Source organism: Cryptotermes secundus, unplaced genomic scaffold, assembly GCF_002891405.2.
Source record: "Cryptotermes secundus unplaced genomic scaffold, Csec_1.0 scaffold735, whole genome shotgun sequence".
Taxonomy (NCBI): Eukaryota; Metazoa; Arthropoda; class Insecta; order Blattodea; family Kalotermitidae; genus Cryptotermes; species Cryptotermes secundus.
The window spans coordinates 48,239-101,617 of record NW_019744124.1 but is presented as its reverse complement, the minus strand read 5'-3'; the positions used below and the strand labels follow the sequence as shown (position 1 = coordinate 101,617).

The window sequence follows — 53,379 nt, the reverse complement described above, 5'->3', positions numbered from 1 at the left end:
GAAGTAGTAAATAAACTTAATTACAAAATACACAGTGAATCCTGACATTGATTTTGCTCCTCGGTGTTTCATGCTGAATCAGGTAACTTGAAGATTGCAAGTCAATTATAAAGTAACGCCACTTCATTCTTACCCACACATAAACAAGAACCATTTGAGTCAGAAAAGAATTTCCCACACAATTCTCGATTGAAATATAATTATTTTCAGACACAGGGCAGAATGAACTCTGACCATCTTCTGACAATGATGTTCTAATATACTGGGAAGAAGGAAACAGGTCTCCAAAGCAAGGAAGAGATGGAGCTCAAGTTCAGAATAGGTTTCTTGTATGTAATATGACTGAAGGTGACAATGTTATCAACAAATTACTCTATACAAGAGCATGTGAAGGCATGGTAGTTGCAGTTGCTTGTCACCAGGGTTACTTTCTCCAACTTATGTAAGATCTATTGATGCTCATGTGAGCAATTGGAATATATTATTCCAGTGATTCAATAACTGCTCTCTGCTGATTTCCAGGGCTGGTATGGGCAGTATATTACAAGGCAAAGATGAAGACACATTACTTTCTTAATGACTTACTGATGAGTCAGTAGCTTAATCTTCCTCTTTGTAGCCCTCTGCCTATCTGCTTCGATCATCAACCTGTTTGTTCGCTTACACCACCAAGGAATGTAAATTCTTGTGAGACATCTCACAATACCATCTACTATTCGTTGGTAGTGAAGTGAACAACCTGTACACCTAATCCACTCCAAGTCAATGGTGCTCTTAATGGCAGCTGTGGTATGCTGCAATATGAATTGAATTGCCTGCCATCATAGATTTCATTAGAGTTACAGCATACCAACAGTCTCCACACCAACTTCTCAGAAGGACAAGCAAGAGGCTGTACTGTATCACTGCACTCCTTGAAATATATGAAGACATTGGCTGATAGCAGCACTTCACATGTCACGCATGTTTTGCATGCATCACAGCTGACATCACAAAGCGCGTGTCTGGCAACGGAACCACTGACAGAGGCTACTGAGAACACTTCCATGTCACCAGCATGAACTGAAGCAACCATGTCCTTCTGTACTTGCTGAGTAACATGGAAACTCAGGAACTTCATCAGGGTTACCTTGCCATGACCTGTGGACAGATTTAGTGAAGAAGCCTCATGTGCCCTGAACAATGACTACAGGTTACCCACAACAGTAGCACCATCATACTCACAAACAGTTCCACACAGACCTCTGATAGCAAGTGCATTCATGATGTTAGTCTTCAGGGCATCTATAAACTGTTCCACAGTTGGATTATTGTTCAAACCAGAATACAAACAAATAGCTTCAAATGTTTTCACAAGGTGATCATCAAACAGCTGTTGCCAAGTATTCACCACAGCACTCTCCTGAAAGAACATTAAAAAGGAAATGAGTGGGCTTCTTTACATGATGGACTTCTTCAGATTTCAAAATAACTCATTTTACTTTAAAGGGACTGCCATTATAAAGATTTTGTATATTTCATTAAATTACTTCTCATAGTAAAGTCTTTACCAGCTTATTCTCTCATAAATCATATTGCTGATAGTGTGATCTGCTTTTCAAAGATTTTTAATTACTCTAAAAACATCTGACATATCCTACATAACTTTTGTATTGATAAGATTGTATTGTAGCATCCTATTGCACTCTCCAATTTTATTATAAATCTCATTTTACTGTCTTATGTGAAACTATTTATTAACTTTAAGTTTAAAATTTAAAACTTAAAAAGTTGCACATAAGACAGTAAAATAAGATTTATAATAAAAGTGTATATTGATGTAATTTCATAAGTAATGAATGATGATGACAATGACGTTTGTTTGATCACAACTGGGTTCTTGGGACAATTACTTCAAAAATTAGCTCTCATTATTCTCGCTAGCCACTTCTTTCATAACAGAACATAATTCACATAAGCAGTGGTCCTTACCTGTAGCCAATACAGTGTTGTGGCTTGCTGCAATGATTGATATGCCTGAGTTCCACATCAGAAGTATTTATATTTACAGGGCTTATGAGAAACGAGGTTTCTTTCACTGCAAAAGTTTGATTGATTGATTGATTTAATATCCATAACTGTTACATTATGTACAATTGGACAAGTCAGTTTTTAAAAAAATATATGAGATTAAACATCACATCAAATGACTAATAATATAAAAAACCATAGAAAAATAACATAATAAGTCCTTTAAATATTATAAAACAGTGGATGAGTATAATAAGGCAACAAAAGCTAAACTATAAATTACATGCAATAGCTAAAATAAATTACCTAAGTATCTTTGTTCTATTATTAAGCTAATTCTTGTAAAAATATTCTTGAAGGGAATAAAAAGCTTTGCACAACAAGTAATCCTTTAATTGACGTTTAAAAACCTTGAACTCTTGAATACTTCTTATTTGAGAGGGCAAGTTATTATACAATCTTATTCCCATGTTAATCACACTCCTTTTACAACGTGAGGTGTTACATGGTTGGACATACAAATTCTGCTTATGTACTGTGTTATAACCGTGCACATCTGAATACGAGATGTTATATATCGTATTTTTCCTTAAAAAAACACAACGTCTCAAAGATATACAATGAAGTTAAGGTTAAAATTTTAAATTCACCAAAAAATTCTCTACACGATATCCTGTTATTGACTCTTTTGATCAGTCTTAAACATTTTTTTTTGGATTTTAAATACAGTTTGAATGTCCTTTTGACCACAGCCCCAAAAAATAATACCATATCTCAATAAAGATTCAAATTTCGCAAAATACACACTTCTCAAAATTGGAAGACTGACCAAATCTCGTAAGGATTTGATAAGATAGATGGTTTTGTTTAATTTTTGAACTAAACGGTGAATGTGAGAGAACCAACTTAAATTCTCTCTAATATATATACCTAAAAATTTTAAATTAGCTGTGTATGTTATTTTCTTATTATTCAAATAAAGTTCTGGTTTATCAATTTGACGGGGACCACGTCCCTGAAAAAAGAGTGCTTTTGTCTTTTCAATATTAATAATAAGATGATTTACCGCGAACCAATTTTCTAATTGATGCATAGAAACTATAGTTTTATCATTTAAAGATTTAAGATTTTTGTCAATAATTAGTATATTGGTGTCATCTGCAAATAAAACAACTTTCGCTTCATGAACAGCTTTAGGCAAATCGTTTATAAACATTAAAAACAAAAGAGGTCCCAGAACCGAACCCTGAGGAACACTGTACTTTATTTCCTTACACGAAGAGGAGAATGATTTTTGATTTGGAGACTTGGCATCAACATGGTCAATTTCTACAAACTGGGATCTACCCGTAAGATATGATCTCATCAAAGAGAGTGAAATTCCTCTAAACCCATAAAGTTCCAATTTAGCCAACAGTAATTTGTGGTTTATCACATCAAAAGCCTTGGGAAGATCCAAAAAAATACCCAAAGCAAAAAACTTATTGTCTAATGCTTTCTGAACATCCTCAATAAATGATTGCAGTGCTGTATGAGTTGATTTATTTTGTCTAAAGCCATTTTGGGCATCAGATATCAAATTATGTTTATTTAAGAAATTCACTACTCTGTTATATATTAATGTTTCAAAGATTTTAGAAAAAACAGATAATAGTGAAATAGGTCTATAATTAGATAATTCTTGAATTCGTCCTCTCTTATGAATAGGGCGAACTTTGGCAATCTTCATCTGATCAGGAAAAATTCCAGTACAAAGAGACAAATTAAAAATAAATGTTAAAGGTTTACAAATAGGTTGAATACTAAATTTTACTAACTTTTCTGGGCTACTTGGTAATGGTTGCACTGCCAACATTTTAAAGGATTAAGCAACACATAATAAAGTAATTACACCATGAATTAAAACAGACATACCTTGCTGGATCCCTTGGAAAGCTCAAGAATGTGATGCCTTGCTTGCTGGATGACAAGCACCCAGCAGCAGCACATGTCGTTTTCATGTTTATACTGCAGGAAGCAATACAAAAATTGAAGAAAGCAGTCTTCTGGGATTTGGCACCGTGTATATGCGGTGTTAACCCTGAAGATGGAGGCGATACTTTCCTCCGAAACGTCGGTTAACACCACATATACACGGTGCCAAATCCCAAAAGACTGCTTTCTTCCGTGAAAGCCTCAAATCTTAAATACAAAAATTATAACACCATCACGGTACTCTTAGAACTCCTTCACATTCAACAGACAATCTTTGTGATAAACCGAAAGTTGCAGAACATATCTTAAAACAAATATCGTTTAGATGACAGTTCATGATAACCTAAAAAATTTTAGGCTTGAAAGAATTTATTTGTTTCTAACTTCATTTGTGGTAGTAAGCATAACATTCATATACACAAATATGTTTAATATGGAGCTGTAACTTCGTTCGCAAATGTCTACTTTCGTTTCGCAACCACATCAAATCAAAATTCATATTTACCAATTTACATATAACGCACGACCATACACGCACGTAATTGTGGGTATTCAAGTTTTGTAGAACACCTGATACTACTACACTACACGACAGCGCAATTGCCAGAAGACTGGCATGATCCGTTGTTTGGATATTTAGTTGCTCAGTCTCTCCGCGAGTTGCGTTGCCGTTTCCTCAATTTTCGATGCTCCATTCAGTAACATGTGTTTAACTTAGGCTGATAACAATTCGCGGAAATCGCGGTTGTCAGTTTCCTTTGTGTTCCCAATGCCTTACTAGAATTATTGAGATTATTTACATAACTCATGCAAACTAAGTTATGACGCTAGTATAGTTATCCATGTTTCTACAACACTCCTAGAATATGCAGTTGCCTATCTATACTTATCAATCCGTGCTCATTATGGGAATGGCGATCGAAACGTGATCTGCCGCTAATAAGGGTAACTTGCATGTCATATGATCTCTTGAACGCAGAAGATGGCTAGCCAGACGCAGGGTATCCAACAACTGTTAGCGGCTGAAAAACGTGCTGCCGAGAAAGTAGCAGAAGCTAGAAAAAGTAAGTAATTTGTGTAAATTATTATAGACATAAATTTGAAAAATCATTTTGTATAGGGAAAGAGAAATCCGATGCTAATAGGTGGAAGGGGGTGTGACCTATATATGAAATAAATACAGAATTTTTAATTCCAGGGAAAGCACGTCGCTTAAAACAAGCCAAAGAAGAGGCCCAAGATGAGATAGAGAAATACAGGCAAGAGCGAGAACGACAGTTTAAGGAATTTGAAACCAAGGTTAGTTGTTGGGTCATCCGAAAATGTTTTCATTTGTAAGACTTGATAACTTGCAAATTTTCTCAGGATCATGCTACTTCTGTGTATTTGCATTCAAGAGGTTGACTGACGTTGAAGTGAGTGTTGAGCAGTGGTTCCCAAGCTTTTATATGTTGCTTTCCCTTTGAAACATTTCATAAATTTCACGCCCCTCTTCCAGAACAAGTGCAAACAGATTTGACAGAATTTAGCCATGGGTATACATTTTTTATAATTTATAATATTCATTGCATTTAATTTAAAGGACTGAATTAAACGCCTCATTTCTGGATTAGTGGGCTGGATATGGTTGCCTCTTTGAACATAAGTTACACTGAGAATGGAGTTTTGAAATGACTCCTGTAAGGTCATTTTCCAGAATCATCATAGAATGATACTTTATTGTGATGGCTGCCACTGTTAAAAATTCTGTTCTGCACCTGTAAGTTGTTCAGGGCTTTCCTGCTGACATGAAGAAATTCTCGTTTGGTGCCCACCCAAAATTCTGTGTACAGCTTCCTACCAAAGTACATGGGGTCACATTGTAGTGTTAGATGGTAGCTGTAAATATATGAACTTTGACTTTTCCTTGCCAGAAATTATTATGGTGGTAAGACTGATGTAACAAAATGATGGAGTTCAATCGAATCAGAATTGATTTCTGTGGCGGTATGAATACTATGCAAGTAGAATACATAAGGTGTACTTTTATATTAAGAATATTACTGGCATGAAATTGTCTTCTAGCACATGGGTTCAAAGGAAGACGTTGCTGCACGTATTGAAGCTGACACTAAAGTTAAGATAGACGAGATGCAGAAGGCTGTCAACACACACAAGGAAGCTGTATGTACAACATTTTTTTAGCCTATTCTTTTTTCCTTATTTTGAAAAAGAATCAAGGCAGGCTTGTGAGGTCACCTTGCTGTGTGTGTGTTGTGTGTGTATGTGCGCACACTTTTAGCTGCTTGAACCAGTTTTTATGAAACTTGGTATATCTGTGACCTGAGGCCAGCTCAACAGCATACTTCATAAATCCCTCCTATCAGTATTATGAATGCTGCTAGCTCTCGAACTGTATTATTTAATTGATTCATTACACATACATACTAAAGTTTCTTTTCCTTTTTATATGAAATACTCAGATTGTAGTGAAAGGAATGAATGAAGTGGATGAATGCATATCTGGTAGGCATACCTTTCAGGATGAACTTCAGTAATCAACTGTACATCCTCCTCTATTTCAGCTCTTCAACGATTCTGCACTTTGAATGAAATGTAGTATCTTACTTACAGGGTCATCTTGGTGGTCACCTGGTTCCACAAAGCAATGGCCCAGGTGACGATGTGTATGCCTGATTCATCTTTTTCTAGGCATCTTTCACAAATAGAACTACTTGTTAGTCCAATTCTGAAGAGGCATCCTTTCAGTCAAAGTCAGAGTTATTTTATTACGGGTGGTTCACCGCCAGTCGTTCTTCTTGGAACCAATCCCCTTTAGGCTTATGATCAGAAATTTTTTCACCTGAACCCTTGCAGTCCAAGTCCTAATGTAATATCCTCTCTGATTAGAGGATGGGTTTTGTCTCTTATGAATATACTTAGTCTTTTGTCAAATATATGTATTGCACATATAGCATGGTATTGAAAAGTCTTCCTTATTGCACCATATGCAAGCCCTCTGTCAGTCAAGGCTTTTCAAAGCATATCATGCCTGTGTTCTGTTATGCTAGAATGGTAGCTAGTCACTTGAATGGTCATAAACTTGACCACCTCCAAGTTTAAGCCTCTTATATTTTCTATGTTTGGCTTTGCCTAGTCCTATGCTGCAAACATGTTCATTCTCATGATTTTGTATGACTTCTGGTTATTGCCTGTACAATTTTTTTCCTTTCACGTGACTCTGTTCTGTAAGTATTCTTTTCATCCACCATAACTGGTTTCTGTCTAGTTTTAACAGTTCCTTGTTTCTTCTGACAGGGTTCTTACAGAATCCATTTGAGCCCTGTGACTGAGTGGTTTGTCATAGACATGTCATGGTACCATTTTACCAATCCCCATATGTAGGATGGGTTCTTCATTCATGTCCTGAGTCATGTATGCATGTCCAGAAACTTCAGATTTGGGTTTCTGCTGATCACTGCAGTGGAGTCTAAATTCCTGCTCTGACCACAGCCTTCAACTGCAAGTGCAGTGGGGGAGTCCAAGGAGGACCTCAATTGCAGTTGCAGGAGCTGTCATTGTTGTGCCAGTGATACCCGATACCAAGAATTGTGCTATTCTATAATGGTATGGGTTGAAGCTGAGAGCTGACTAATAGTCACCCAGTGGATTTCTTTAATTATGACACATTTGTGCAATAACAGATAAAACAAGTATACGAGTATTTCTGAGATGGTAACATCAGTTGACATCTGCTTTTGTAAAATTTTTATGAGTACAACTTAACGGCATTCTTTAATTTCCCCTACTATCAGTCTGAAAACTGTTATCAACATAAAAATAAATTCCTTGAGATTCTGAATCCATGTGAAGATTCTCTTCTAATGAACTAATCTTTTTGTAAAATTGTGAATATCCTTTGTCATTTGATCATGTGATCTTGTTCAGGTTGCTGTCAATCTTTTTCATGTAGTTTGTCTTCTGCTGTATTATTGTAAGATGTTGGTACATTTGTTTTCGGCCAGGTAAGCTTTACTCTTACTGTCCCATTCACCCTCATAGCTACTTAACTCTTGGTGGATGCCTTGAAGCCATTTTATAGCATAGAAAGTCTTGATGAAATATTTGGGCTGCTACTGGGAGACTGAATACACCAGTATTCACGTGCAAACTACAAGGGATTTGGACAGAACTGCAAGCCACTCTGTTTAACATATTACTTTTAATTATATATTAATATAATAATATATTACTTTTCCTTTCTCCATGTAAGGCTCAATCTCATGAAATTCCCTGTACTGGGCAAGAGTTTTCATTCCCTCCACTCTAAAACATCCTAATTATTTATAAATATGCAAGAAGTGAGAGGGAGGTGAGACATGTATGAATCTTAGTGTTCTGTGGTAAAATGAGTGTCTTAGTTCAATAGATGACTGTAACTTTCCCTTAGAGGTATGATTATGGAAGTGAAGTGGAAAAATACAGGTTTCTCACAGTAAAACATAATCTTATGACAAATTGTACATGTAGCATAAATAGTTGTGGTGCGTGTGCACTGAAATTTTTGATGATGTTCTGCATTCTTGAAATAATATGTATTTGTTTTCTTTGAAACAGGTAATCACAAAAGTTTTAGAGTTGGTATATGACATTAAACCAGAACTCCACAAGAATTATCAGGCTGCTCTGAAGTAACTTCAAGGAGGAGATACATGTCATGCGCATCCAAAACTCTTATTTACTAGACTTTCATAAAGTGTATGCCAAATGAGATGGCTTTATGAAATAAACCTGATAGTTGTTGAAATATATCTATACCTTATTGTTATTATAGTCAGGTGTTGGAAATTGGCGTATATTTAACAGGACTTGGCAGTTGGTGCTTTCAAGGCATGAGAATTATGTTCACTGTGACATACTGTAAAAATTTGTATTTACAAACACTACACATTTAATAATTTTACTCTTCACATTAGCATCATCATACAGGGAAAGATTTAATGGCAGAATGGAAACTGCATGGTTCATTTACTGTAATGTAAATTGTAAACAAAAGAGATGAGGTGTATCTTCATTCCCCACGTGTCTTCTTGGCATTGTGCTTAAAATAATTACAGGGACTTAAGGTGCGGCCACACAGCCCTATGTCCACTGTGTTCGCTATACAAACAGAAAAATATCTCCCTTTATTGCCAATGTGAATAGCCACACAGACTTCAGTACGCTACGTATGCTATGTTCACTATGTTAGCTACGTCGCAGTGTGTTTGATTCTCGGCTATATTTTTAAAACATTGCGCTGGATGGGCATGCGCACTGGGCTCGCTTCCAGGTGTCAGCTGCGCGCCTCACTAATTTCCCACTCTGATTACAACATGTGTTATGTATCATTCAGCGCAGTATTCGCTTAGATGAAAATGATACTGGAGGAATTAATTGAAGAAGTAAGGAAGTATCCATGTTTGTGGAACAAAGGGTTAGAAGAATATCGGAACCAGAACACGCGGGGTAATGCCTGGGTCATGATTTCTGGAGAATTGAATACACAAGGTAATGTACAAACATTGTTCTTTTATCTGTTAGTGAAGAACTTAAAATATTTTCATCAACCCCATTCATTTGGAAATATTCTTTAAATTTAACTTCATCTTCATGTAACTGCTTTATTAGATGATGAAATTCAGCAAACTTTGTTCTTCTTAAGTTCATGCCATGCACCCACTTCCTTTTACATTTACAAAAGGAAAGTAACAGCAAAAGCTCATCGTCAGAATCATTGCTGCCCCCCCCCCATGGCACAGTATCGGCCAACATTTCATTCAAGACTGAGCAGTTTCATACCAAACATAGCTTTCTGTGTGGTCACGTGGTGCAGTGAACATAGTGTAGTGCTCTGTGTGGCCGCACCTTTAATCTTGATCTTGCACCTTCTATTAAAGGTGGCCTTTACAGATATTCCAGGTTATGTTCTTAATTGAAGTGTGTGTGCAGTTTGATGTATCTTAGACCCTACTTACGTTCTTACATTCCTCATTCCAGTTAAAGTATATTATTGCTGTTTCGAATTGGTACTTAGTGTGGAAGTTGGAGATTTGTTGATAGAATGTTAATAAATATATAAACATGTCGACAGTAGGTGTTATTAATGTTTTATTTCTAGTTTTATGCAGTAGAACAATCTTGTACAGTATTAAATAAATAAAAATTAGTTCAGTAGATTCTTCTTGAAAGTGTTTATTATTTTGATGCATTTTTAAAAATTTTAATGTGACGGTGTCGTGGCTCGGAACATTTGTCATGCAATACATCTACACTGTGCATAGTAATTTAGTAATCTTTATGGGTTGCATGGGGCACACAATAGTGTAGTTGGTTGAGGCACCATGTTACAAGCCAGAAGGTAGCGGGTTCAACTCAGCCTTTAACAGAAATGAGTACAAGGAATCTTCCTGGGGGCTAAAGGGGAACCAGTGCGTTAGGCTGACAGTTTTATCACCATCTGTGAGCTGAGCCCACAACACTGTGGGCCTTCACTGCCTATTATAGGGATAGCTTATGGGTTGCATTGACACATTATAAGGTGCTTGCGTTTATTACTAGTCCACATTCACCAAAAGTAGATTCACTGTGATGATGACAATGGATCATAATATGGATCCATATTAAGACATGTAAACTTTGAGGTTTTCATGGCGGGGATCTTCTGGTATGTGGCACCATGTAGATATTGTGTAAACCGATGTTTGCACCTGCTCACTCTGGTTCCTCGCTTGCAGATTTTTATACCCTGAAGATGGAGGCGATACATTCCTCCGAAACGTCAGGTTACACAATATCTACATGGCGCCACATCCCAGACGATGGTATTCTTCATATTAAGACACTTTAAGAATTTTGTTTTAGTTTTCTTGTAATGCCTGATGATGACCTAGCAAAGGTTGAAACATGTAGCACCACCTTTGCACAATAAATAATAGTGATATAACAGTATATATTTTTGTCTTCATTTGAGGATATTTATGTTGTGTTGACAGACCCATTTGCTTGTTTAGTGATTCAGTGTTTTAACCATCCACAAAAGGGTCACAAACACTGTCCGTATTCTGTTGCTTTTATATCCACTTTAAGGTAATCTTAAGGGAAGAAATTCTACAACACCTGTCAACAAGAAACTGAAATCCTTGACCCTACACTACAAACTTAAATTCGGTAAATGTCATAGTCCATTTCTTAACAATACTACAAATATACTGCTGGAAGCAACTGCATAGATCAGAAGAACAATGTGCGGCTCTTTGGAATCTGTCGTATTCCCTCGCCACATTTTGTATATTCATTATGGGTGATATTATAGAGATTGGCCCAAAGTCAGTTAACTGATTGTACTATTATAAAAAACACACCAATTCATTGATCCTTTTTCTAAATCTCTCCCACTGTGTAATTTTTGTTTCTGCTATTTTCCTCTCACAAGAAATATTTTGGGAAATATTCCAGACATGTTTTGCCACTGTTGCAGTCCATAGGTGCTGGATGCAATTGCAGCCTTCCTGAGACGATGCATAAGATTCCTATAACTGGGGTGCTGTCCTTACTTATTTTCCCAGTACTTTTCTCCCAGTTGTAGTGACTGGCTGGGAAAGTAGAAGGATGGATGGGTGCCAGTGCCAGGAAAATCTGTAAAAAACTAAAATTGAGATATAAAGCTTATTCAGAGCTGAAGGAAATCGTTTTTTCAGAAACATTCAGAAGTGGCAGGTAGCCTTTATGAACTTTGAAATCACACAATACATATTCAGTCTGGCTTTGTTTGTTAGGTCACAAAAAGGGTGTTTATCATTTACTTATGATTGTATAACGTAAAGAGGATGGAAGAAGTTGTAATGGACTATTATTCACGTGTGTGGATTGTGGAAGATCACAAAAGGTAAGCATAGTGCATTATAGATTTGTTCCATTTATTGTAGAATGAAGACCAAATAATACACTGTGTTTTGTTAAAAATGTGTAAAATGGAGATGCTTTTTGAATGTGTACTTTATGCCATGTAACATATCCCCTTGCCAAATGATGAACCAGGCACGTTCTGCAGAGGGCTCTGATGAGTCCTTTATTAATTTTTGGCCAATTATCCCAGATGTATACAATCTACTCGGCAAACATTCCCAGTATAGTATAAGCCTGGCACATTATGTAATTCTGTACATTTAAATAATATGTACATATATACTGCTTGTCAGTATAAGCCCCTCTGATAACTTGGCAGCACACTCCAGTAATAAACCATTTTAGCAAAATTTATGAAGTCTGATTTGAGATATTTTGATGGTATTCATTACAGTGGACTGATAAGGATTGACTGCTGTCAACTGTCATGGCATGTCCCATACCAGATTAGTGTTCCTTTGGTGAAAATCTGCTGAGGTGTGCACTCACAAATTATCAACCAATTTTTGTGCTTACCCTTATAACAATTAAATAAACTTACTGGTGAATTTTTATATTCCATAATGATTTCAAATTTGTGTTAATTGCAAATCAAGTAGGTGTTATGCAGATTGCATTCCATAACAAACCAGTCTACTTTATTCTGCATCTTATGTTTTAGAAGTGCATGCTAGAGACTTGTTGATTAGTGCAAATCATTTCACCTGTTTCATTTAAATAATCACACAACTCAACAATTCTTAACCTGTTGGGTCCTGCTTGGGGACAGTGAGAATTAGCCTGTGGCAAAACATGCAGCGACATACAGCACTGACACTACCAGTACTAGTTTAGAGCCTTTTGTTGAGCCTTGGCCGCTTCTCAGTTTCTTGATTCTGTACACAGTCGGTATGACTCCTTGGACGGGGATCGGTCTGTCACAAGGACTACCAACGTGCAGAACACAAACAGAATAAACGCATACGGAGACAGCCTTTCCTTGGGTGGGTTTCGAACAAGAGAAGACACATCATGCCTCAGACAGCGTGGCTACTGTCATCGGCTTAGTGCAGACATATTTACCAATGTGTACCAAGCGTGATCGAACGCTCGCCCCCTGGTACGGATGGAATTACATACAACCCTGATATTCCCCCGTATTGCTCGACTTGCAAACTTTGTTGCTTCAGAGATCACCTCCGTGAACTATTCGTGACACATACATTATGCGCGAATGCTATTGTATAAATACAATATTACTTTTGTGACGGGTAAAAGGTCATGAACGTCATTACCACAGCTCTACGAGGTAAATAACACGTCTCTACTGTGACGTCAGTCACGTTTACAGCTGTTTACAGCTGCTTACGGTCACGTCTACAGGATGATCCAATGTGCCCAGGTACAAGTAAACTGCAATATAACTGGACATAATTTAAAAAATATTCCCTGCATTGGTGTAACAGACTTATCAGTGACTCAAATAAGTAGCACTTCCATGTTGGGTGGGCCTAAGCGGCCTAAGCATATACTTCGTCCAATGAAAGTTAAATATGTTATGCAATACCGCCACAGTTTTATCAGTGGGAAAAGTCTGAACGGTCTAAACGTCTAAACCGTCAGAACCGGTCAGAACAGACTACATTGTTCATGTTGGCCGATAGAGCGATGGTCGGTGACGGACAATGGTTTTGGTGTTGTGTGTTTGGATGTATCCAGATTCACATTGCAGTGAACGAATTACTACACATTTTGTCGTTTATAAAATGAAAGTGTTTTGCTAGCATGGGGCTAGCAAATCGAACAAGAATGTGGTGCCTAGTAAGTCAGCCGAATTGTGTGATAATAGAAGTTAAAGTTGATCCAAAGGCAGAAGGTCAAGAATGTTTGGAAAAGGTAATTTTCCGTCGTTTTCGACCGTTTTGTGTTTGAGAATTTTGTTTGAGATGCTTCTTCCTTCAGTCTGTGTGAGGCTATTTTAGGAACACATTGTGTCAGTATCAAGGTTAGATTATTAAATCTTTTGAACATTGTGTTAGGTATGCCATTGCCTTGGAATAAGCACAGAGTCGGATTATTTCGGCCTTAAGTATCATGGAGCAAAAGGTGAAGAGCTGTGGCTTAATTTGCGCAACCCCATAGAACGGCAGGTGGTTGGTCTTCCGCCATACCGTTTTGCTCTGCGAGTGAAATTTTGGGTGCCTCCTCATCTCCTCCTCCAAGATTCAACCAGGTAATTACATCCACGTATAGCAGCATTAACTTCATCACTTTAAACGTCAGAGTTGTTGTTATGATAAAGGGAAAGGATTTGAGAGTTCTTATACGTTATTTTATTATTTAATGTGGGATGATAATTCTTGCACACTTGGCATTACACCTCTGTTTTACGGAGAGGTTGACATTTGTAAGAAATATTTGTGTGGAATGATCTGTGGAAATCCGTTATCCTATGCGTAAGCATAAAAGTTTGTCGCTATGTAATGTTATTTCCAAACTGCATTAATATGTAATATTCAGGTTTCTTATCAGGAACAAAATTTTATTAAAGGTTGATTTCATTTAAAGTATTTCTTGAATAAATCGGTTTCTTTGTTGTACCCAAGGGACAAGGTAACCTTATGGTTCATAAATATAACTTTTGTATCTTATTTATTTATGGTTTCTATAATGACAGTGCTGGTAGCTCAGGCTATATAGCCTTGAATGGAAGGATGATCAGTGAATATTGAGTTTGAAAAGATTTGGAAGGTAGCAGTTGTGGCCAAAATTGAAGTACTATCGTGACATTTCTGTGCTGGAACTGAAGGAAATCATGGAAAACTTCACAGTAGTCAGTGTCTGAGTGAAGATTCAAACCAGTCATCTCCAAATACATGTCTGAAACATTGCCACTTAATCCAGCATGCTTGGTAACCGTTGTGTCAGAGAGGGAAATTCAGTTATAATGGTGACAGTGATTGTAATGACAGTGAAGATCATAGTTTTGTTGATGATGATGATGAAGGCATCTTGAAGAGTGTCCTGGTTTTGCTTTTCTGCTTCTTTTTTAATGTACATATGCTATTATCATTACAGCATATTGTGATAGTTGTCCTTGTATATAGGCATCAGTTTTACCTACATGCAAGACTTGACGTCCTGGAAGGTAGACTTAAAGTAAATGATTGGAGCATAACTACCAAGTTTTTAGCACTTATGGTGCAGGCTGAGTGTGGTGACTTTGAACCTCTGACATCTCAACAACATCACTGCAAGTATTTGGAGCAATGTTCCCAACTTTGTGGTGTGGAAGACATAAAGCCTTCAGATGTCCTTCACAGAGTGTCTCTGGAACACCAGGAACTGAAGGTCAGCTTATATTTAGTGCCTGGCATGACACACTATAAAATTTGTTCATGTAAGCAAGATTTCCTGTTAGTGTTTTATATGGCATTGTATATCACATGTACAACCTTTCAGTCTTCCATAGAAACATGAACTTCTATCATAAAATGGTATTATATATACATATTAAAGATCGATATATTAAGAAGAGTAAGTCTTTGTGGTTGGAGTCATTCATTCTGATGGTAAGGTAAAGTTTTCCATGTGCTTAACTAATTAAGCACTGTGCCATGGAGGCATATGGGGGAGTATCTGTGTAGATCCACATTTTCTTGACTTCACCACTAGCTGGAGGTGAGCGGTCAGCTTCACGCTCTGGCCGCTTTACACCCCGGGGAAAGAGATCCTTGTACCCATTTGATAGGAGGCTAGGTGGGCCCCAGAGCTGGTCTGGATGACATGGAGAAGTGAAAATTCTTGCCCCAACTGGGACTCGAACTCCAACCCCTCAGTTGTCCACCTGTAGCCAGTTGCTATACAAACTGTGCTATCTGAGCTGTCGTTCATTGTGATGGTAGAGAAATTATTTTTTTGTGCAGTAACTAATTATCTTGTTAAGTTGAGGTTTTGTGGGGGAGGGAAGTGGTAATACCATTGATAAATTCTGGGAGTACAAGTACATTGAGTAAAGGATTAACTACGTAAACTGTAAAATTTATCAGCAAAGATTAAGAGTTTAGTTTCTTATTCATGTTTTCATATCATAATAATTACAAAAATGTAATGTCCTTGAGAAAACAAAAATGGCAGGTATGTATGAATGGCTCTGCCCCAGGCTGTTTAGAAATTAAAATTGTGTAGGCCAGTACCATATACTATTTTGATGTTCCATTTTATTTTCCTCACATGGAAACAGTTTTTATTTTATTTTTTATATTAAGTGTTCTTTTTAATTTTGTGCTAGATATTGTATTAAATATGTGGAATTGACCAGGGTATGAAGCCATCAGCAGCAGAATACTGGTTACTGAAGGAGGCATCTTACTTGGATAGTTTTGGAGAAGAATTGTTCCACAGCAAACCAAGTGGTGAGGGATGTATAGCTACCTGTTTAGGGGTTGGTCCCCATGGCATATCTTTGTATCATGGCGAAGACCTGGCACAAAAACACAGGTACTTTTCTTATTCTTTCTTAGATATAGAGGTCAAACTTCAGAGCAAAAGTATTAGTAACTACACATGTTTGTGCAGTATTTTTATGTATCTTGTTGGAATTTTAATCCAGATATATTAAATAGTCTTGTGACTGTAGCATTTGAGATTTTCACGGTGGTGGTGGGTGTGATGAGTTCTTTCCTCTGGGATATAATGCTGTGTAGTCCATTGAAAGTCAACCAGTATTTCAGAGAAACATGTCGCCTCTAACTTCAGGGTCAAATAATAAGCCAAGCAAGAAACCAGGCAATTGCTCTGCTTCCTTTCTACTTCATGCTGGTATCTTACTTGACTTATTTTTTACTCTGAAAATGGAGGTGACATGTTCCTCTGAAACATTGGTTGACTTTAATGGTGTACATGATGTTATATCCCATAAGACAGAACTCGTCAGTCTTCTGGCTGTTAGGTATTAAGCATGTTTGAGTCTCAAACTTTAAGGACCGATTTGAGAAAAAATTCTAGGTCTCGGTTCAAACATAAATTTTTCCATTCTTGAAGTTTGCATGTCAGGGTCATGTCAAAAGAGATTGGTGTCATATTTGCTGGAATACAAGATGAGTTTCACCCCTTTCAAGGACATTAAATCCATAAGTTGTCATAATGAACTTGAATTTTAAGCCATTGTAAGCTTTTATCATGTTGACAGCATGCAGTACTGTAGTTGGTTGAGGCACTGTGCTACAAACCGGAAGGTCGCGGATTTGAGTCCCGAAGAGAGGTCATTGAATTTTTTCAGTTTATCTAATCCTTCAGGAGCCGGGATAACATAGTTGGTATAGTGACTAGCTATGGGCTGGACAACTGAGGGATTGGATTTCAAAGTCCCAGCAGGGTCAAGAATTATCTCTTCTCCCCATATGCCTTCATGGTGTAGTGCTTAAATTTAAAATTTAAAATTTTGAGAAAATTTTAAAAGGTTTTAAAAACATCATAACTAAAGATTTTTAGAGTGCTACTACAAGAATATCACATTTGACGTGTGCAACATAATCTACATACCAGACACATATCAACGATGTAGATGTTGATAATACGAAGAATGTGACATTGTGTTTTTGAATGTTAAATTTTAGACTGAGTTCAGTGTGGCAGCAACGTTAAGAGTATACACCTGATGATGGCCGATAGAGGCCGAAACATGTAGTGTAGAAAGAACAAGATCAAGGACATATAATATATATTGTTTGCACTTAGGACGGAGTTTGTATCATTTATCGTTACAACACAAAGTCTGTAATTCANTTGAGCACAGGGACAGCTTTACCTTTTGCCTAATCCTTCAAGCCGCACTATGGGCCTGTGGTCAACTCAGCCTCTAACAGAAATGAGTACCAGGAAGACTCCCGGGGTTATAGGGCAGCAGGGGCATAAGGCTGGCAACCCTACTACTATCTGTGAGCTGATTGTCTAGAAGATGTGGGAACCTCAACTTCTCACATCCCTGTATGCCTTGACGGCCTGTTACAGGGACAGCTTTACCCTTTTTTTTAACCTCTTTCATGTTGACAGCACAGATTGCATCTTGAACAGTCATAATGTGTGAGAGTTAGAAGTGAGAAAGTGAGAGAGAGACAAGCCATGAATTGCCACAAGGTTGCCTCAAGTATCTTAAATGTTACAACACAAAGTCTGTAATTCTGTGATTTGCAATATCATGACATTCTATGCTAATGCAAGTGTTGCTTAACATAAAGATTGTAGGTCATGTGAAGAAAGTGGTATTAATTAGTATGAAAGGGAATGATTTGTTGGAAAGTATCGAGCATTGTGGTAATGGTTCGTATGTTAAGACTGGTGATTAAAGATGCAAAACAACTGTTAAGTGGCAAGAAAATAGAGCATCTCTTGAGGTGGACATCTGAAGGTGGACAAAGTTCTGTGTTGTCAGTCTCATGCAAAATCATTACTCAATGAGAGACTGATGCTGTGTATATTACACAGAGGAACAGAAGAAACAACTTCCATCACACTTTGATGCACTGTCATTGAAATTCAAGCGTATTTCCATATGCCATCCAATTACACCGTCAGTATTGGTGTAGGTGCAGAATCTCTTGTCATTGAACTTCAGGCATTAAAACGATGTGAGTGACTAATGTTGACTAAGTTAGTAGACAGTGTGAAACTATCACTGTGTGACAGTGAATTGAAAGAACTGTGTCTAAGGTACAGCTGCTTGTAGGGCTAGCAATCATGTCTTAATTAATGAACTGATTTGGGAGTGGTTCTGATCTCATATTGTCTGGAACAGGGGACCAAGAGTATTCTTGAAAAGAAATATGGAATGCTTGTGTTGCATGCATCTGAAGGTCATGTAACAATGGACATCAGAGCTGTGATTCATGCAGTGAATACTGACCTTGTGGTCATACCTGGAGGGATGGCTTCATAAGTGTTCACTTTAGTGAATAAACCTTTTGATGATCATTTAAAACAGTTGTATCCTAAATGGCTCTTGGTAGGGTACTATGCTTTGAAACCATGGGCACAGTAAGAAGCCCAATGTGAAGCACTGTGCTGGTAGATCAAGATTATGACAATAGATCTCTCCAGAAATGATGATCAAAAAACAAAAGACAAATTCTGTGGCCTGTAGTCTGCAAGTGAACTATACTGACTGAGTGACCACCACTTGTCAGCCAACTTTTGTGGATAGAGGGTGTCAAGTGGTCAGCGCAGTGGATCCCCATGACCATTACTCTGTGTTTTCTAGAGTGGAGCTGCTCTTTCCTTGAAGTAGCTCCTCAGTTATCCTCACGAGGCTGAGTGGACCCAGTTCCAGACCCACTACTTCTCAAAAAAATCTGGTAGCACTGGGAATCAAACCTGGGACCTCTGGATCTGTAGGCAAGAACTCTGACCACTAGACCACAGAGGCAGTCAGAAATGATGATCAGAGGATTTAAAAGTGTTGTATTATATCTGATGAAATGGGTGGAAGGGGGATTAGGAAGAAGTTTTGAATGGTGGCAGTGAATAGGAGATAAGATGGGAATTGTGAAGATGTGGCAGATGAGAGAGGTGATAGGAATAGAGAACAGAGACTGATGAAGCTTAATAAAGACTAGTAAGAAAACTAACTCAGTAAATTTTGTATATAACAGATTAACTAATATTTATTTTCTTCCCCATGTTAATAGTAAGATTATGAAATTAATTCATAAAACTACTTTTTCTGTGCAAATATTTTAGTGTAGGGCCATCTTGCATTCAGAATCATCTTCCATTCAGTAAATATGTCAGGAGGGCCATGCCATAGCTCAAGCGGTTAGTCGCTGGCTTCCCACCACAGCAGCCCGGGTTCGATCCCGGGTCTGGTCAAGTGGGATTTGTGGTGGACAAAGTGGCGCTGGGGCAGGTTTTCTCTGAGTACTTCGGTTTCCCCTGCCAATCTTCATTACACTAATTGCTCCACAATCACCCTCACCTATCATCTGGGACTGGTACAATAGGCCAGAAGTGGCCGCAGTACAAGGGACTTAGTCCCACCCCACTAGCAATAAATAAAAAAGTCAGTACCCTTCAGTGCATTGTGAAGCGGTGTCTAGTGTTATAAATTATTACAATGACAAAATTGGTCCACTAGAGAAACTTCTTGTTCTCATCTCAGTTCTTGAAATATTTCCAAATTCTTGCCTTGAACTGAAAAAGTTATTCACATGCATGCCTGTTAAATGTAATATTAATTTTACATCAATGGGAGTATGGATTGTTTTGTGATTTGTGCTTGCATGTGTATCCATGCAGAGCTAGGAACAAATACTATTATACATATTCCTGCAGAACATAATCTCATCGCTAGCATCATTGTGCCTTTTGCTAATGTAACAGAATTTTCACACACAAAAAAAAAGACCTAAAAGGGAAAGACCACTTGCAAGATCTGGTTGAGAGGGAACATAATTTTAATCCTATGACTGGCAATTATGTCTGTAAACTGCTGCTAGAAATGCCAAGGCTTCATAGGAGTCAATGTAGTTGCACAGAAAACCCACAATACTTTCTCATATTCTGTACAGATGACCACAGAAATCAATTTGAGAGCCTGTTCTGTCTTCTGAACAGCAGTACATCACATTTGATGCCATGTTTTGACTGACATGCTGTTCTGAGTGATTAACCCCAGGCCAATCTCATTGGCTCTAGCAATTGTGATGCAAATATGCCAAATCACCCTCATTGGCTTGTGGTTTGGAAATGTTAAAATGGATCATATATAATTAGGGTGTGAGGGATATGAGTTGTACTGGAAGGCCAAAGTCCACCAGCCATTTTACTTTCACACACTTTCCTCATGTTCAGATCTTTGGTCAAAACGAATTTCACATTTATCTAGTTGTGTTCAGTGTTATCATCAGTTATCAGTCGTGTTCTTCAGTGGACTTCTGAACCCTCAGTGAATAATTTTTTCACTTCATTTCAGCTGCTTTTGGATTAGTTCTTGAAGTTATTAGTTTGATCTAAAGAGATAAGCAAGTACATTTAACATATTAAAGTACACTTCTGTTTCTTTGCATTTGCTGTTTAGTGGATACCTCTTGTGCAGCGGTATGGAACAGAAATTTTTATCTTGAAAAAATGAAAGCTTGATTATATAATGTGACAGGTGCACACTCTGTTAAAATGTACTGCATGTGTTGAAATTGAAAATTGAAAGTTGAAAGTTGAAACTTCTGATATGCTGATTTTCATGAAGGCTGTTTTTTATGGAACAGTAGGCCTCAGTTGTGGTGTCCTTATAAAAGGCTGCTAAGTAAATAGATGCATAGAAATAGATTTCAGATATAAATCTGAAAATATTAACATTTGTACTTCTCACCCAACATAGTTCATCACCAGATACCATTTTTTTTCTTTGTAAGTTCATGATGTTGGCAGTTTATCAATTATAAACTTCACCAAATTTATAGTGACACAAGACAACACAGAGCAGTAAGATTAACATGAATTTTACAGTGTTTAACCTTTATACGTCGGACTTTTGAAATGGTAGTAAGCGTGAGCTGGCTGGAGTTTATTTAAATGCCCACTGCTGGTGCGCGTTTAAATGCCCATTGTTACTCTGCGTTTAAATGTCCTTTCCTGTTAGGGAGCTTAAACAATTTTAAGCATTGGGTTTAAAAATGGTGTATCTAACATAATTGTTATGATAAATGGATGGAATTAACTTTGTTTGTATCAGCAAAGAACATAGTGTTGCATATTATAACGGAAGATTTGAAAATTTTTGTACAAAGAATTGTACTCTTTTTTTTTAACTTTGATACGTATTTAATTTTGATACGTACTGCAAAAATATTTTCCCAGTTCTTCACAGAGTTGTTCTGCATTATAAATTCATTTCTGTTGGTAACACTTGACAAATTTTAGCAGACCCTGGTGTCATAAAACAGATGGAAGCAATGAAATCATTTGGTTCTCTGCTGGGAAACCTTACATCTTGTTACACCCTTCAGATTTTCAAATCTTTTGACTAAAGGACAAAAGAATGACAGAATGGCTATTCAAGAGGAGGAGCTAGAGGGGGCCCTTCCGTTATAGCTGCAAGAGATTATTGCCCTTTCTGTGGTCGTGAAGAGACAGTTGTATCGTGGCTTAGATGCAGAGCGCGATCTGTTTTCTGTGCATTCATAGTGACATCGAATTCTATAGTTTCATTTCAGTCTATATATACATCAAGCAGATAACAACCAAAAAGGTATGTACATCAAATTTTACCATATATTTTTAACACATTAATCTGCAGAATCTGCAATAAAAGTACTCGCTCGTGGATGAGTTTGGGCATAACTCATACGTATATTCTGTTTTGCTGTTGTTCACTTAGTTATCATTTTAATTCCTCTCTTAAGGTTTTACTCAAGTCTGGTAATTACTACAGTAAAAAAAAAAAGTAAGGCTATCCCTGTAATAGGCCATGAAGGCCCATAGGGTTGTGAGATGTTAAGGGTCCCACATTACCTTGACAAGTGGCTCAAAGATGGCGGTAAGGTTGTCAGCCTTATGCACCGGCCGCATTTCGCTCCCCAGGAAAATTATTTAATTAATTCCTGGTACTCATTTCTGTTAGAGGCTGCGTAATCCCCAGGGCCTAGTGGCCGGAAGGATTAGGTCAACTGAAAAAAATCCAATGACCTCATCAGGACTTGAACCCGCAACCTTCCGGCTTGTAGCATAGTATGGTAATTACTACATATAAAAATAAATATTTAGGACTGTGCATGCGCTTCTACTAGCGGCGTGTGTGCGCGCTTCCACTAGTGGAGTTTAAATGCCCGACTAGCCAAAACGGGTTACTTTGGCCATGACGACTATGCTCATCACTGGCACGAATGGGGCACTTCGGACGTTAAAAGTTAAATACAGTAGACTTTTGCTGCTATTGCTTATGTGACAACAAAAATCTGTTGCTCTCAGGGTAATATAGTTACAGTGTATCCTGGCTAGTAATGTTGCCTAAGTAAATTACAGTTACTACAAGTTCAGCACATAGTCCATGTGCAACTATTCGGAAATACATAAATGTGCAATTTATTGCAGATACATTATCCTTTCTTTACAGATTGAAGTCCTTGAAATGGCTATAGCTTCAGTTTTCACTGAGAATCCAATTTATGTTTGCTTTGGGACTTTTATTATAGTTAAGCATGTCCCAAAAAATTTTTTTGCTTTGGAGTGTTAGACAATGGACAAAGTCCAGAATTTAGGTAATCTCAAATTTGTTCTTTCCTTCTAAGCACTTTTCCATTTTATGTGTTTTACATAACAAGCATTAACCATTTCCAGCAACACATATCATTGTGATAAAAACTAAAACTGGTCAACAAACTGCTGGAGTGAACTAGACTTACAAATTAAAAAAAAAAATTGATGACAGACTGATGCTATTGTGTTTTAACAAGCAGGGAAATCAACAACAGGATAAAAAAAGGAATATATTATTATTATTCTTGTTGTTGTTGTTAAAATAAAATAAAATAAAAGAAATTTTTGTTCCCACTGATGAATTATGAATGGCTTTTACTACCTTCATATAGAAGATGCAGTTACATTATTTCCCTGTGTGGGAAAACAGAAATTGGAAAATTTATGTTTCTATGGGAAAGTAAAGCTATTGGAAGTAAAAGCTCATAATACCTAACAGTAATTTTGAATGTCACATGAGACATAATTATAATGTTGTTGACAGACAGTGTGGTGGGTTATAAACTAAAGTAATTACTCAAAGACTATATTAAGTCACAGGTCACAGAATATTCCAAAATTAAATTGCCTCAAAAAGTTCTGGTATTTTTCCAGTAAGTGTAGAGTACAGGGCAGTTTTGCTTCTTCATTGAGACCTTGTTTTAGAATAAACTATGTCTGAATGCTGGGAGTATTATGTTTATATTCTTGTCAGTAAAGTGACTGACAAGAAGACTGCTTTCTTCATAGTCACTGCCGTGAAAGCCTCAAATCTTACATAAGAAGCTGTTTGACCAGGATTCATTTCCTGGTAGGGGCTTTGGGTTTTTTCAGTCTTCTGTCCAGTGGGCACTGGGGACTCCTTCCATAGTGATAAAGCAACTGAAGCAGAAAGCCAAGTTATCTCCATTTAGTACTGAAGTTAAGAATGTTAGGAATTTTACTTCCATTTCTCTTAGACACTTAACATGTGCTTAAGTTCAGTGACAACTTTTCATCTTTTATTCTTCCACTAATTTTAAATATACTAATTCATTGTGTAGAGCAGATTCCTTGTCCAGAACCAGTTGGTCATTAGGCAATTTCCATGATGGTTTATACCATGATTGCAAGAGCCTGCAGCTAGAATCTGACTTAGAGCTAGGTGGATCTAGACCATAGTCTCTCATCATTATTCCAAAGAATGTGTCCAAGTCCAAGGCCATGTGTAACATTTCATAACATGGTAGACTATATTCAGCCTGCCTTCCTGTCTGCTAAATTTCTGCTGGCCCTCACCAGCACAGTGATTCTTGGTTCCAAGTCCCACAGGACCCATGATCAAATTTTACTCTCTGACAGCTCTGGGAGTTGGGTCCTAATAGAAAATACCACTTCCAACGGTTCCTCTTTTACTGTGTGTTTATTCGTCACCACAGAAATGTGTTTACATGCTGTTGCCTATCAGTGGCTCTCTTGTTGCAGTATTCTACCTTTCAGCTGTCCTGTTGCAGTACTTTTTTTTTGTATGTGGAATATTAGGAGGGCATCTCTTTGTATATTTATTTATTTTAATGAGTGTATACATATTCAGAGACTGTAAGAAATTGGAAGGCTAAGATTTTTAAATAGTTTACATTTTCCTTGTCGAAGGCAAAATATAAAATACAGACATTACACACTAAAACAACTCTGTGGTGACAGACTGTAAAGGTTCAACATTGCTGTTCTCATAGCCTGTTGTGAATACAGATATTAAGCAGACTAGAAGTACACTCAATCTCGATTATCCAGGATAATGGTGGGGATGGAAATCACAATTAATCAAAAACCCGGTTAAGACAAATTTTATTAAAAGTAGTACTGTAATATTGTACCTTCATAATACTATAGGCCTACCTGTATTTAAATTTATTCAACCTCATTTTTATGTCATCTCATGGCCTATTTAATACTTTCTTTACATTACACTGAAGTATGAATTAGTTATTTCAATCTCAGTGTTCAACAACATCCAACACTTTTCACGAATATTCACACTTAACACTTAAAAAAATTTAATATTGTCATTTGCTTTTTCGCGGCATTTTCCTTTTTACGGATATCGGTACGAAGCCTATGTAATATTAGTTTGTCACTTAATAAACTGTTCTCTTCACTCTCAAGATAGTCTAGTAAGGATTCCAAATGATTAAGAGCAGCACCATGTGATATTTTCTTACTAGCAGCACTGTCAACCTCTTCCTTATTCTCACTTTCTTCCTGCTCTTCTGGCTGCACCCCCACTGAACTTACAATTTCGTCATTGCTTAACATTTTGAAGCCTGGCTGACACGAGTCACAGTCAAACCACTCTCTTATATTTTCCTCGTTCACTTCTACACCACCATGAACTAGGTTAGCCAGTTTTGTCAATTCTATGGCTATCTCATTGTCCCTGAATCCAGTGAATCCATGGATTTTGTCATCTTCATTAGTGATGAAAGGCATCAGTTTCTTCCATGAATTTTTTCAATACAAATTGGATAAGTGCGGTAACATTAGGAGGAAAATATTTCACAAAAATATTTCCATCATCTGACGTCAGGAGACTTTCGTTAGGATGTGAGGGCGCATTGTCAACGAGGAGCACAGCTTTCTCACGTAGGCCTTGGGATTTTAGATGGTCACGAACTTGAGGCACAAATTTAAAATCAAACAATTCTTTAAATATCGCTCTATTCATCCAAGCTCCTTTCTGTTTAAAATAATGGGTAGGCAGACTTGAATCTCTCCTTACTGGATTTGTGACCTGGAGCCTGTCTTTCATTTTGAAATGCGAAAGTTCTGGTCAAGTATTTCCAATAAAGGCCCATTTCATCAGCATTATAGATTTGTTCTGTCAGCAGATTTTCACTTTTCACGAAACTATCAAAATTGGTGCAAAATTGAACAGATGATGACAAGTCCCCTGACAATTTCTCACCTTGAATACTAATTTCTCGTATTGCATGATGCTGCATGAAATGTGTTAGCCAACCGGAAGAAGCGTCAAAACTTCCTTGTAGTTCAAGTGCTTCGGAAAAAAATTTTGCTTGTTTAGCACAAACTGCTCCTGTTATTGTTGTTCCCTGTGTCCTTAGTTGATTAAACCAGATCAGCATTGCTTTGTCGAGATCATCGCCTGTTGATTTTTTCATGGTTTTTCTCTTCATTCCGCTTGAATTAGAAGATGAAGCAAAGGAAATTAATCAATTCTTTTGTTTTTTCAAATCACGAACAGTTTGTTCTCCAATACCATATTGCATTGCTAATTGTTTAACTACACCTCTTTTTCCCAACTGATCGATAATTTCAAGTTTCTGTTGAATACTAACACAATACACTTCCCTTTACACCCTGACATTTTGCTAACACGTTTGAAGATCAATACAAAGAGACTTAACTGGGGCGGTGTATCTGTCCTTGAAACTTTCCACAAATCCTTGCATTCTTTCACCCCTACCCTAGAACATTGTGTTAGCATAATGGGACCAAAAAATGCAGAGCTCGGTTCACACTAGTGCGAAAATAGTGTTACAACTCACCATGTGAAACAAAAGTGAATGAATATTAAACAACATATAAGCCTCAAAAAAGCCCTGGCAGCCCCGGTTAAGCCACAGACCGGTTTATCTGCCCCCATATAATTGAGAGTCAAGTGTACTAGAAATGATGACTTTGTTAGCAAGTTGAAAGCTGCACTGTTTGTTCAGTATTGTATGTAAATGAATATACTTATATGAGTCATGCCTTTGTATGTTTCCACATGACTGGGTGAAAGGTAAAGAGGAGGAAGTCATGTGAGAGTATAATATACCTGTGCTGAATGTCTTCATGTCATTGATTTTCTTCATGCCTCTACATTTGATTCCATAATGTAATGCTTTTCAATTAAGTATCTATAATATTGTTAATTGATTTGTTATGTATTTTGGAATGTGACAGAAATTAAGATTGCAAGATTGGTCAGCATTCAGATTAATACAGTTTTATTTTTGTAGCTGTAGGTGATACTTTTCCCTCAGGAGTATAATATGTTATTTTCCAAAGTTACAAGCTATATAAGTTCCATTCTTCGAGCAGTGAATTTTAAAGACTGGGTATATAATGAAAGGGGCACATGGTAGCATTGTTGGCTGAAGCACTATGCTACAAGCCTGAAGGTTGTGGGTTTGAGTTCTGATGAGGTGGATTTTTTTCAGTTGACCTAATCCTTTCAGCTTCACCATGGCCCTGGGGTCAACTCAGCCTCTAACAGAAATGAGTACCAGGAATCTTCCTGGGGGTAAAGGGCAGCCGGCGCATAAGGCTGACAACCTTACCGCCAATTGTGAGCTGATTCTCTAGATAATGTGAGACCCTCAATGTCTCACAACCCTATGGGCTCCCATGGCCCATTACAGAGGTAGCTTTTTTTATATAATGAAAATTTCTTTTTCTGGCTCCTCTTCCACTTTCCACTCCTCTTTTTATCTACTTGATAACCTTACCAAATTACAGTAGATTCTCCAAACAAGAGTGTGAAACCTTGAAAATGCTGTGAATATTTACTATAGTGCAATGTGCAGTGTGATATCTATAGTGTGATTAGGTTCACATAAATAGAATTGTGTTTGTGATAAGTGAATATCACAACCTTTGACATGTGTAAAACAACACGATCACATTTGGAAAATGTGCTTTCTTGCTTCGGTAAAATTTTCCACACTTTTGATGTTACACTGATATTCAGGCTATATTTTCAGCATTCCATACACAGCAATTCAGACTGCAGCATCACAGCGTCGACTGTTTCATTTGACCTACGCTGACATGGATGGTCATGAGGCATCCCTGGAGATCAAGTTGGAATCCTCGCAGGCAGCCAGTGGTGTTTATAGAGCCATCACAGAAAAACATGCATTCTACAGTTGTGAGACAGTTCGGAGTGCTGTGACCACACAGTTTATAAGAGATCTCAAGGTACTATTGGTCTGTAGAATCCAGTTTAAAAGCATACCTGATTTGTATCTGTTAACCTTTATCAGTCATGCACTGTTGTGGTGGTTATGTATGTGGTCCACCTGGCCAAGCATTCCATTTACTCAATATTAATGTTACCTGCAAGAAATATTATGGCTGCAAGCTCCATAGTATAAGTATTCATTCTTATTTACTAGTGTGAAAAATGCAGTTTCATTTTAATGCAGTTAACTAATTTGGACTGATCTGAATTAGTAATGCTTGCTTTGATGCAAATTGCTTACCAGTCAGTGAAGAGTGGTGGGGTGAAGGTGAGTATTATGTGGGTTTGTGAGGAGGGATGATTGAGGCGCAGGGGAAGTTTGTCCCAGCTGCACATCCTCGTCTTTCCATCTGCGTTTGCATGAAAGTCATAGTTTGGGATGCAACTAAAGATGGATGATTTTTTTTAAAGAACCCAGGGCCATCAGATCTATCAAATTCCTCTAGTGAAATTTTACCATTAACTTCAGTGGCCATGCTTGCAAAACTCACATTGCTGATTTTTTCAGTGAATTCACTCCCCTTCTCTAACAGCACAATTCTCCTCCTCCTCCTCCTCCTCATCCATCAGATCACCCTCTCTTCTATTTAGTAAGCCAGTAAGAGTGACATTAACACCACTTAATTTAGGGTCATGGTACGATGTAAGGTATTAGATTCTCAATTCTTTTTAGCTTTCAGTTGATGTGATAATGATTCATTGGAGCCAGACAAGTGAAATTCGATATTAACAGATCATCAGCATACCCACATATTATGTGTGAAATATTGCCTGCTATTAATTACAGATGTGGAAATGGTGTGATACTTTGATGTTATATTAAGAAAAAATTTGATGTAGACGGGATCTGTATATAGATATTCTCCATAAATGTGTAATAAAACTAACAATAATAATACTAGTAAGAGCAATCATATTAGAATCAGTAGTATGAGGGTAAGTCAGTAAGTAAGTTACAAATGGATATAGAACTTAAACAAATAAGAGTACTGATTTGAAAAATGCTTTTATTTCTCAACATAATCTCCCTGTACATTGAGGCACTTGTCCCACCGTTTCACAAGCCCCTGAAAACCAGCAGCATAACATTCTTTGGGCTGGTGTTGGAACCGGGCAGTGACTTCCCTTTCAGCAGCTTCATTGTCGGGAAAATGTTCAGCCGAAAGATGATATTTAAGAGGGCCGAAAAAATGAAAGTCACTTGGAGCATTATGCATTATGAGGTAGGCCATGCTGTGTGAACAACCAATAGTAGTGGCTGTATAGTGTCTATAGTTACCCTTCTGTCTGCTCAGATTAAGTCTTCAACCCGTTGCGCATTCGCCTCTATGGCAATCTCCGTTGGCCGGCCGACGCATTGTTCATCTTCGATATGTGTCCGCCCTGCAGAGAACTTCTGCACCCAATTGTAAACAGCTTGACGTGACAGGCACTTCTGACCGAAGATTGGAAGCATTTCTTTATGAATATTCTTTCATTCCATACCTTTTGCCCACAAAAATTGCACAATGGAGCGCTGCTCAAGGGTTGTACACTCACTCAGAGGTGCCACCAGCTTGCAACTGCTGTTTCGCTTTTGTAAACATCGATTGTCTCATCTCATCAATTGCCACTGGACTAATGCTGCCATCTAGTGGCAATAGCCTCAAGTGCCTCATTCAAACAAGTAGTGCCCCACATCAATTTGTAACTTACTTATTGACTCACCTACGTATTAGAAATCTTATACAGTAGGAGGCTTTATGAGGTCTGCTTGGAACTCCTTGTTGTATCTGAATATTGTTCTTAACTACAGCAATTTCTTGCTGACCATGGATATTATATGTCTCAAACACCACAGTTGGAAATACCAAGGGCTTGAGTGAATTTGGAGTTAGAAACTGCAGCCTCTGTTAATGCCCATTGAAGCCTAATGGAATTGCTTGTTCTTTCACAAAATACAAAAATATTTAGGTATAATGTGTTTAAAAATATTAGATTCTCAGGTATCATTTTCTTTATTTACTCTTAATACAGTAGATTAATGGGAGTTGAAGTGAATGATAACCACAGCATTTGTGATGGTGACAGTCACTCTTGTACTGCAAATATTTTCTGTGTGTACACAAACAAAAAAGTGTGGATATGTAAACCCAAATTCTGTGATTATCAAAACAAAGTAGAAGTGGAAAACTGCAGATACGAAGTTCACTGTTTGAACTGCACTTGGTGAGGGAATGTTGTATTAATCTGTATCTGTTGAAGTTTATTAATACAGTGATTTATTATTTACACTGCAGGGTACAATTGTGTCCATCTTCAATGAGGATACATCACTTGGTAAGAAATATGTATTTGATATCCGACGTACTTGCCGTGAAGTATATGACAATGCAAGGCGTGCTTCATATCGGAATTCTGGAAATGTTGGGATGTCTCAGATTTTTCCTTCAACCTCTGACGTTAATTCTGCCAATATTTCTACTGAAGGAAGAAGTCAGAATGAGAATGGTGAGAGAGTCATCAGCAGTGGCTGTGTAGATGAACAGTGCAAGGTATGTTCCAGTAGAATGAAACTGAGTCATTATGCATGAACTAATTCCATAAAGCAGAGAACCTAATAATCACAGTGTTGGTGAAGTAATGGAACTTGGGGGCTCATTGCCATGTTCACAAGATCCTGCCTGTGGACCCTATCCTAAAAGAGATAAATCCAGTCCACAGCCTTGCACCCCTTTCATCTAAAATCTGTGTAGTATTATCTTTTCGTTTATATGTAGTTCTCCTAAGTGTTGTGTTACCTTAAACTCTTCCAGCTTCACTTTTGTACACACTTCTTATCTGTCCCATGTTGTGGTGTTGGTCTCCTGAACTCATGTGAACATTACTCAAAATTCTCTTATTCTTATGAATGATTAAATGAAGGTTTCTCACACCTGACTTTGTAGGTATACTTGTATAGAAATGTATATTTAATTAAGTTATAATTGATTCTTCTGCTGTAGTGTTTTATTCTCCATCATAATAGGTAAATTTGTAATAAAACAAATGTTTTAGTTCCAGTGAAAGACTGCAATCAAGAAAAGAGAAACAAAAGTCATGATTGATTAATTAGTCAGATTAATTTTATTATCTTAATGTACCATTGTACTACAGCAAGACTTAGAAGTACATATTAGAAAATTTGTATACATCTGTCTCTTTTATATGTGTAATAACAGTGTATAGTGAAGTCTTTAAATTTATTGTTTATTCATTCAGCATTCAGTTTTGACTTCTTGCTAGTTTGAATAAGTATCAGGCAACAGTGAATAACTGCTCACAAATTTAATGTTTATTTATTATAAGGGAAAAATTCATCATAGTCTTATTCAGTTTATTTGAAATTACAGAATGTCACTTCCTATAATACATTATATACTTTTCCTTTCTTATAAGTAATTTTAAGAGTGGATGTCAGCATTCATGTATAATTCCTTCTGCCGACATTCATGTTAAGTGTATACTGTTTACATTTACAAGCTTGATTTTTTCTGAGCTTGTACTAATTGTGCATTAGTCATTCTAGAATAAGAATATAGCCAACACTGAAAATTCATATGTAAGGATAATTTTACTAAAGGGATGTGTGGAGAGTTCAGAATTTTGTGCCAAATCAAGTTAAAGATAAGAAATGATGAAAGACATACTGCATCGTATATAAGTAGTACAGTCAGTCATTTTGTGGATTAGCCGCATAGTGCCACTGTTATGCACTACAGTGGATACGTGGAGCCACGAGATGGTGCTGTTTCCATTTTCTCTTGTCCCAGCAAGAAGAAGTTGTGTGCATGTAGTGTATTCAGAAAGAAAGTCACTGTTGTGAAGGGTAGTTGTGTGCAAGTGGCAGAAATTGAGAATGTCTCAGTCTGAGAAATGGGCAAACGTCAAGTTCTGCCAAAAATTAGACACATTCACATGATCAGGCAAGTGTACAGTGAAGAAGCCGTGGGCTGTAGTGCTGTGTTTAAGTGGCACAAACGTTTTGCACAGGGGGGAGACAGTTTGGAAGATGATGAACACACTGGTCGGCCAGGAATGGTCAAAACTGAACTCAAGATCCAAGAAGTTGCAGCATTGGTACTTGGCAACCGCTCCCAAATGTTAGATGAAATCGCAGCAACAGGGATTAGCCATAGTACTTGCCGCAGAATTCTGTCTGATGGTCTGAACATGTCTCATGTTACCCAGCACAGTGTTCCACGCATCCTGATGCAAGACCATTGTGATGACAGCATGAGCATTTGCGGTGGTCTGATCGATAGTGCTATACCAACGTTGGCAGACTTGCATGGTGTTCTGTGGTGACTGTTTTGAGGGAGGATGTGTCTATGTGTAAATGCATGCGAGTATCTTATAATGATGCAAAAAAACCACAGTCCACAAAATTATTGACTATAGAAGTATTGTAAGGTGCGTTTTCTATATGGCACATTCTTATGAATTTTTCACATTGGTGGGTGAAATCAGTAATGAAAACTCTGTCTTAATATTAGCTTCTTTCATGTTGAACAGTAAAAATTATTTATATTGAAAATTTGGGGAATCCTGTTTGCCATTCAATAAAGAATATTTTGTCCTCCAGTTTACCGTTTAAAAAGGTAAAGATAATATATACAGAACTATTATTTTTACCTTATACATGTCCCACCAATTTGGTTATCTTGTATTAGGCCTACTCAGGCATGTGGCTGGAATGGTGTTCGATGTTGGATCTCCGGTGCACAGTTAATGGACAGGAGTGGGTTATGCGTTGTAAGCTGGATGATTGTGTATATTGACTGCCAGCACCAAAGGAAGGGCTCCTGCTTGTGGGATGAGGGTAGAATGGTATGACTTTATGTAAGGATGCAGCTTGCTCTGATATCTGGGGGTGGATTAGCAATGAGGGATGGATCTAGGGTGCAGCTATCTAGGGATAGTTTTACCTTTTTTTATGGGATGGTGAAAGAAGCATATGAAATTAAGTGTAAATGCAAAGTGTATAAAATGTTACATGATACAAACTCCGTCTTCAGTGCAAACCACATATTATAGGTCTTTCGTTTTGCTCTCCTTTACACACTACATGTTTCGGCCACAAATGGTCATCATCAGGTGTATTACTTACATATCTGTCACACTGCATTTAGTTTAACATTTAAAATTAAAAAACACAGGTCTTCCTGATTGTTCCTTTTGTCGTTATTACCAAAACCTACTTCGTTGATGTCTTTGTTATTTACACACGTCAATTTTGATTTCTCTGAATTTGCACTTATAAAATCTTCAGTTCTAATTTTAAAATCCTTTCAATTTTCCTCTAAATTTTAAATTTAAAATTGTTAGGGTTACTCGCCCTATGTCTATAGTGCTGCAGCAGCTACTTCTTGTTTCTAGTACTGTACCAGTGTTATTCTGTGTAGTCTCTCTGTGTGCGTGCCGCTGCTTGTCTTTACTACTTTACTACTAATATTGTATAAAATGTAATATAATGTGTTCAAGTTATATTTAACATACGTAAGTGCATATAGCCAAACAGTTGATAAGGTAAAGTAAGTAAAGGTATCCCCATAACAGGCTGTGGAGGCCCACATTTTCTAGGCAGTCGGCTCATAGATGGTGGTAAGGTTGTCAGCCTTACGCGCCAGCCACCCTTTACCACTCAGGAAGATTTCTGTTATAGGCTGAGTCGACCCCAGGGCCATAGTGCGGCTGGAAGGATTAGGTAAATTGAAAAAATCCTAAGGTAAAAAGGTAAAGTCCCTCTGCTTAATTAATTAATTACCCTTCCATGAAAGAATGAGGATGTGCATGTATAGATCCGCATATTCTTGACCTTGGCACTAATTGGAGGTGAGTGGTCAGGCTGCTTTACCATCAGGGAAAGAGTCCACACTACCAATAGGATTGGAAGTAGAGTGGGCTCCAGAACCAGTTTGGATGACGTGGAGGGGAGTAAAATCTTGCCTCTATTGGGACTCGAACTCAACCCCTTGACCATCCAGCCCATAGCCAGTAGCTATGCTGACTGCACTATCTTTGCTTGAAAAATAATATTTTGTGTATGTACAGCCAGTCTCATAGAAGGTAGGCTAGTAATGGGTAGTGGCTGAATGAAAACTGTGATAGCAATTAAAATATTTGTACTTTGCAGTCTACACAGGCACGACTGGCAAGGCTGCTGGAAGCTATGTCATGCCGCATTTGCATGGACCGAGCCATTGATACTGCATTCTTCCCTTGTGCACATGTGATGGCATGTGGTGAGTGTGGCGCAAGGTGTGACAGATGCCCACTTTGCAGAGCACCAATTCAGCATTCACAGCACATCTTTTTGCCTATTGAACTACAAGATACTGATAGTTTGCTGCAGCAGCATAAAGATTCCAGACAGCCTAAGGAGGAATTTGAGGGCTGTGATGATGATGATGATTTTCATGAAGAATTTCAGAACCGTTCACCTCAGTCACACCAACAGCACTGGCAATACAGAAATGACCTGAGTCAGCGTGAGGGACACATAATCGGAGTAAATCAGGTAAACAGTGGAACTGACCATATGCTTTACCAAATGGAGCAAGTGAACCAAAGTCAAGAAAACTGTATGATTGCTGATAGCTAAAACTTTGTAAAAATCTTGCACTGAACTGTGAAACATCAGGATAAAGCTATATTCATAGTTTGTCAACAGAAACACAATTGGGATGATTGTCTCTTGATTGTGTAATGTTTTATAAAAAATTTTGTGAATGGTTCTAGAGCACAGTGCATCTAATTGGTCTCAGATAGTTCTGCTTGTGACTGAATAATTATGGAAAGGTGGCTTACTGTTTGTAACCTTTTTTTAAAATTATACTAGCATTTTTGTTTATTGTCCATAATGTATGTTAGTTGGACTGTAAGATGCAGTATTCTTTTACACGGGTTATATTCTTCACAGATTGATGTTAAAGTATATAAGCATAATGGATTCACATACATTTTTGTTACAAAATCGATTTCTATGGTAAAATCATTCTCACTTGGCTGCTGTTCTTTCATAATGAAATAAGGACATTTTTTATAATGTTACTAAAGGTCTTATTTTACTGACTTAAATCCACCAAAGAAACAGTTGATTTATAGTACTCTGTGTTATAATTGATGGATCTTGAAGATTTGATTCTCTTAGGATATTTTCTTTTACCTTATCATCATACAATTTTAAAATGGATCTTAAATAGGATGGAGTTGTGTGGATTGGTTTCACCTGGCTCAGGATAGAGACCAGTTGTGAACATGGTAATGAATCTGTGGGTTCCATTAAATGTTGGGAAATTTTTGAGTAGCAGAGCAACTGGCGACTTCTTGAGGACTCAGCTACATGGAGTTAGTTTAGTAAAAACTATTGGCTTGATCTATTGATAATTGGAATTTGCCAGCAGGCATATTCTGGTTTTTAAATAGCAGATTCAGCTTGCATACCATGCCATAAATGGTTGTTACATAATGATATTAACACATTTTCTGTCAGTTTTGATATCCAGGATTGCCATTCCGTCCTTAAGCCTGGTCTAGAGATTTCAATGATTAACACATGCCACTCTTCAGCATTCATCCATGTCATTTGTGCATGTATATGTGCTGATGGCTGTCTGTCCTAGTCTGGCATACTTCAAGGAGTGTGCAGTTGTGTCACCTTGTCATATTATAAGGTCTAAACATCAAATGTTTTTTGTATAGATTTCAGACATTTGGGGTAAAATAACCAGCTGACAGGGACTGAAGTGAAGTGGACAAACTGTGTGTATGGGGGGGGGATTTCTTTCAGCACTTTCAGTGTGTAGACGAAATGTACGAAATTGAGAGATGATTGATGAATAATGAATTGTAAAGAGTTTGGAAGGAAGCAATCATGGCCTAATCTGTTACACAGTAGTTATGAAGTGAGGCTAACTGCATGCAAGTGGCAAGTCATATTGGGAAGTGAGTCAGCAACATTTGGTAACTTCCAGGAGGGTCCTGTGATATGGAACTATCCCTCCAGTCTCTGTACTTCTGAATCTGATATCTGGCAGATATAGTCAGTGAAATAAACCATAATATAAAGTATGTTTCTTTCTTCACTTATGACAAAAACAATATTTGCACCACATCTGGGAAAAGGAAATTATCTGTACAATATATTTCATATGGAGGAATTTAAAATAAGCAGTTGTGTAAAAGTTATGTATTTGTCCCGTTAATAGAATTTTATTTTACGAGGCTCACTTCAGTGTCACTGACTGTGGTGAAACTTTGAAAACAAGGGAAATTAAATGTATACTTATAAATTTTTGTGAGTTGAAGCCTTCATAGCAACATTTATGAATCATCTAGCAGCTTCTTCCTTGTTCTATGGACCACATTGATGTGACTGAAAGTAAAAACAGGTTTGGAACATTGTCTCTTGAACCCTTGGGCAGTGAATGGTGTTTTAAATAAGTCAAAGGAAATCTCAATGTAATTATACATTAGTATTCATAACATGGCCAGACATTCTGTGACAAAAGAACAATAATTATACATGATTAAAAAATTATTTTGATTATAGAGAAATGTACTATTAAGTTTTGTAAAACTCTGACATGTCATGGAATTTTGAGTGCTTTAGTATGGGGTCTGTGAAAGTAACAAAAAAGACATATTTGTTGAATTGAAACCATTATACAGTTGTAGTGTGTATCTCATATGCTTTAAACAAGAACTCTTTTATGAATGTACAATAATATGTTAACTGCTGATGGAAATGCAGAGCATACACAATGCAAGAACTGCTTTAGTCATTAACAATGCAAGAAATATATAACTATATGTAATATAATGTAATGTTTTGCTATGAATTGAGGTTTTATGTTCTTTTATAATACAATGTAAGTTCAAGGTTAAATTTTAAAGTACCAAAAGGTGACAAGAGTATTTTCCAAGTATTTGCAGATTTTAAAAGAAAGTATTAATATAATGCTGTAAGTTTGTGTACATTGGTAATAACTATGTGAAACAAATATTTGAGTTATATGAATCAGTATGAATAGAGATATTCATTTTTCAGCCATTTTGTTTCCTATAAGATGAAGCTTTATCACTGATTTGTGTATGTGTACATGATCATGCCTGTATACAGGCAGAAAAAAAATGTGTTCTTGTGATACCTTGAAATATGACATTAAAGTTACATTTTTATAATACTACTCATGTTTCTTGATAACCATTTCTGTTCACTGAATCTCTTAACATATCGCCACATTTGTGAGGGATACATTCCTGAGATGATCATGAATAAGGGCATGGATTCTGATTATATATGCATGCACACACACAAGGGGTATTAAATAAATAAATAAATAAATAATAATCCAGCCATGTTACACTCCTTTTCATTACTTCACCACAGGTGTCCAAAAAAACAAGGAACAATGAAGTAGCCCTGTTATTTCTTCACATATCAGAGAAATAGAGGCATTTGTCTCACTGATGATAATGTGCTTAGTTTCAGAGGAGAATGACTTAAGGCTCTTGTGTTAGTGGCCTCCATAGTCTAGAGGTAACGTTCCCACCTCATGACTCATAGTACGCGGGTTCAAATACCCGGCGGAGGTTGTCGAATTTTTAAGGGCGGAAAAATTCAAGGAACAAGTCCTCCAGGAGGGACTTTAAGCTGTGGGTCCCGTGTCGCAGCTTTACGGCACGTAAAAGAACCTCATATCTCCAAAGGAGATCACTGAGCCAAATTATGGACGTTTCCCGCCCAACAGCAGTCTCTAATACCTCTGGTAGATGGGGGAAGCATTATAGATACCTCTCAGCTAGTAGAGCCGGTCTCACTGGCTGGGCGGGACTGATGGTAAGCACCAGTACCGGTAAGATATAGAGACTGGTAGAAATCATAGAGGGAAGCACAATGGACCAATACAGGTCTAAGTGCATGGGGAAACCCACCCTCTCCACTAACTAACTAACTAACTAAGGCTCTGTGTTTGCTTCATCTAGATTGCTTTTTTCATGTTCTACAGTGTTAGACAATAGTGGTATGGATTCACTGCTGCACCATAGGCCAGGAACTGAAGGAGAGAGCCCTGTGTGTCCCATCTATCAGCACTTTCTCGCAGGCTGCTGGGAATGTCATGGCTATCCAGACTGGACCATGCACCTGTCATCTTTCACTTCTCTAGATCATTGAAGGAACATTCAGAAGAAAACACTTCTAACATGCTTATAAGATGAAAGTTGAGGTGCACCCATGGGAGCAATATATCTTTGGATGATTCTTATTGAACGGCCTATATCTTTACCCTATTAATAAATAATTTTTTCCATTCATTTTACACTTTTGGTTATACTGTAATAGATGCATTCAAAGAGCAAGAATCTTTGCAAGCTGAATGAGAGAGAGAGAGAGAGCAAATTAGCAGATTGCTTTTGTATCTTGTGTCTTCCTCACTCTACTACCTGCTTGACCCTATGTACATTCAATAAATGAGAGAAATATTAGTTCTTTCACTCATTCAAAATATTGTGGGAATTTGCAAGCAGATCATTCTCATTCTTCACTAAGTTATGTCTAGGCTGGTAACCCCTCTTAAATTCATTTAACCCTCTATACAGGCCTCTAATGTTTTTGTTTTTACTGTTCATTGCAAGCTCATTAATTTTGCCTTTCAGATATTCCTGCTTTTTTATTCCTGAAATGCCTCCTGACTTCAGATCTTATATTGTATGGATTATCTTCATTTATTTTGCTTGGATCCTGTAACCACTGCAGTTTGGTTTATTTCCTTTGTTCTAATAATTCTGAGCATCCCTCATTGAACCAAGGCTTATGCCTCCTCATAACTTAGACCCTCTTTGACTGAAATTTTGATATTCTCTCTAATACTTCACCAAGTGTTATTAATATCCACCTCAGTGTCTAAGTTTTCTAAAGCTGCAAACCTATATGAGACTTCAACACAATACTGCTCTTTACCCTATACTTCTTTCAGTTTCTTGAGATGAACCTCTCCATATAAAATCTGTGTGTTGTTCTGACATTGCCAATCTCTCCCTAAATGTTGCATTCACCAGATTGTGGTCAGTATCACCATCTGTTCTCCTGAATGATTGGGCATCAAGTAGACTTGAATGCCATCTCCTCTCTATTAAAATATGGTCAATTTGATTGTTAGTCTTTACATCAGATGTCCAAATATATTAAAGAATGTTATAATGTGATAACATTGTAATTCTGACAGTCAGGTTTTTGGATGTGGCAAAGTTTAGTATTCTTACTCCATTACCATTACTAATTTTGTATAAACTCTCATTCCCAATTGTTGGATTGAAAATGTCCTCCCTATATACTTTGGCACAGCACAAAATTTTCATATGGTATTTACAGAATTTACTGAATACATGTTCTAGTTCTTTGCAGAACCTGTTGTTCATATTGTAACGTGTCGGCAAACCCGAGGAGTAACTTCTATGGAAACGCTACAATAGACCGTTACAATATCGTCAATTTTATCTTCTGTTGGGGCATGAACATCCAGGACAACATCACACCAGCGACATCTTAGTATTATGTACAACATCCTATCTCTAACAAACTCTACTGTCAGTAACAAATCAGAATTTGACTCAGGAGGAAATTAAGTAGACAAAGAATTCAGTTAATGCTTGCTACCGTTATATCTAGAAACTTTCTTCTTGTCTGTCTTAAAAACGTAAAAATTAGAATATACAAAACTATAATTTTGCCTGCGGTTCTGAATGGGCATGAAATTTGCTCTCTGACATTAAGAGAGGAACACACACCAAGAATGTTTGGACCAAAGATGGAGTGGAGAAAACTGCATGAGGAGCTTCATAACTTGTACTCTTTGCCAAGGGTAATTACAATGCTCAAATATGTGAGATGGGCTAGACATGTAACATGCACATGCTGAAGAGGAATACATGTAGGATTTTTACGGGTATACTAGAAAGGAGACCAGTAGAACGACCTAGATGGTGGGATAGAATTGGGTGGTATGAACTGCACTGAGCTGGCTCAAGATAGGGATCAGTGAAACACTATTGTGAATATAGCAATGAACCGTCGAGTTTCATGGGATGTTCGGAAATTCTTGAGTAGCTGGGCAACTGGCGGCTTCTCATGGGCTTACGCCATTTAATTCCTAAATCCATATACGCAAATAATAAAGCACCAGTGCCAGTACACAACTTCTCTTGGCGATCAAGCAAGACTTCGCACTCCATTTCCTGCACTTTTACTGTCGAAACAAATACTTCAGCCTGTGTCAATATACACTGCTTGTTTATGCGCAATGTACGTTCATGCTCATGAACATATTATGGCGGCTTAGGGTTTTAAGAACATAACACTTTTGTCGGCAAGGCCGCTAAATGTTCCCAGCAATATGCACCATATATTTAATATATATATATATGTTCCTATATTTAATTGAAGAGCTATTAACTATGAAACCTGACTTTAAAACACTCCCATTTGTTTTTGTGTGCACAACTACCGTCATAAACCTCCATGAAGTGCATTATGGGAGTAAAATTCTATTAATTTCTAACATGGCAGTGTTGTAAGTGGATTTACGGCCTGTGAAATTGAAATATTATTGAGTCTTTTTTTGCATTTAATGCAGCTGCATAACTCCATAATGCATGAGTTTCAGTACGGTAGTTATTAATCTAATCGCGTTCGCCACTACTTTAAGGATATTCATGTTTAACCAACTCAAACCAGACAGTTCGCTGTTGCGTGAACGTATGGCACACTCTGGTTAAGATAACGACGATCATGGGAGAGTATCGAAAGTCGAAAGTGCTGTTTTTACTTTGTGGCTCAGAGGAGTGGGAACTCTGTTATATGTGCACCGATGGACTGAAGCGTACGTAAGATATAATATGCTGTATGTTGAATATACGTGTAGTCTAAGTTTTAGGACTATATGTAACATACCAGTCGGGATGGTGTTATGTCATGAACACACCTCATTTGAAGTACTTATCAGTCATTTTAACAGTAAACACTTCTGTTTCGTTCCTGGGTGTCGGCCACAAATTCCCAAGACACAGCCGTTTACTCGTGTAGAATGTAATTACTGAATTTGCACTGTCGTGGTAGTGTGGAAGAGTGATTGGTAGGCATTTCCATTAATAATCATCGTCTTTCAGCTCATTATTATTGTTTAAAAGGCAGTAGATGTAATAAACTTGAGCTGAAAGCATCAAAACTGCCGTCTCAAGTGTGCCATTGTTTAGTTATGTACATCAAGAAAGAGCCAGGAAATATGGAAGCAACATTTCAGCCTCCACCTGTGGTCTCCAGTGTTGGACTGGATGGACAACAAAGTCCTCGCTCAGTGTGTTTTGTGTGTGGAAATGTGGGACATCCCGATCAGTACTGGTTACGAGTAAAGCCAAGCTCAAGTACCTCTGGAGGACCCAGTGAAGCGTACTTCCCATTTCTGGAATCCCATGAACCACCAGCTTGTTACAGACTGGATACTGATTCTGCACCAACAGCTGTACGAGCATGTTACCTGTGTTACTCCCTCCTCATGCAGCAGTGGGACTGCTATGAACGTGATGCTACACCTCATCCTAGGTATGAACACAGTTGCAGCTACTTCAAAATTCTGTAAAACAGATTTATTAAGTGTTGTATATAATTATGTAGCAAAATCTTCTTAAAATTAAACATGGCCAAACTGTAGGATTCCTTGAAGTGGAATACACATTTGTGTTCTCCAAATGTCAAGTAGGAAGTATGTGTTTGATAATGAAAATTGGATAACAGGGAAGATTAGCATGGCCTTCAGATATTATGTTTTAGAAGGGTTTTGCTCTGTTTATGATTAGTTTCTGTCCTCTGTCACTGCAATTCCACAGACATGCTGTCAGATTATCATCATTGTCATCATCTCCTGTATCTTGGGCCTAGCGCCTTGTTATGGTCTCTTACCATTGTGTATAGTGTCTCCCCAAAGAGCTTCATCCATTTGGCTCATACGTGAGAATTCTGAATTGGATTCTTGAGTGGGCCATTTGAAGAACACGTTTTTTCCATTTCACTGTATTTTTTTATTATTTCAGTATTTGTATATTTAATTCCAGTGTGTGTGAATTTATCTTCTAATTATTATCAGCATGATCACCATCACAGTGGTAAAATAATACTGGGCAAAGAAAATACCTGTATCAGATGTGTATGTAATTGAGAAAATAAGAAAACTGTAGTTTCTTGCAAGTTATAGCATGTATTATTACAGTATGATAACCAGTTATGCCTTTTGCTTACATAGTATTGTGATATTGTTACACCACACATCCACAAATGTTTGTATATGCTTCCTGTACAGTAACAACCACCTCTCTTGTGTAGTTGTCAGAGTTTCTCCCTACAGATCCAGAGGTCCCAGGTTCAATTCCTGGCACTACCAGATTTTCTGAGAAGTAGTGGGTCTGGAATGGGGTCCACTCAGCCTTGTGAGGATCATTGAGGAGCTACTTCAAGGAAATAGAGGCTCTGTTCTAGAAAACCGAGATTAACAGCTCTGGAGATCTGTAACGCTGACCACGTGACACCCTTATCTGCTAAAGTTCGGACTAACTTCATTGACAAGCGGTGGTCGTTCTGTTGGTATGGTTTGCTTGGGGGCTACAGGCCATGGAATTTACTTTGCAGTAACCACACTGTTATTGATAGATGTCTGTAGTTGCACCAGTGAAGTTGATTTTTTTTTTATTTGGACACGTTTCTCTAACAGATTTAGATTTGATGACAGGTTTTATTATGTTAAGCAAGTTTAATTTATTTTGCACTATGTTTTTATTGCGGTCATACCAGAAATTAAGTATGATGGCAGGTAATTGATGGTTCATCACACCCTGCAAGATGGTTATAATTTTATAATGCCATAAAATTTGCTTCAGCTGCAATGACCAAAGTCTTGATGCTACATGCTCAGCAGTGTTTTTTATGACTTGTTAACACCATACACAGACCCACTGTTCCTTGCCTCTTGAAAGAATTAAACCATTAAAAACCAAATCTTTAGCTTTTCTTTGGAGAACATGATACTGGGGTCTTCGGTATTCCATTTTTAAAAACAGTAAAATGTGTGGAAATTGGAATGGAAGAGCCACCTAAAGCATTAGTCATGCAAAATATTATTATGCTGTGAAAAGCATGAAAGATAGATTTTAAGTAATTTTGATTGGTTTGACTGTCATGTGTGGAAATCCTTTCTAATGGATATTGTGCGTTGGTATATATAGTTATACAAAATTTGGTTAACTGTGTTGTACCATGAGTAGTTCTGGCTTGTGGGATGTAACACCATGTAGTCCAGTGAAAGTCTGTTGATGTTTCAGAGGAGCAGATTGCTTCCATCTTCAGAGTTGAAGAATAAGCCAAGCAAGCAGCCAGCAAGAAAAGAGATATTTAATTTTTTTTAAGTTTCTTATCTGAGTTTCATAGCTTTCACTATTTTTTAAAGCAGAATGGTGTCCAGGGGGTGGGGTGGGGTATAAAGCGAAAGCTCTAAATAAACTAGGACTGTCCAACTTCAAACCATCAAGAGACCACATTATATACCTTAGGTACCAACCTGCAAGCCACATTACAGAAAAGATATTTTTCTTTCAGTTTACTGGTACAAATCTCAGCCCAGCAGTGATCTGTGAGACACAACCATTTGAACAAGAATTGGACCCATAAAAGTAAAAACATGTATTGAAACTAAATGTTGGTAGGCTGATAGTGCATAAAAATTGGCTGCTAAAGTTTTACTAGCTTGTTTTAGTATTGCATACTATCATATAGTCATATTAATGCCATACTTTTTTTTTCCTGGCACTACAGCCCCAGTGGGCCTAGGCCTACCTCCATGAACTTCTCCGTTCACTTCGGTTTTTCTAGATCTTACACATATGGTAGGACTCCTTGGGCGAGTGATCAGCTCGTCGCAAGGCCTCTACCTGTAGACAAACACAGAAAAACGCACACAAACATCCATGCCCTGAGTGGGATTCAAACCCACGATCTTGGCTTCCGAGCAAGCGAAGACAGTGCATGCCCTAGACCACTCGGCTACCGTGACCGGCAGTTCCACACTTTACTAAGTTATTTGTTAGGTGTCATGTGTACTCATTTGAAGATTTTGATGGAGTATTTAGTAAATATTTTTCAAAAAGTTATTATTTGTGTGTGGAAGGGGGGGACAAAATTTTCTGCCCCTTTCTGTATTTAAGCATCTTGTTGCAAGCCATATTGAAACATCTGTGTATAACACAGTCTATCAGTAATGCAACAAATTGTTCCCTTTTTCTTCCACTTACACTTTTAACACAACATTTTTTGGCCCTAGATGGCCATCTTCAGGTGTCTTAATATATTAAAACTGCTACACTGCATTAATATGTGCTAAAATCACACACTGTAGTCTGCTTAATGTAATAAAATGAAATAAAATCCATTAAAATTTTCATTACTTGTGAAATTTTATTTTACCTCAGAAGGGGTAGCTCCACTTGTTTTGAACTATATGTTTATCTCTAGGTGTTTTATTGCACCTGGAGATAAATATATAGTTCAAATCAAGTGGAGGACAGCCCTTGTGAGGTGAAATAGAATTTCACAGAGGTAATGAAAATTTTAATGGATTTTATTTTATTTTATTACATTAAGCAGACTACAGTGTGTGATTTTAATACATATTAATGCAGTGTAGCAGTTTTAATATATTAAGACACCTGAAGATGGCCATCTAGGGCTGAAACATGTTGTGTTAAAAGTGTAAGTGGAAGAAGAAGGGAATAATTTGTTGCATTATTGATGGACTGTGTTATACATAGATGTTTTGCTGCTTCATTTTTGAGGTGGAAGGCTTTAAGATATATTTTGGGGAATGTTCTCACTCTCTGCATTCATGTTGTTAGCTTCTCAGACCTTGAATGGACCAACCCCACACTCCCTTGGCCTGTCCTTCATACCCTAAGGCCAGACTGCAAAATTATTAAAGAAGGCTATTAAGGAGCGTATTGCTGGAGGTTTGAGGACAGACAGTGATTTCTCGAATCGATCTGCCATTTTTTCATTTATAATATTTGCAGTTATAGAGCAGAATGAAATTGAATTGCTGGAGTAGTAGGCAGATATTGAAAATCCATCATCCATCTTCTTCACATGGCAATTTTGAATCCTGATTTGGAAAAGTTGACTGGAATTCAGTTTAGATTCAACATTAGTTCATGTTCCAAGTTACTGTTTTCTCATTACAGAAGGGAAACTGCAATCAGATATGTCTCTCTGAATTTCTGATCCCTTAAAATAATGTATGTGATAATTCTTGCACTATTTTCAGGATACCAGACACTTACTGCTGTGTTTTGTGTTATTCTTTTAGTGCTCTTAGACTTGTAGAGAGATTCGCTTGGGGGAGGGGGGTGGAGTCCAACTGGGTCCACTTGGCACGGTGGCCACTGATTGGCCTCTTGTAACCCGCCCCGGGTGATTATGATGATGGAGAATTTGGTGGAATGAAGATTGGCAGGGGAAACCGAAGTACTCAGAAAAAACCCGCCCCAGTGCCACTTTGTCCACCACAAATCCCACTTGTCCAGACCCGCCGTCGTGGGAAGCCAGCGACTAACCGTTTGAGCTATGGCACCGCCTGCAGAGAGCTTACTGCAGTTATTGGGACAGCTTTGAATTATTGTGTCCGTGTACTTGAGCCCCTTTTGTCTGCTTCCACAACATGTCAGTCATTACTATCTGTTTTGCAGAATTGGTGTTTGTGCTTACAAACTTCTTCACTGTGCACATACTAGACAATTAAAAGTGCAACATGAATTGAACATTGTAGGGTTTGAGGTTCTCATAGTGGTATCGTGAAGAGTTCCATCTTCTGGGATATAATGTCATATGGTCCGTCGAAAGTTGACTGACGCTTCCTCTTGCTGCCTGCTTGATGCTGCTTTCTTGTGTGGCTTATTCATGCCTGATCATGTAACAGTTCTGTTAGGTCCATGAGTATTGACTCTCATGAAATTTGTTAGAGAGAGGCAAATTAACACACCTTGCCTCTAGAAAATAATAAACTGTGTGTGTCAAGTTTAATCAGATTCTGTTAAAAATTACTAAAAAGAATGTATATAAAGTTTATTTAGGCCCTTAGTAAAATAACCCCCCCCCCAAGAAAAATTAAATTGCCTGAAAATTAAGATTGTAAAACAAACTTAATGCGGATATTAATATATTGTTACGTGTTGGGTGCATAACGCGACAAACAATTTCACACCGTATTTGATATAGCAACTTTATTCCACTTGCTCTTACAATCACACAATTTACAATCTGATAATTACTGCCATTGGCAGTATCACAAATACTCCGACAAAAGATAGACAGCTATTGGCTGGTTAACTGACTCACTGCTGGCTAATTCGTAACTCGTAACTGCTGCCTTGAGAACTGTCTTTGGCAGCTGTGTAGTTCCCTTATAAACCCTCAGCCGGACAATTGGAAAACAGTTACATAATAGGCACCACTGTTGTCTGGCGCCATGTTTACAGGTGTTACTGGCAACGCTGTTGGGAGTTGTTTACAGCTGCATAGCAACTGCGGCATCCCTTGGCCATGTCACCGCTGGCGGGGTAGGGGAAGGAGTGTTGACTTGCCTATTACCATAGTAACGACAGCGCTCCGATGGTGTTACGTCACCACTGGTGGTGGGGAGGGGTGTCCTGCATAGCACAACATGTCACAATATGTATACCAAGTTTCATATAAGTAGGTCCCAAATTTTGGGCACGTACTTGCAGACAGATGGTCATAATGACACATGAATGCTTGTTTTAACCATTCAAAAGACTTGATTTCTTCCAAATATATAAAAATTCAGTTCATATCTCACAGGGAACGCACTATATCTGCTACAGAGACCAAGCAGTTAATGCTGTGTAGAGAAAGAAAATTGCAGTTGAATGTGAGAACTATGGAGAACACATATATACTTTGTGGGCACACTGCAGAATTTTAGTATGTTAAAGCAGATGGTACATATATCCACCACTGGATCTTAAAGAGTTAATAGTTCTAGTCGCAGTAACAGATCTTTGATATTCTGGCAGGAATTAAAAATGAATTCTTTAATGCCAGTTTGATTGTCTTTAGAAGATGAAAGTTTTGAAGTTAATATACAGTAGAACTGGGTTATAACGTCATCAAAGGGACCTAAAAATAGTGTCGTCATAAACGAATGTCGTTGTAACCGAAATGGGCACTTCCACAGTAGCCTTATGTTAGTCACGTAAAAATCTACCAAAAACCGAGTTAAAATGTTGCATTTTTTAGTGAAATACATAGTTAAGTACAGACTAACGTAACATTAACGTGGAATTGCCCAAATGTGTAATATCAAAGACATATTACAGCGCTTTTCACTGACAATACACACCGCACTAATACTGTATATTAAAGGTAGGCCTACTCACCAAATTACAGTAGATTACATCAATTGTTGTGCCTTAATGTACCTAGATACGAGTACAGTAATCAGTTATCTTCATCTGTTTCCTGTTACTTGCCCAATACACACTTTCAAAATTACTTTCAATGTCCATATCAGAGAAATTCGGGAATGAAAATGACGTTACATATGAGGTTGATGCATTTGTGCATGTCGTACTAAGCAAGGTATAAAAACAGTTGCTTTATGAGGAATTAGTTCGTACCATTGAATATTTGACGCAATAGACAAGGTGTCACAGAAACTGATGTTGCTATAACCAAGTTTTACTGTATATTGCAACTTTATTTTAAGTCCTTGGTATGGTTTGTTGCATTTGAAAGGACAGTGAAGGATGCTGGTACTATTCTTCATTATAAAAATATAGAGCATTGTGAGTGACTTTTATTCATATCTTGTTTATTTCAGTAACCTATACACACATATAATAAAATTAAATGTTTTTTAGACGTCTTTACTGGCTGAAGAGGTGTGACAATGGTCCCTTCACGGGTGCAGAAATGGTTCTACAGGGTGAATATGCTGCTCAAGTTCTAGGTTTGAATGCTGCTGACAGCACCCATAGGTAAGAATTATTTACGAAATTGTAACATGAGGTGTATGAGGAATGATACAAAAGTAACAGTACTATAAAAAACTGATAAAACAAAGGAACTTGCTTTTGCAGGGTTTCTTCAGAAGCTCCCCTTGCTAACTGCTGTAATTATTACATTATACTGTTCAGCTTTTGAATGTAATGCAAGTTCTTTTACAGATAAGTTAAGCAGACTCCAAAATGTGTTCGCAAAATATGAAAATTCGCCAAAAGGAATGCCATAAATTACATTGTTATGTGTACATAACTGTATTTGCATTGAACTGATGCACGTCATTGGCATTGACAACAGTGTGCAAGTGTTCTCCTCACCTTGTCTGTCACGTGACACCATTTTGGATAAATGAATTTTAATAACATTTTATTATATGAGTTGTTATTTATACTTAATTGATAAAGTGTAATTTTCTCCCTTTGATGTTCCCACTTTTATGTGGATCATCAGACAACCAAACCTTTCCATCTATTGCTGTCTTCCCGAAGCTCCATCTCCTCAGTTTCTTTTCATATTCTCTTTTCCTCTTACATGGCATCTTTCATAACTGTTGTTCACATCTTTATTTCAGTTCCCCTCTTAGGCATTTTCCTTCTGTTCTCATGTTCACAGTCTTCTTTGTTTTGTAATCATTGGACAGCATATGTACTACAAATTTATGTGCTAGCCTAAATATTCTCCTCTATATATTGTAAGAATTATTGAGTAGATAACATTGAACACTGTAGCTTTCAGTGAGACATATTTTTTTATTTACATTTGCTTCTTATGAAGCAATCAGTATAGGTTGTGGACCTGGACAGTAAGGGTTTCATTCCTGATACAGTAGCAATTTTTCTACAACTCTTTAATGAACCGTCACAACACAGCAAATAGTAAAACATAAAAGTCAGCATACAGCTGTGGCTTTGCTACATGTTTCAGCCACTATCAGCCATTACTGGGCAAATACATATCAACAAAAATCTACCATTTAACTGCAATCATAAAACAGATATAACATTATTAATCCTACAATTTTAAAATTGCTTATGTAAAAATACAAAAGTTCAGATTATATAAAAATTAAAAATTGGAAGTATTATAACAAGATAAAATATTAATGATCTTTTCAAAAACATTGAATCAGAATTTTTCTCTTTGTTCTCATGTCCAAACCAGCTCTGAGGCCCACCTGGCCTCCTGTTCATTGGGTACTGGGGACGTCTCGTCCAGGGGTATGGCAGTTGGAATGTATGGCTGACTGCTTACCTCAATCTAGGGCTAAAGTTACGAATGTGGGAGTATATCTCAACTGTCTTGTACATTTCTGAGCTGTGGCACTTAATTAAGCACAAAAGCAACTTTACCTTTACATTTTTCTTTGTATTATTGTCTAATACTATACTTGTGATATACCTATAGGTTAATAACATTTAGTACATTCTGTAAACCATGTCTGTGTTCATTTTAAACCACCGTAAAGCAAAAAAAAATGATGTAACAAGAAGCTGTGCTGCAGCTATTGTGAAACTTTATGCCCTGTAAAAATGTCAGACTTCATAGTGTTATGCAGTAGAAAACTGATAGAATGTTTGTCATATTGTAATGTTTCTTGATGTTTGGAGCAGCTGTCCCACTGTCTGTAACCACACACACCCTTGAGGTTACTTCTTTGTGCACTTGTTACTTCACCAGAACACCACTGCTTGTTTACTGCACTTTCCTCTCTTCACTAATCTATCTTGTCACTGAACTGAACTGAACTGAACTGTAAACTGACTTACTACTGACTGACTTGTTAACCAAGTCACTGATAGGCTGCATTGACCGACTGAACCCCGGCAGATTTGCAGCTCACTCATCTACTTCCGCGCTGTGTTTGCTAGCTTCTAATCTGCTGCTCCAAACTAAACTAACTGAACACACGTCTGTGCTATGCTGCAGCTGAATTCACTTTGACGTGCATGAGCTTTTACAGCTACTATTTATAGGCGTGTCACCCTTTGGAAAATTCCTGATGACCACTTGAGTAGCTGCAGTCTTCAATTCCAGCTCAGCTGTTTGCAGGCAGTGTAGAGGGCACAAGGGGGGGGGGCTCAGTATGTCAACTGAACGAGAGGTACACCCAGGCTAGGTGATGCACCTGCCCCTTCTGGGCTTAGACCTTTCGACAGTGTACTGGAAAGATTAATGACCAGAGATGTGAAGGATCAGTGTGAACTGATACCAGTAGAGAAATTTAGTGATAAATTATAAATCTGATGGGCTGCAGTGTGTATTCAAACGCATGTATTTTGTACTTAATTTATATTGCATTTTTAACGTGACATGGTAAATCATGAAACATCAGGGCTCCAGAAATACACTCACCCACTTACGATGAACATTTTTTCAGAGAAGGGGTGGCATGTGTGCCTTAGTTAAAATGCATAACAATTTTTTGTAAGTAGAGAATGTATTACCATGCGCAAAGCACAGAAATCAATTTAAAGAATATAACATGATCATAACATTTATGATCTTGTTTATTTTTAATGTGTCTTATAAAAATAGGCAAAAATATGTATATATGATACACTGCAATTAACTGTAAACTGGCCTGAGACTGCCATCAGTCCCTAATGAAAGCGCAGAACGTTACATGGGTCGACTGACAAGAGTGCTAGGCCATAGGGAAATTGTGGAAAATGAAGTTGCTGACTAATCGACAAGAGCTGGATCTTAATGTCCATTTATAGGACTTGAACTGGTATGCTTCATCCTGGAAGGAGTAGTTAAGACAGCCATCAGAGACTGGATGAACACAGACAGTATGAAGTTCACAGGGAAGAAGTGCACATGAACTACAGTTGTTTTTATACCACTAACATAAGAGTTAGTTCTAGTACATTCAATAGTCTGCGGTATCATTTATTTTGATGATGTTGTGTGTTACTAAATGGTTATAAAACTAATGATGCAAGCATTTGAAACTTTCCTTGTAACTGTATGAAGATGCCTTGATATGACGTTACACTTAAAATGTGTCTGTGCTTTTGACAGGGTGCATCACTAAAGGGCAACATGATTTATTGTATAATTATATGAACAGTATGCAGTCACTTGAGCTTCACACACTTGCTACAGAGTGTGAACACCAAACATGTGTTTAAAGTAGTAGTATCTGAAACTGAAGAAACATGGACAGAGTTTTATGACTTGTTATTGCAGGTCTTGGTTACTTCACATTTCTTCACTCATTTTTTCATGTTTCATAGAATTTCCGACTTCTGTTGTTATGAAAAGTGCTTTCATTTCTGACACCGTGTCATACCATGTTTAAATACAAATTTATAAATAAACCTAAGGATTTCAGTGCTAACTGAAAACTGTGTTTGAGAACTGAAGGTGTCCTGGTCACATAACAGTTGAAATCTTTGCTGAAATCAGTATATTACTTCCAGTTTTAATAAGCGCAGTTTAAGTCAGTTTATTGTGTTATTTACGTCATCATTAAACTTATTTCTTTTAAGTTTGTTCTCTTATTTTGTTTCTTTATGCAAAGCTGGCATCATCTGAGCTTGCATGTCATTGTAATTGTAATCTTCCTGCTAGGTGTCCAGATATGTTAACATTGTTGATTCTCTTCTTTGTTTCATGCCTGGCACCAGCTGAGTTCATACTTCATTATAATTGTAGTTCTAACTGCTGGGTGCCGAGGTATGTGAAATGTGCATTGTTCGTCTGCTTTTTCTCTTTACATTGCACATATTGTCCATAGTATTTTATGAAGGATGGTGATAAATGACATGGAAGTTACACATTTTGAGGTTTTCACTGCAGTGATTGTTCAGACTTTGGTCTCGTGGGCTGACACTACATGTTCTTGCAGAAGTTACTGACTTTTCAGAGGAACATGCGCCTTTCAGCTTCAGGATCGAAGTATGTAGGGTAGGGAATTCAGTTGGTTATGTAGCCAAGTTGCAAGGAAGTTGGTCAGTCACACTGACAGGAAGGGCAAAGGAAAAGTAGTGCAGTCTGGAACATTGGGTGCAGTGGATATGAAAATGTCGCTTTTTTGGGCCACAGTAAAATTTTCTGTTGAGAAGGAAAATTGACATTACTGTAAATACTGCTCTTCCTATTCTGATGGAAAAACAATACTGTAGGCCCCAAATGGGCTGTCTCTTTTCAATTCCATTTACTTCCTGTGGCAAAAGTAATATTGTATCCCTGATGTGGACTGTTCTCCTACCTACTATTCCTGTTGTCTCTAACCAAACTTGCTCCCTTACCATCTGCCACAGATCTGAGTGACTATCTTCATTACAACCTGACTATATAGGTAATTGAACCAATTCCTCATCCAGTAGGAGCCGGAATAGCATAGTTGGTATAGTGACTGGCTATGGGCTGGACGACTGAGGGGTTGGAGTTTGAATCCCAGTAGGGCCAAGAATTTTCACTTGTCCAATCGTCCAGACCAGCTCTGGGGTTCACCCAACCTATACAATGGTTACTGGGGTCTATTTCCCGGGGGTAAAGCGGCCATGGCGTGAAGCTGACCACTCACCTCCAACTAGTGCTGAGGTCAAGAAAATGTGGATCTGTACATCCACTCCCCCCATATGTCTTAATGGCATAGTGCTTAACTAGTTCAGCACAGGGACAACTTTACTTTTTACCTTACCTAATTCAGTACACTGCAACCCGGAAGGTGGAGTCGGCATGTTCCTCTGAAATGTCAGTGCTGTAAGTCCCCAACATACATGGTTTCAAGTTACACAAATCTGTAGCTACATGGATACAAAAGTATTTTTTTATTATTATTTAAATATTTCAAGTACTTGGACTTCTACAGTCATTAGTACCAGATTAGCAAGGTTTATATTGTAACGTGTTTCGTTACAGAAGACGCCGTAGAGATGGTTAATTGGTTTATTTAACAATCTACAAGTAACGGCTACAATTACTTATCACACAGTTGCGGGGTTTCACACTTTATAACCCTAATCGCATTAATCTGTTAACACTGTTGCGGGGTTTCACGACTTATAACCCTATGCGCAAATCAGTTCACTCTGTCTTCAGTAATCTACACGTTTACAGTAGGGGAGCTATGTATCACTGTATCACACACTCCCAATTACACAATCAC

At 37.6% G+C, this 53,379-nt stretch overlaps 3 protein-coding genes across 3 annotated transcripts in view; all 3 read left to right on the top strand.

The window, feature by feature from the left end:
- Window positions 1-4,932: 4,932 nt before the first annotated feature.
- LOC111874525 (V-type proton ATPase subunit G) lies at window positions 4,933-10,186 on the top strand. Its single transcript, XM_023870095.2, has 4 exons — window positions 4,933-5,048; window positions 5,183-5,283; window positions 6,049-6,147; window positions 8,581-10,186. Exons 1-4 carry the CDS (start codon window positions 4,967-4,969, stop codon window positions 8,656-8,658), a joined length of 360 nt encoding a protein of 119 aa, XP_023725863.1. The 5' UTR covers window positions 4,933-4,966; the 3' UTR covers window positions 8,659-10,186.
- Window positions 10,187-13,234: 3,048 nt separating this feature from the next.
- Window positions 13,235-37,332, top strand: LOC111874524 (E3 ubiquitin-protein ligase MYLIP). Its single transcript, XM_023870094.2, has 7 exons — window positions 13,235-13,785; window positions 13,929-14,122; window positions 14,997-15,240; window positions 16,211-16,389; window positions 27,864-28,080; window positions 30,403-30,657; window positions 34,278-37,332. Exons 1-7 carry the CDS (start codon window positions 13,675-13,677, stop codon window positions 34,743-34,745), a joined length of 1,668 nt encoding a protein of 555 aa, XP_023725862.1. The 5' UTR covers window positions 13,235-13,674; the 3' UTR covers window positions 34,746-37,332.
- Window positions 37,333-39,626: 2,294 nt separating this feature from the next.
- Window positions 39,627-53,379, top strand: part of LOC111874523 — a gene marked incomplete at its 3' end in the record, with an annotated part of 59,132 nt that continues 45,379 nt past the window's right edge. Inside the window, 2 exon segments of the mRNA XM_023870093.2 lie at window positions 39,627-41,744; window positions 48,119-48,235. Coding sequence (XP_023725861.2) covers window positions 41,401-41,744; window positions 48,119-48,235 — 461 coding nt within the window.

Bases quoted from the DNA above. Each gene is read 5' to 3' on its own strand.
- LOC111874524 (XM_023870094.2), top strand. From the start codon at position 13,675: ATGGGGCTAGCAAATCGAACAAGAATGTGGTGCCTAGTAAGTCAGCCG. The intron at 14,123-14,996 runs GTAATTACATCC...CCTTGTATATAG, and splicing joins CTCCTCCAAGATTCAACCAG to GCATCAGTTTTACCTACATG. The intron at 16,390-27,863 runs GTACTTTTCTTA...CTATATTTTCAG, and splicing joins GACCTGGCACAAAAACACAG to CATTCCATACACAGCAATTC.
- LOC111874525 (XM_023870095.2), top strand. From the start codon at position 4,967: ATGGCTAGCCAGACGCAGGGTATCCAACAACTGTTAGCGGCTGAAAAA. The intron at 5,049-5,182 runs GTAAGTAATTTG...TTTTAATTCCAG, and splicing joins AGTAGCAGAAGCTAGAAAAA to GGAAAGCACGTCGCTTAAAA. The intron at 5,284-6,048 runs GTTAGTTGTTGG...ATTGTCTTCTAG, and splicing joins TTAAGGAATTTGAAACCAAG to CACATGGGTTCAAAGGAAGA.